The sequence below is a fragment of the Lactuca sativa genome, chromosome 5 (assembly GCF_002870075.4).
Source record: "Lactuca sativa cultivar Salinas chromosome 5, Lsat_Salinas_v11, whole genome shotgun sequence".
In the NCBI taxonomy this organism is placed as follows: Eukaryota; Viridiplantae; Streptophyta; class Magnoliopsida; order Asterales; family Asteraceae; genus Lactuca; species Lactuca sativa.
Genome location: NC_056627.2, coordinates 78075692 through 78147780, shown reverse-complemented (window position 1 = coordinate 78147780; position 72089 = coordinate 78075692). Strand labels below are relative to the sequence as shown.

The 72089-nt window shown below is 38.9% G+C and overlaps 4 protein-coding genes across 5 annotated transcripts; 2 read left to right on the top strand and 2 right to left on the bottom strand.

Moving 5' to 3' along the window:
* Positions 1-1073: 1073 nt before the first annotated feature.
* LOC111885851 (uncharacterized) lies at positions 1074-3011 on the bottom strand. Its single transcript, XM_023882078.1, has 4 exons — positions 2468-3011; positions 2247-2387; positions 2019-2147; positions 1074-1327 (listed from the first exon to the last, which is right to left on the bottom strand). The coding sequence occupies exons 1-4, from the start codon at positions 3009-3011 to the stop codon at positions 1074-1076; spliced, it is 1068 nt and encodes a 355-aa protein (XP_023737846.1).
* Positions 3012-9731: 6720 nt separating this feature from the next.
* On the top strand, positions 9732-12042 carry LOC111885870 (D-amino-acid transaminase, chloroplastic). Of its 2 annotated transcripts, none has more exons than XM_023882096.3 (5): positions 9732-10100; positions 10507-10550; positions 10743-10921; positions 10984-11657; positions 11774-12042. In XM_023882096.3, exons 1-5 carry the CDS (start codon positions 9905-9907, stop codon positions 11866-11868), a joined length of 1188 nt encoding a protein of 395 aa, XP_023737864.1. In that variant the 5' UTR covers positions 9732-9904; the 3' UTR covers positions 11869-12042. The 2 variants fall into 2 exon arrangements, with proteins under 2 accessions (XP_023737864.1, XP_023737865.1); XM_023882097.3 differs by having other exon boundaries at positions 9963-10100; positions 10494-10550.
* Positions 12043-54890: 42848 nt separating this feature from the next.
* On the top strand, positions 54891-59308 carry LOC111885843 (TOM1-like protein 9). The gene is made up of 10 exons (XM_023882070.3): positions 54891-55206; positions 56238-56316; positions 56549-56647; positions 56725-56838; positions 56941-57092; positions 57229-57310; positions 57391-57476; positions 57683-57865; positions 57956-58371; positions 58465-59308. Exons 1-10 carry the CDS (start codon positions 55106-55108, stop codon positions 59070-59072), a joined length of 1920 nt encoding a protein of 639 aa, XP_023737838.1. The 5' UTR covers positions 54891-55105; the 3' UTR covers positions 59073-59308.
* An 890-nt stretch (positions 59309-60198) lies between these two features.
* Positions 60199-61703, bottom strand: LOC111885874 (uncharacterized). The gene is made up of 3 exons (XM_023882105.3): positions 61458-61703; positions 61184-61302; positions 60199-60440 (listed from the first exon to the last, which is right to left on the bottom strand). The coding sequence occupies exons 1-3, from the start codon at positions 61607-61609 to the stop codon at positions 60421-60423; spliced, it is 291 nt and encodes a 96-aa protein (XP_023737873.1). The 5' UTR covers positions 61610-61703; the 3' UTR covers positions 60199-60420.
* Between the last annotated feature and the right edge of the window lie 10386 nt (positions 61704-72089).

Sequence of the window (72089 nt, the reverse complement as noted above, 5' to 3'; positions counted from 1 at the left end):
AAGACTTGTAAAGTGTATAATTTATCTCATTTTTATGCATGTTTGAACAACTTAAAAAATAAGGTTAATGGGAATGATCTTCATTGGCTTGACAATATTCCCATTGCAAAATGGGTACGTGCTGGTTTTCCAAGAGTACATTTCAATGTTAAATTCATTGACATTCCCGTTATTGTCAATTGGTTAAAAACAAACACGCATGAGTTTCCAATAACAACAATCATTGAAATGGTCCATGACTCGATGCAAGCAGTGTATCTTCAACGTGCTGCGTTTGGAGGTAATTATAAGTTATGACATCACTCAAATGGTGAATTGATATGTTATTATACGTTATGACATCATAATTTTTGTTTTTTTTTATTCAGTTCATTTCACAGGGGATTTTCATAGTCTTCTAACCCCTTATGCACTTAAGGTGATTCATAAAAGATTTATCCACTCAGATGGTTGTAGGATTACGCATATTGTTGGCGACAGATATGAAGTGACTAAGTATTCAACAACCGAATCTGTCTAATTAGACCGTGGTATTTGTAGTTGCGGTAAATGGAAAAAATGTGGTATATCTTGTGAGCATGCTATAGCTTCACTACAAAGACTCGAAATTGCAGAAATCCATCAAATGGTAAATTTAAAGTTAAGTACAACGGTGTATCGAAATGCTTATCAAACTGAGACGGTCAATCCTATTCCAACCTTTAGGCATTGGGAAAAACCAGTTGAAAGAGTTGTGGTCTTACCTCCATGCCAATTCAATTGAACTGTATTGTATGGATCACAACGAATATTAGTTTGTATTCAGTTCTATGTTAACCGTAGTTGTAATGGTCTGTTGACGTTCTTTACTTTTTAATAAAAAATGTTTACCTTTAAATAAATAATTGTAATCCCATAATTGTAATGTATGGATGACAACGACTAGACAAACAGCTCTGCGGACTGACAAACATTATTGCGGACTGACAAAAACCTCTGCGGACTGACAACAACTCTCTGCGGAGAGGAAGGGACTACATATAGTCATGGATGGTCGTTGGATTTTTGGTATAGAGTTATAATTTTTTTAAAATTTAAAATGAGTTCATCTTCAACTTTGTATATTTTCTCGTGCAACGAAGTTGATTGTTTCTGTTGTGATCCAATCGACCCTTTTCTTGCCCCATCACCAAATTTAAGAGAGCCATATATGTCGGAGGATGCTTTGCAACAACTACAATGGGATGAAGAACAACAAAAAAAGATAAAGACTCATCTCGAGCTCTCACTGAACATCGTGACCTCATTGTTGCGGAGTGCAAAGAGGTTGAGGAAAGGATGATGATTACTAAAAAAAAATCAAAGATCATGAGGAATGGATAAAAAAAACTTAGAATATCAAACTGTCTGAAAATGGCTTGCTACCAAGGATGCAGAAATGATAGAACTTGGTAGCCAAAAGGACCGTATGGAAGATAAAATAGAATTAGGGACGACTACATAACAATGGAGAAAGAAAAGTATCCTTTGCAATTCCCTTAAGTCAATTACTATTGTTGTACGTTTACTATATGTTTCTGGTTTGTTGAATGTATTATCTCCGAGTATTAGTTATTATTCTACTAGTAATTATGCACTAATATAATCATAATATTACTCATCATCTTTAAAATAAAGACACCATTTCAAAGTACACAAATTAATGTCCTCTAAAACAAAACATAATTAATTATAAATACAACATCAATCATTCAAATCAAACGTTGAACAATAGTCTTCTCTCTGCGTCCCACTCGTCCAACGCGTCTCTTGTGTCCAGTGCGTGTCTAACGTCTCTTGAGTCCCTTCTGTTCCTTTCCTTTTCCCTTTTGTGTTACAAGTTGATGCCGCACTACTTTTTGTATCGTTTTTTGCTTCTTTGGGACCAATGCCGGACAAGGAGCTGCATTATGTGTTGTACTATCACATCTACTACACCTTCTTACTATAGGTTCCTCACCTTGTGACGGGATACGATTTCTGTTTCTCGGTCTACCAACTTGACGTGTATCCATTATCGGGGGTTCTAACAACCATCATCTCAGCAGGAATTTCCCAATCACATGGTTTTGGAAGAGGGTAAACCGGCTCCTCATACGTACTTTGGTACGTTTCCATTTTGTAAGCATCTATAGCCAGATGTCCGAAGTTAGTTTTTTTCAAGTGCTTCAAGACCATTATGACATGACCACAAGGCAACCCAGTTCCTTCCCAATATTTTCATGTACAAGTCTCTTGCCTCAGATCAACTATGCCACCATGTTTGAAATCATGAACTTGATATATTGCATCTGAAACACCAGAAACGGACCATCCTATTGTACGCTCTTCATTTTTCCTAACTACTTTTTCAGCCCACTCGGTTAGAACTGTTGAATGTTTCCCGTAAAGAAGATATATATAATTAACTTATTATTCGACCTAATTAAAGTCCAAATTAAATTCATACCTCCTTCGATGCGATGCTTGTTACACCATTCTTGTGAAAGACGACGGAAGAACTCAAGAAGGGGTATTATAGGCATCTTCCTTGCATCTACATATAAAGCATTCATGGACTCTGCACTGTTCGAGGTCATGTAATCGTACCGTTTCGACAGCGAATATGCTCTAGTCCATTTAACATGGGGGATTTCACTTAGATACGTTGCTACTTGCGGCCTAGTAGAACTAAATCTGTACCACAATTCTTCAAAAACATTTCTTTTGTAAGCTTTCACAAGCCTCCAAAACAACACTTTTGTTTTATCATTTTTCCCAAACCTGTGTACTATGTTTCCTAGTAGATGAAAAGCACACAAGCCATGATGAGCATGTGGGAAAACATTTTCAATACTAACCCGAATTGCATCGACCCTGTCAGTTACAAAAGTCAATTCTTGACAGTCACCAACACATTCATACAACTTTTCCAGAAACCATGTCCAAGTAAGACCACTCTCTTTTTTGCATATTCCGTGCGCAAGGGGCAGTACCTGGTTGTTCCCATCCATAACTACTGCATGCAATATGGTTCCCTTAAAATCACCCTTCTAATGGGCACCATCTGTAACGCCCCGATTCTCAGGTATTGTCTAAATATGAGTTATTGGGTTAATCCATACTCGACGAGTTGGTTGATCTACTCGTCGAGTAGCAGCGGGAAGGATCGCGGGTTAAGTAACCCACTCGACGAGTCCATATTGGGACTCGACGAGTAGGAGCTGGTAGGTGAAACCCTAAATCCTAGGGTTGTGCACCCTATTTAAGGGAACACAAACCTATTTAAGCCTCTTTGTAGTCTCTTAGCAAACCCTAAAACATGTGTGTGCCCATTGTGTGTTTGAAGCCTTGGAAGAGGATTTTTGGTGGAAAAGAGCTAGGGAAGCAAGTGGTTTGAAGCAAGGAGCTTGGGGAAAATCCGGATCTACTCCAGTTGTCATCTCTTGGGAAGGTGTCAAGCTGTTATCCTCCTTTCTATTTCATTCTAGACCTCCTTGGTTGGAGATTAGGGTTCTTGGTTGGGTTATAAAGTCATTTCATGGAGTATGAGCCAAGATCTGAAGTTGTAACTTCAGATGTGAACTCTCTATGGATTGAAGGACCATAAAGTTCTTAGCTTTGGCAAGTTTGAGCCCCTCCCTAAGTATAAAACCCCATTTCAAGCATAGTTTGGGCTTTTGAGTCATTGGAGCCTTGCATGCACGTAAAGTTTGCAACTTTACGTGATAAGCAGGCCTAAGGAATTTGGATCTACAATTTAGGGCCTTACCATGGCTTAAAATTTGTCTGCATGATAAAATGACTAAATGGACTCGGCGAGTCACAAAGTTGACTCGGAGAGTCACATGAAGATGGTCGTGAACTCGACGAGTTGATGAACAACTCGGCGAGTCCGATGAAGATCGCTATAAGACTCGATGAGTTGGAGAACAACTCGACGAGTTGGATGAGTTTTCTCTTGGATATGTATGAGTGTGTATCTGTCGAGTTGCAAGGAGGGAAATCGACGGGTGGCCTTAAAGTTCGAACGAGAATCAAAGGAACTCGATGAGTCACCCCGATGACTCGGCGAGTTGGATTGTACTTCAAGAAACTCGGCGAGTAGCAGATGGTACTCGGCGAGTTGGGGTCAACATGGACTGTTGACCTTGACTGAGGGCTTTGACTTTAACCAGGGGTTGACTAGTGGGTTATGGGGTACCTTATAAGGTTAATGACTTATGAGCATATTGTGCTATGATCTTAGGTGGTGGAGCCGGTGCCGGGTGATCTAAGAGTTGGAGTGTATCTTCCGAGTCGATATTTGCAAGGTGAGTTATCCTCACTATATCGATAGGGTCTACAGCACCAAGGCCGGCCCTTTAGTTTTTATTGTTATGGTATGTTGCATGTGGTTATGATTTGTTAGTTCGGAATCGAGGTAGACAGTATGTTATGCTTTTATGATCCATAGGGATTGGTGTGTTAGTGACCTGCTAGGTCGTTACTCTAGTTACAGGAGGATTCTATGATTGATGATCAGTGTGACAGATATGTTTGATGTTTATATATGCCTGTATATGATAGTATGCGCACATGGTTATTTACTTGTGGTTGGGTTGAGGCGGTCCTGCTTTGTGCTGTAGGCCAATATACCCTATGAGCGGACCAGGGGGGATTGTAGGCCCACGTGGCAGACCATTCATACCGAAGGCTCGGGATGGATTCAGACAGACTGTAGGCCCGGTAGGGCGGTCCAGTAAGGCCGATGGCCCAGTATGCATGTTGATTGAATTGATTATTAATGTTGTGGTATTGTCGGTGTGGTATTGGTATTTTAGGGGTAACTCACTAAGCCCTCGGGCTTACAGTTTTTAGTTTACTGTTTCAGGTACTTCAAGAGATCGTGGAAAGGCGAAGGCATGACCGTATCACTCCTCATCCTTATGTTATGATTTTTGGGACACTCTGATGGAAAATGATTTGAAAACATTTTGTAAACAATGCTATGTGGTTTTTATTTATGATTAAAAAAGTTTAAATTTGACGTAAAATTTATGGTTGTTACATCATCCATAATTATAACTTTATGACAAAAACGTCTGAATGCTCGTATCTGCAATATATTAAAATGGAACACATAAACACTCTATAAATTGTTTAAAAAAATTATATATTAAATAACAACAAGTTTTTTGTATTTACCGTGCTCCCAATGGCATAAAAACAACACTCAAAACTATCTTTAGAATCTATTTGAATATAGACCACTGTATTGGGATTATGCCTATTCAAATTGTGAAAATAAATAGGAAGTTTGGAAAAATATTCTTCAGAGGATCCCAACAACAGTTCCATAGCATATTGTTTTGCACGCCAAGCTTGTTTGTAATCTACATTGATTTCCAGCAAAGCATTCATGTAACATCCCGTTTTATGTAGACTAATTAAATAATAAATCAGGAACTCCGGGAAGTAATTATTATTATTTTATATTATTTGAGCCCAAAATGTAATAATAATTAGTGGGGTTAAAGTATAATTTTGGGGACTTAATTTGTAAGGATTTATGGAAGTAGGGACTAAAGAGTAAGTTCTAGACCTAAGATGAGAAGATTTTGTAGAGGAGGGGCTGATTGGTAACAATTTGGACTTGATTTGTAAAGGTTTCAGAAGGCAGTGTTAGAAGTGTAAAATATGGATTTAGTTTGAAAGAAATGAGGAAGAAAAGGGGTAAACTTGTCATTATGGGGCAAGGTTTCATAAATCGGGTATATAACCCAAAGCATCATCGGTAAACCCTAACCCTAACCATTCTAACTTTAGCCGCCACCCTCCTTCTTCTCCCTTCCTCCATTATCCAGCCGTCGCATCCATGGCTGCTATGTCCGGCCGCAACATCCAAGCCAACCAACGGTGCAACCACGACTGCGACGAGTAGCCTTCCGTGACGTTGGTTCCGTGGGTCGCCGAACCAAATAACACCGCTGCCATCTCGATTGAAGCCGGAAGATTGTCCGTCGGGTGCTGCCACCGTTCCACCGCCATTCGACCACCGTAACCACCGGGTACCGCCACAGCGTGGCTGCTAGACGTTTTGAGCCCCGAGAGTTGTTGACCACCGGCGATAGCGACCACCAGAATCCCCCCACGTTTGCTGTCGGGCGAGTTCAAGCATTCCGCCGCCACCACCTCCCTGCCGTTCTTTTCTTTCCCTTCTCCGTCTCTGTTCCGGCGATGCGCCGCTGCTGTTGCTTCGTCCACTTTCTTCTTCGCGGCTGTTAGGACCCATCAACCGTCGCTATTGTCGGACTCCTTATGCTACCATCGCCGCCAGGTGGGTGGCTTGGGTTATTTCATAACAGAAGTCGTGTAAATGTGTTTGTGTGCGTGTTTTCTGTAGGTCGGAAATTGTATGGGAACCACCATGGCCGCCATTTACCACCACTTGCCGCCACGGTGCGGTTGTGTGTGTACTTAGTATGTGTTATTAGTGGTGGTGTGTGTGTTGAGAGGGTATTATTGTAATTTGTAAAAAAAATATGAATAATGAAAAGAAAACTCAAACCACCACCGTGAGGTGGTGGTTGTCGCCTCCTGCCGCCACCGGCCGCCGTGTTGGGTGGCGGTGTGCTTTGATTGCGTTTGGACCTCGTTTGAGGAATGTTGGGCAATGTGAGACCAATGAAACCCTAATGGGCCCAAAGAAGCCCCAGTGAACCCAATGGAACCCTAATGGGCCAATAAGGTCTAATGTGACCTAAAAGCCCAATCAATGGACTAATGGGCTAGCATTGGGTCGAGAAACCCTAATTAGGGTTTGGAAAACCCTAATTAGGGTTTGGAAAACCCTAAGGGCATAAAACCCTAATCTTGGGAATCGTTTGGGACACACGAGAATTAATTATTAAATTTAAAATAATAATTGATAACCATTGGCAACTAGCTTAAGGCAATAATAGTCTTTAAAGGATTAAGTCCTTAATGGGTTAAGTAAGAAACACTTAACCCTAATCTCATTCGGGCCTTGAATTGGGCCTTCTTATCGGGCCTTGGCGATTGGACTATTGGTGGGCCATCCAAGAACAAGTTAATGGACCAAAATAATTAGATGGGCTTTAGGATAAGGCCCATGTGAGGACTTGGGCCCAATTTGGAAAATTAGGCCACAGATGGGCCATAATTGGGCCTTTATGATTATGTGATCTTGGGCCATGGAAATTTGATTGGAATAATTGGATGGGCCTTAAGGAAAGACCATGCAGAGGTCTGGGCCCAATTTGGAAAGTTGGGCCATATGTTTGGCTTTGGCCCATTATTGACTTTTGGGCTTTTATAGTGTGAGTTGGACCTTGGGCTTGGAACCTAATTATTAATTGGGTGTTGTTTGATGTTGATAGTTCGGGAATCTGTCAACCAGCAGCTAGAGTTGTATCAGCGGGACTTCAGTAGTGCCAGGTGAGTTATCCCTCACTATACTAAGGGGTCTAAGGCACCAAGGCCGACCCATTAGATGTATTATACTAGCAGTGTTAGATGTTGATCATGAGTTAGTATTGCATGCTAGTGATGTATTCCAGTTGATATGCTAGTTTGGTAGGTCCGTAGGACTACTTGTGATATTGTTTGATTTCCTGTATGTGTATTTATCTGTTACATGTCGACATGTTCAGTGGGATGGGTTGAGGCGGTACTGCTCCGTGCGGTAGCCAACATACCCTAGAGTATTCTAGATATGAGATGAGGGCCCGGAAGGCATTCCAGAATCATACTGAGGACTCAGGAGCATTCCAGATACGAGCTGAGGGCCCGGTAGGCATTCCAGACTCGTACTGAGGGCTCGGTAGCAATCCAGATGTGAGCTGAGGGCTCGGTAGGCATTCTAGACTCACATTGTGGGCCCAGGGGTATTCCAGTATGTGAAGCTATGGACCCATTACGTGTTGTTCTGTTCAGTGGTTATGTTATGATATTGTTGATATCGTTATGTGGACTGTATATGTATCGGTATTTTGGGGGTAACTCACTAAGCCTCGGGCTTACAATTTCAATTTATTGTTTCAGGTACATCAAATGAGCGCAGGAAGGCATAGGCGTGATCGTACAGCTCCTCACCTTTTATGACTATGTTTCTGGGATACTCTGATATAGAATTGTTTTGAAAACAAATTAGTAATAACTGATGGTTTCTAAATGTTTTAAAAAGTTTAAATTTGGCCTGATTTTTATGGATGTTACAATTCAAATCCCTTGATGTTTCATTAGGCCTCCAAACCTTGGAACGAGTTTTTCCCATAATCTCATGCAATATAGTACCCATCACTTTTTTATCAGCATGCTTATGATTAGGGTGTATCTGTAATGACGAACATGTGTGCACATTGTCGAAAGTCCTGATTTCAAATTCATTAGTGGGGTTAAGGCGTTTTGCATATAAACGTCAACTACAGTTCTAAATTTCACAATATACCTCATAACGATTTTTGTTAGAATGTTTGGTCTTAAACTGAAACTTTTCTCTGGTTGCTTTAAGACTCAAAGCAAATATTAGTTGTTGTTTGTTATCATATGTTTGACGAACAAACATATCATCATTTGGACCTAAACTGTGAAATGGTTCGGGTTCAACAATAGGGTCAGGACAATCAGGTATGGGAGGCATACCGTAAAATATGTCTGAAGCTTTTTTCCCGTGTGTGAACTCATCTTCTGACCATCCTTCATTTGACTCTTCACCATCTGACATAATTTTGTCAGTCAATCTTCCAAACTCATATAAATTTTTTTCTTCAACCGTATACACTGCCACAGTTTCTTCTTTTGGACACTCTTCAACATTATCAGATACAACGTTTTCAACATTGTATGGTACAAATTTCTCAACCACTTCTGTCTGTTCGACCAATCCCTGAAACACCTTTAAATACAAATGCACAATCTCCTTCATTTCAGAAATTACATTTCTGAGTTGATGAATATCTGCTTCGTCTAAAATATTCATAACATACTCATGAACCGGATGTTGAAATGACAATGATATATTACTATTGAACACATTAGCTTTACTTTTGACCAAATCAAACAACATTCGACAATCAAAATTTGGCGGAAGGAGTAAACTTAAGTTGTTAAAGTTTGGTCTAATGTAGGTGTTAATCCCATTATTTATCTGCCAAAAACCCCCAGTACATAAAATAACAAAACTCATATTTGTTTTTGAAAATCAAATGAAAAGGAACTAATCTATCGAACAAATGGAGCTAAAAAAAATGTAAAAGAACACTTTCTATCAAAAAAAACCGTTTAAAATCCGTCCCAACCACCCATTCCGCGGAGACATTACTCTCTCCGCGGAGCTCCGCGTCATCATCTCTGTAGAGGAATTTATGACCTCCAAACAATTCACTCCGCGGAGGTGTTATTGTATCCGCAGATGGCCTACGCGGAACAATCTTTTAAACGTTAGAAAATCATACTTTCGGGTGGTCCGCGGAGATGACGTCGCTCCGCAGAGGTCCGTGGAGGGTCCTCCGCGAAATGTATGTCTATAGCTGGAAAATTCTAGTTTTATGTCAAAATTTAGAAATTGACCCCAATTTTTTGTCTATTTGCGGTATTTTCCCATTGTTATCAAACTATTCAACAAAAATCGTAAGTGTTAAACATAGACAACCACAGGGACCAAGACTGTAATTTACTCTAATAATAATTTGCGTTTGTCTTGCATTCCTTTAAATTCTTCGTTTAGGGACAAGTGTACTACTACTAATAGTATTGTTCAGGGACCAAATTGAAACTTTCCCCATAAACAGACACTCCGACGGCCGGCAACCACCTTATCAATTGTCATCTTTCAAATTCGATCGAAACATTCAAAATATTCGCCGATCAACAACCAATTGACCAATTACTCCGGTTGATTTCCATGGCTTCTCTCTCGTACCTCAAGAGACCAATTTCTGAAACCCCACAATTCCAGCTGATTTCCGCCGATCAACCACCAATTCCTTCGAAATTCTCAACCATTCATCCACTTCGAAGAACCTCGTTTCAATTTTCTCAGTCTAGGGTTAGTGGAATATCTCCGAGACGATCCCACGTGGTTAAAGCTTCATCCATTGGTAAGTTGTGAGTTTTCAATACATTTTCATGGGTTTATTTTAAAACATTGTTTGTTCTTTTTACGTAAATACGATATTTAATGGTTGTTAACTGATAGAGATTCTACTTGTGTACGAATACGTACGATTTCGTCTTGGGTTTTGTTTAATTTACAGGAAACAGTACAGTTTAGAAGAAAAGCTGCAGTTTGACTTTTGTAGGTCAAACATGCTACTTTTCTACTTCAAATTTCATATACATTTATTAAAAATTCATCTAGGGAATTGATCTTCGCTACATGATCTACAAGTAAAAAGTGTTCCATGTTAAATTCAAAATAATAATCTTGTCAATTTTGGGCAAAGTTGACCTTTTTAATCGCAAAATTAAGATATTCTTACTAGTTTTTTCAGTTGGTTCTTGCAGAAAGTACTCGTGTATATGATATTCCGCTTCTTTCAGCTTCAGAGGTATACTCTCTCTTTGAATAGTCTTAAAATTGAGCTTTTCATGTCATTTGAGCCATTTTACCTTTTCAAAGTTCTCAAAATCTTTTGCTTTTTTAAAAGAAACAGAAAACAAGGGTAAGCATAATGAAATTTAGGAAGTGAAACTAAGATTTGATATAAAATTCCCATTAAAAATGATCTAATTCTGTGAAGGCAATAGAAAGATTGAGGAGAAATAAAGAAAGTTACAAAAGCACACAACGATATCTGGCTATGTACTCGAGTGTTTTTGGTGGAATCACTACTGATGAAGCTGCTATGGTGATTCCCATGGATGATCACATGGTTCATAGAGGACATGGTGTTTTTGATACAGCCGCTATAGTGAACGGGTTAGTCATTTAACTTAATTCTTTCTATTACAACAAAATGACCATTTTACCCTTTGACACAGATGCCTATACGAGTTGGATCAACACCTTGATCGTTTCCTCAGTTCTGCAAGCAAGGCAAGAATAAACCTTCCTTTCGATAAAGAAACCACAAAAACAATACTTTTAAAAACTGTAAGTGCTTCAAATTGCAAAAACGGATCATTAAGATACTGGATTTCATCGGGTCCCGGTGATTTCCAACTTTCCCCCACAGGCTGCCATCAATCCGCTCTTTACGCCGTCGTGATCCAAGACCAATCGCCTCCTAACTACAAGGGCATAAAAGTAATTACATCATCTATTCCGATAAAACCGCCGCAGTTTGCCATCATGAAGAGTGTAAACTATCTCCCGAATGTTCTTTCAAAAATGGAAGCGGAAGAAAACGGTGGTTATGCTGCGATTTGGTTGGATGAAGAAGGGTTTGTTGCAGAAGGGCCTAATATGAATGTGGCTTTTGTTACAAAAGAGAACGAGCTTTTGATGCCTAGTTTTGATAAAATACTTAGTGGGTGTACTGCGAAAAGGGTTTTGGAACTTGCGGGTGATTTGGTAAAAGAAGGGAAAGTTCGGGGGGTGAAAGTGAAAGATGTTACGGTGGAGGAAGGGAAAGGGGCGGAAGAAATGATGTTGATTGGTAGTGGAGTTCTTGTTCGACCGGTTTTGCAATGGGATGATCAAGTCATAGGCAATGGTAAGAAAATTTTTCAAATCTTTTTATGCAATTTAGGGGGCGTTTTGATGTGCGTTTTATTAACATTGTTCCATTTATAATTTGTATTTTATTTTTTATTTTTAATATATTTGCAGGAAAAGAAGGTGTAGTGACAGAGTCTCTTCGGAAGCTTATTTTGGAGGACATGAAAAGCGGTCCATCAACCGTACGCACTATTGTTCCATACTAGTTTCATTTCTTGAGCTCAAGTACTAGCAACAATATGTAGAAGTTTCCTTTGTAACTTAGATCTTGTGAAGTTATTCAAGTAAAAATCAAACATCTTGATTAAAAACAAAACCATCTTTGACATTTTTTGTATGTATTTATTATCAAATCAAGAAACTAATCAAGAACTTTTATCTATTGTCGAATCAATTTTCATATTTTGAGTGAATTCGTTCTTGAATGCATGAAAATGCATTATGTTTGCCAAATTGGAAACTTGACGAGTCTCCTAAAGATTGATAAAAAAAAATGGTGATATATACAGTAGACTAGCGTTTGGTGTGTTCCAGAGAGCCAAAACATTTCATTGAACAACTTGCGTGCCTCTAAAAAATTTTGGTAGTCAATATTGAGTTATTCAATCTATTAATTAGTGACGAATTTTAGGAGGTAAATCTTCTCGAAGAAGAAACAAACAACAAGAATCGTGGGGTAATTAACTGTGTACTCTCAAATGCAGTTACATCACTTTAAATACTAATATAAGAACTAATGCTAGGCTAAAAGTAGGAAAAATGTAGATAGTAGTTCACAGGTGTCAATGAAAGAAACCTTAGTTCATCTATATTTGTGCAATTTCACTAATCTTTTAATTGTGCCATGAGCTTTGCAATGACTACTTACATCAGTGCAATAACATTCATTTTTCAAAAATGGTTCCCATTGCCACATCAATATATATATATATATATATATATATATATATATATATATATATATATATATATATATATATATATATATATATATATATATATATATCAGGGCCGACTTTACCTTGTTTAAAACTAAACAAGGGCTTAGATCTTGTGAACTTATTCAACCAAAAATCAAACATCATGATTAAAAACAAAACCATCTTCCGACATTTTTTGTGTGTATTTGTTATCAAATCAAGAAACTAATCAAGAACTTTTATCTATTGCCGAATCAATTTTCACATTTTTAGTGAATTCGTTCTTGAATGCATGAAAATGCATTCTGTTTGCCAAATTGGAAACTTGAAGAGTCTCCTAAAGATTGATAAAAGATGGTGATATATACATTAGACTAGCGTTTGGTGTGTTCCAGAGAGCCAAAACATTTCATTGAACAACTTGCGTGTCTCTAAAAAATTTTGGTAGTCAATATTGAGTTATTCAATTTATTAATTAGTAACGAATTTTAGGAGGTAAATCTTCTCGGAGAAGAAACAAACAACAAGAATTGTGGGGCAATTAACTCTGTATTCTCAAATGCAGTTACATCACTTTAAATACAAATATAAGAATTAATGCTAGGCTAAAAGTAGGAAAAATGTAGATAGTAGTTCACAGGTGTCAATGAAAGAAACCTTAGTTCATCTATATCAGTGCAATTCCACTAATCTTTTAAAAATGGTTCCCATTGCCAAATCAATATATATATATATATATATATATATATATATATATATATATATATATATATATATATATATATATATATATATATATATCAGGGACGACTTACCTTGTTTAAAACTAAACAAGGGCTTAAGGCCCCCATTCTAAAAGGCCCCCAATTCTAAAGGTAATTATAGTAGATAAACGATTGTTACGCAGGCCACAATCAACTACTCCAAAACCACAAGTGAGCGGCGATTCAATTTCAGAAAAACAATGTAGTGTTTTGTTGGTAACGCACGCAAATCTGGGCTAGTCAATTTTGAGGCAATAAGTGTCGAAAACGACTTTTCGACAAAATATTATTTAGAATAAATAATCTTAACCAAGTTGTAGAATATGTCTCAAGGTTTCCGTACATATAAAGAACGCCGAAATCCGAGTTATAACGAAGAAGTTATGGCCCGTCGAAGTTTTAAGGCAAAACCGGCACGGCACCAGGAAGCGTAAATAGTGATTTACGATAGAGCGAGATTTAGCCTTAGCAATCTAAAAAAAAATTCGTAGAATATGTTAAACTAAGAGTGTCGATAAAAAGAACGCCCAAATCTGACTTCGTATGAGGAAGTTATGATTTTTCTAAGATTCGGCTTAGCAGTGCACGGCCCGAAACTCGAATTTTAGTTCGAGCGGTTTTTGGCTTACGCAACCTAAATGAGAGTTGAAGATCATTAATAGGAACTCAACGGTAAAAAGATGGACGAAAACGGAGTTCGTATGAAGGAGTTACGAATTCTTCGCGGTCATTTAACAATCTAAACGCCTCCTACTGTTAAATTTGAGATTGGTCGAGAATTAGCCGACGAAGTCTAAACGAAAGTTGTAGATCTTGATTTTACCTACGCGTGGATATAAAGAACGTCGAAAACGGAGCTTGTATGCGAAAGTTACAGGGTTTAGAAGTCGGCAGGGTGTTGCTGCAAAAGGGGTGACGTGGCTGAATATGGGCCAAGGCTTTCTCCCCAAGGAAAGCCATTAGATGATGACACGTGTCACTGAATCGCCGAGTCATTGAACCGACTCGGCGAGTCCGTCAGGAATTCACCCTATAAATAGAGGTGCCGGGCATTCACTTCTCTTCACACCTCCCAAACTCACTTTCTCTCTCTAGTTTCTCTCTCTAGCCTCCCACCCCCCCCCCCCCTTAAAGCCTAGGTAAACCCCCTAGCACCCGAAGGAAGCCCTGAGGCTCCCGGAGTCCCGAGAAAAAGGGTCTTTCGGCTCGGAAACGCTGCTCCAGCGAAGCCCGGTTTTCGAGAAAACCCGTTGTAAGTGAGCTGTACCTACCCTATCTTTAGTGTAGCTTATGTTTCGATATAGTAATGTTATTAGGTCTTTAAAATAATTATTTGGGCTATTATTATGAGTTATATTGAGTGTTATTTAACGCTTATATAATAATAATAGCTAGACTATTAATTAGTCGCAGTTATCATTAGACTAAACCCTAGTGGTGTTGATACTAGGTTATATCGAAGGAAATTGTTTTAAGAGCAACAAAGTGCTGTCCGAGTGCCGACTCACCACCTAATCAGGTGAGTGCATAGTCCCTTTCATCTTACACATAGATATGAAGTATTTTATATAAACTACGTGTTATGTGCATATTATCTGAATACTTGTTGTCTATGATGGATGAACGTTTTATACATGTTTTAAAGAATTTAAACTGTATACGTATTTTATATATATGAATATGTTGGGTATGAGATGGGTAGATGAATGATGAGAGATAGAAGATGATGTGAGTATACATTGGCAGCTATAGACTTAGTGCCTATGGGACAAACACCGATAGCTATGGACTTAGTACCTGTTAGACGTTGGTAGCTATGGATTTAGTACCTGTTGGGAATTGGTAGCTATGGACTTAGTACCTATTAGTTAGACGCTGGTAGCTAAGGATTTAGTACCTGTAGGAATTGGTAGCTATGGACTTAGTACCTGTTGAACATTGGTAGCTATGGACTTAGTACCTATTAGATAAAGACCGGTAGCTATGGATTTAGTACCCGATGAATAAACTATAGCAGCTATGGAATTAGTGCTTTATGAACGAACATTGGCAGCTATGGATTTAGTGCTAGTCCTATAACCCTGGAAGTAAGGGACTTCGGAATAAACGAATGCAGGATAGACGACTCTTAGGTTAAATCCTTAAGAGTAAAGAAGATAACGGGGATGAGTAATTGGGTTAATTGTTTGATGTTTGAACATAACAATTATATTATTGTGGGTTGAAAACCCTATGTACTCACCAGGTTTCCCAACCTGACCCACTCAGTTTATGTATATCACAGGTGACGAAGTGAAGTGACATTACACTGAGAGATTTAAAGAGATGTAGATCACTAGTGTAAATCATTGTAAGTTCTGTTTATGCTTATGTTTCGGTATTAACGATGACATCCCAAACGTTTTAAAATGAAATAAATACGTTTCCTCGAAAATGTTTTAATAACGTATTTACCATGTTTTTCTAGGAACAAATTCCGCAACCTTTTTATAAAATGAAGTACTCTGATTTTCATAAAGCATAAAGAAAATCGGTCTTTTCTGACCGTGATTTTGGGGATGTCACATTGTTCTTCTTCCTTCTTGGCTTCTCCAGTTCTCATCCAATCTCGATTCTTGAAAACTGAAAGTCTGAAATAGCATTTATCTTCAACTGAAACGATATGTGTTTTCCACTTTTCTGGTTTTGAGTTTTCTATTGTCTTCTAATTTTGAGTTTCCCATTATCCCATCAACTATTCAACCGATTATGGATAATAGCCGATTAAGTTATTTTATATTGTTTTAATTCTAAACTTTTTAAATATTTAATAAGTGAACCTGTTTCTCCAAATATATGTATACTATGTATATGGCTTCATAAAAACAATCAATCTGTATAAAGACTCCTTTTGTATATATAATAGTTCCAAAAAAAACATTAGCAGAACTGATTGCATATCTTAACAAATTTGTCAGAAACAAAATCATCAACATGTACATGTGATAGTTAAAAATCCTAAACGATGAAAACGGAATTAAGTAAGGTGAATAAGAATAATATTTTTATATATCATCTGGATAGTGCAACTTAAAAGGGAAACAACTAAGTTTCTCCAAATGTGATAATTAAAGTAGATAGACCCAACACTATTTTATAATGTTTATTTTTTACGTACGAATGAAGACAATGCAAAACCTAAAACTAACCATGAGAAACAATAGATACAGTAGAATAAGTTACTGATGGTCAACAGAGAATAAAGATTATTGAGATGTAACATAGATAACGCATGGACATGGAGGTTCTTCCAATTAAAGTATTCCTTCAAGCATCTGGACAAAAAAGGAGGGTTTATTATTGCTGATCCCAATCCCAGATAAAGGAATAGAGTTGATAACATTAAGTAGAGTAAGAGCCAAAGAGCACCAAATTTTTGGTTTGCTTAGAGCCCCAAAACTTGTTGAGCTGCCCTTGATATATATCTTTATACCTTAATAAGCATTTAGCATGTTTTATTGAATTTTAAGAGGTACAAATCTTTACTACATATTTACAATCATTTTATGCACTAAGAAATATCGGATCAAACGTTTGACAAAGTCAAGAAAGCTCTTATCGACCACTTTATTGTTTTGACATGTATCCCAACGTTTCCCCACATCTCGGTAGTTTTGTTCATTGTTGATATAAATACACAATCATATAGAAGCTCCCCGTCACTTCCTCTTCACATTAATATGGAATGGGTCTCTCTAGAAACCCTAGCCGTCGACTTTATCTCCTATCTTCCCATTACATGCCACCTCCATCATCTCCAACGGTTCTCCATCTATCATCGCCCATCACCCTTTATACGCCGTTATCCTCACAATCTCTTCCATCTATTACCATCACCGCTTTCACCCAAAACTTTCACCCTAAATACCACCACCAACGGATCATTCTGATCCACCTTTGATGCAATGACAAACCTTGGCTACCATGATCTTCAAACTCCTTCATCGAAGACCATCACAAGTCATCATCCGCTCCGCTAACGACCATAACAATCACGATCCGGTGGCAGAGAATCGGCACTTGGTCTACACATATACGGTAAGATGACTAATTACACATGTATGCTCTTGATTTTCTGGTTTGGCGAGTTGGCTATCCCCGTTCTGGCAGAGGTCGAACTCCACAGAGAAAAAAGTTCAAAATCGAGAGCAGATATATAACAAAAAACAATGAAATCAGTCCAACGACTCTTATCTCCTCATCTCCTGGTACATTTAAAAGACTCCTTTATTTGGTTTGATTAATAATTTGTTTTCTTGATTACTTGATCTCTCCCTCTCTCTTTCTCTCTCTAACATGTGGTAGTTTTTCTATGCGATTGTAATCTAGGGTTTTGAATATTAATGTTTTTTTATTTTCAAATTTTGCTTGGATAAAAACCTGCAATAGAGTTCAAACCACTTTAGAAGGTAACTGTCAAATGTGACCCTTTGTTTTTTTTATGGGAAACTACAAGAAACCTAACCACATAAGGCTGGTGTTAGTGTAAAACTATGTTACAAATTCTATTTTTTTTTTTACTTAAGGTAGTATAAGATACACAACAAAACATCATCTCCTTCTCTCTCCACCCTGCTATTCTTTCTTGGCATTTATTAATTCTTCCCTTTCTCTCTGTACTACACTCGAAGGAGCCAAAATATATGTCTTTTTTAATCCCAGCCCAGGTATACTAAAACAGTCAAACCGTAGCCCTAAGTAAATGATATCTTGATTTGGTTATCATTTTTGTTTAAAAAACTTTCTGCTCTTTTGGTTAAAAGTTTACTCAAATTTGATTCAGTTTTGAACCTATTTGGTACTATACATGATAAGTGATCTTGTTTGATATTTCTATCATAATTTTTGTAAACTTTAAGTTAATATTGTTTTTGTTTATGTAACTATGAATGGTACAGAAATCAAATAATGACATAACACCGGTTTGTATTAGGTTAACGGAGAATCTATTATGATCAAAATGATGGTGAAACTTTAATTTGTAGTGATAGTAAAGAGGAAGCAATATTTGATGAAGAAGAGGAAAAGGAAGAGTTAATTGAGTATGAAGATTACATCATCAGGTTAATGTATCTCAAATTATTTACTCTTCTGATCCTATCAACTCATTTTTTTTGGATACCAACACATGTTCATGATTTTTTTATAATTTCATATTGACCATTCAACAACTTGGCTCATCTGATGTTGTTTTTGTTTTACTAGGAAAACGGTTGCCCACAAAGCCTTCTGAACTCGAGGTAAGAACTTGTACACCTTGCATTTTGTTTTGTTTATGCTCTCTGCTTCTTTTTCTTTTTGTTTATTTTTATGAAATTTAGGGACTTTGTTTCTACAGGTGTCACAACTAGCATTTTGCTAGAAAATTCTACTCTCATGCAATCATTCACCTAGTGTAATAACTTGTACTCTAAGTGACTACTATACTCGATGCTCGTTCAAATACATCTCATATGTTCAAATAAGGGTTGGAAACCCTAGAAATCCCGACTCACGTTCACTATGGACTAGGATTCTCTTATTTGGCCTAATGGACCAATAAACCTTCAAATTGAACTACTTTGGGCCTAGAAACCTTAAATGGGCTCTAAATGGACCCACTTCCATAAAACTCTAGCATTTTGGGCCATTTTGGGGTCCAAAATAAATTAGTTTACCATTAATGGGCCTTATTGGGCCATTAATGAATTAATTTGCCCTAATGGGCCATAAATTCCCCTTTTCTTTCAAAATGGGCCGTGAACCATCTAATGAGGCCCAATGGGCCGAAAAATTTATGATTAGGTTCCCAAAAATCCTAGCTAAAGTTTAATGGGCTCAAACTATCCCATTCCTATTTCTTGGCCCAAAATCTCGGCCCAACATTAAAAAAAAAGAAAAAAAAGAAAGAGAAAACAAGATGAATTGTGCACTTGCCACCTCATTAGTGCATGGGGGATATCCATGCACAAACTCACCATGTTCCTAGGAGACCGATACCCATCAAATATCTAGGAAACATCCTCTCTTCTCCCTCTTTATTACTCTCGGCCAAGAAGCTCCACAAACACACAAACATTTCACTTCCAAACACTCTCAATAAACTACTCCTCCAACCTCCCAAATATTTTCGAGATTTGTGGGCATTCCAAGAAGGTTTTTCATCAATATCACCATCTTTGGTAAGTTTTTGCTTAGATCTATGATTTAACTTCTTGATCTCTTCAAAAATCTCCTCTTACACCCATATTTTTGTGGATCATGTTCTTAGAACCATCTAAGTTCAAGATCTACTCAAGAAAGCTTGTTAGGATAAAAAATCTTCTTCCATTTCTTCATCAAAACCGATCCATCACCCCAAGGTGAGTTCATACCCCCTATTTTTGATTTTTACTTTGTTTAGGGGGAGAATACAAGTTGTGCTGTGTTGATCTATGTGTGTATGCATGAATATGTAACGACCTAAAATATGACCCAAAATTTTTCGTTTAAATAATACTAAGGTTATCAACGATCTATAATATATCATAAAACCGTACGTCATAAATCCCAAAAGTTATAATAGAGGTTTCATAACAAAAGACTATAACAACATATCGTAGTATATGAAATAAACTCCCAGGACAAAAGCTGAAGTTGTGGTGTGTGCAATGCCGTCATCCCGAGCCCTTCCCTTTGCTTGCGGATGATGAGTACAAAAACTCTAGATCGATTAGATCTTTCACAGGTATGATTATAGAGATCGAACAAATCAAAAACAGTATGAAAGAAAACACTGGATGGAATCAAATGTATGCTTATGATTCAAAACAAAGTCACGCCTCAACAGAGCTCGATAAAGAACTTCCGCTGTAGAGGCAAGCTAGGGTTTACAAAACTTAGAGTAAAATACAATAATGAAAGCGGTGATCACTAAGACTGCATGCATGCAACTTATATACTAAACCCTAGTACAAAACATGCACAGTTGGACAGGCCCAATACCGGCAATCAAAATTGGGCTAAGGACCGAGCCCATGACGCAATCTATTAACCCCAACAATATCCCCCTTTGCATCAAATGAGGCGAGAGATCATTTCTTCTGTGTGGGCTTCACTGCCTTTACAACTTTAAACAGACGTGGAATTATTGCAAGAAGTGTCTGTCGAAACTGTAAGTACCACCTCAACATGTCAGTGAATAATTTCTTATCAGCGGCACTGTTCTGATCACACCTCTGGATGATTTCTAAGATATGCTCCAGGCATGATGTTGAGAAGAGGTGTTTGTCAACAAGAGCGAACATACATTTCTGACCTTCGCCCCTAAGGAACATAACAGTTTGGTAAATTGTATCAATCTTCCCCTTGACCATAGTGTTGACATTGCCAGCCTTGCCCATAGCTTTGATTGTAGTTTGTTTGTGAATGGCTGAGGCAATCTCCTGGTCCATCTCCGCCACTTCGTGTATGTAGCAAACAAGCATATGCTTGATATGATCAATTATTGGCTGGTACTCCTTAGGATTCAATAGAAGAATGTTGTTGAGGAGTATCCAGTCATGGGGATTCAGGTTCGGCAGATCAGCGAGGGTGAAGCTATGAACTGTGCCTTCGGAGCCTCGAGTCACTTTAAATTGAACATTGACAAACTTCCCCGCTGAGTAAGGCTTTAAAACCTTGACAGTTGTGATCTTTTTCAAACTCCAGGTCAAGTACTGGGGTTGAGCAAACTCCAGGTAAAACTCCAACAGATCCCTATATACCTTCGGTTCTAGGGAAGGAACAACAACAGTTGAATTAAAGCAATGGAAGACAAATGCCTTTCGGGTGATTGGCATGTCAAATTGTGCATCCTTGGAGTTCTTGAGCCCAAAAGACATAACTGGCTCAATCCAAAGAATGCTCGGCTCATCAATCGCGCATCTCTGGAGCGAAACTGCAGTCCACACGGGAAACATGGACTTTTCTTCTCTAGGAGCTCAGTCTCCTTGTTTTTCCGCTCCATCTCCGCCTATTGTTTCTTGGGATTTCTTCCAGATCTTTTTCGGAGAGATTTGTCTTCTGAAACGGATTCTCAGGATTTTCAGCATATACATCATCCTCATCATCCATGTCATCTTCTCCAATTTTATTCTTTTTCTTCCCTTTGTGACTCACCGAAGCTTCATTACCCTTCGGTTCAGATGATGGTTTCGGTTCAGTAGGAGGTTGAGTTGGCTTGTCTCGAGTTTGCTTTTCTCCCCCTTGTTTCAGCTAGACACCAGTCACCGGAACACCCTTTATACGACTAAGGATGTCCAATGTTGTCCTAAGCTTATCAGCCAGATACCGACGGGTGGTAATAGTGATGATTGGATCATGTGCTTCAACGAGATGAAGGAGGATGGAGTGAACATCAGCCACCGAACTCCGAACGACCTCCTTCTTGGACTTGAGATCATTGAGCTCAGTAGTGGCAGTACGCAGCTTGAGGTTTTGCATTTTCAGCTAGGAGGTGCACCTGTCAAGCTCATCCATAATGCGATTCTCTACAGCCAATTCGGCCTCAAGCTGAGTGAGACGATCATTGATGTTAGCATGTAGAGATGCATTGGCTGCTTCAATGGCTTGTCGTGCCGCTTCAATATTTGAGCGTTCAGATTGAAGAGACCGTTGAAGGTTCTCTACTGAAGCGTTGACAGTTTGAGCATTCTTTTGAGCAGCAGCCTGCAAGGAATCTAAAAACACTTGAGCGTCAGAAACTAGTTTATCGACTTTTGTGGTCGCTTCCTTGCATTCTTTAGTCGAAGCATCAACAGCCATTGAGGCTTGTTGACATTGGGAAGTGGAGGCTTCAATTGCTTTGGCTGCTGAAGATAAAGCAGCACCATGTTCAGTAACAACTGAGGAGAACAGGGACTTCAATGCAGCTTCAGAATAAGTGACGGAGTAGAGGATGAGAGCAGTTGATCAAGCTTTTCATTTACTGCCTTGAGATGACGTTTCGTAATAGGCTCATAGTCATCATCATCGCTCTGCACTCGGTAGGGACTAAAATATGTGGAATCAAATTCCAAGTCCTCACCGCCTAGAATAGGGGTTGTTTCAGTGGATTGTGTGGGAGATAAGGGTTTTGAAGTACGTGGAGGTTCGGTTGTGACAGGTGGTTCGGTTGTTATTGGTGGAGTGGGTGCGGTAGAACGAGCACCTGTCGTAGTAGTGGTTGTGTCTGTGAATATGGGAGTAGGGATGGGAATTGTAGTGAATGGTTGAGTGGTTGGAATGGGAAAAATGGGAGGGATAGATATAGGGATGGTTACAAGTGGAGGTGAAGGAGGGTGAGAGCGAACTGGAATTTTTGGGGTAGGGGAGCGAGGCGGAGTATCACCTCTGCCCGAAGCCTCTTCATCAGAGCTTTCGCTCTCAGATGCTGAAGGAGAAGTAATCTTGTGTTGGGGAGGGACATACTCAGAATCTGAGTCACTGGAAGATTGTAGTATTAGCCCCCTAGCTGGCTTCTTCAGCTTCTTTGGTTTGGGAGGAGAGGTAATAGCTCGATCAGACTTTCGCTTCAGAGGGGTTTTCGCCTTGGTGGGTTTGGAAACCTGTGCCTCTTTTTGGGTTTCCGCTTTCTTACCCCTCTTTGCAGGTTTGTTAGCCTCATCAATAGAGTGAACCATGGCTAGGGTAAGCTCTCTCGGACCTGAAGACAGATGCTTTCTGTATTGTTGAAGAACGTTGCTCGAGGCAGAAATAGGAGCAAGCATAGCCTCCGAAATAGATCCAATAAACGAGTACTTGGTTGGATCGGTGACAATAATCTTCGTAGTATGAAAGGTAGTAATGGAGGAGAGAAGAGAATCCGCCATGATTGGAACATGAAGGCGGTTCATTGCCCAGTTGGTGATGATCGTCCAAAATCTCCCACACGAGATCTCAGAATGCCTGGAAGAAGAGACCAAGCTTTGTACCAACTGCTGCCAGATTATAGTCCCAAAATCTAAGTTGATCCCATGGTACAACCCATAAAGCACAATCATGAAAGACTTGCTTGCACCATCGGAGCCAGCGCTGCGCTCAGAGAGTCCTTTGAAAAGCAGCATGAAAAGGCCACTCCATTGAGGAGGAAGGCAGGACTTCTTGAACTTGGTGATGGTGGTAAGGGTTTCGGTATATCCCATCTGATAAAACATAGAAAACTGTTGACCAGTGGTAATGGATTCAGGATTTACCAGAGATTGATCTTGAGAAAGACCAATTAGGGCACAGAAGCAGTGCTTGGAGATAGAGGTCTTCTCATTGTGGATTTCGAAGTGAATCCTTTCATGAATCTTGTCGTAGTAGGCAGTGGAGTAAACCAGTGAAAGGCACGACATTGGAACGACTTCGACCTTGGTGAGCGCTTCGACGAGTGGTGAGTATTTGAGACACTCAACGACGTACAACATGTAAGGCTCATAAACAAACAGAGTGAGGTCGATGATCAGGTTGTGTTGTGGTTTGATGGTGAGAAGTGGTTGGCGAACAGAAGTATCGTGAACTGATGAAGAATCTGCCATTGTAGTTGCTTGAAGAAGATGATGAACAGTAGGAGAGATCGCCGTTGTTCTTTGAGAGAATTTGGGAAGTGGTAAAGGTTAAAGAGTGCCATTCTCATCCATTTTATACATACAAATAGGAGATAGAAAAATCCGGCTGAGATCATGGATTATTTCAAAAATAGCGCCTGGTTTGACGTGTGAACAGTTGGCATACCGAGGATGACGCAGGAAAGAGAAAGGTCCTTTCCGTTTTGGCATGCCATTCCATAATTTGCGCTTCTTCAAATTACCAATCCGATTGGATAAACGATGAGTCGGCTTCCACTTTATCCCAATCGACACTCCTTCAACATTTGAATCGTCACTACCTTTGATGCTTTATTGAACTCCATTAATAGAACCAGAGTGTGGAAAATTAAAATTTTCGTGCATAGAGTGTGAAAGATAAAGAAATAAAACAAATATTTTGGGATAAGTTGTGATGCCTTAAATAGACAGAAAACAATGGATTTTGGGTATGAATCACTTCCTTCAAAGTCAAGAGAGACATTGAAGTGTTTGCTCAGTTTCCCATTAAATAACGATCAATTACTTGTTAAGAAGTATTGAAAGGCATCTTTTAAAGATTATAAAGGGTGGATCTCGCTTCAATTCATGAATTCGATACTCGACATGAGACCGAAACTGAATGAAGTACTTGTGAGATCATTGTGACCTGTTGAACAAGTAGGTATGATAACTGTGATAGTGACAAGAGAAAATATAGAAATCTCAAAAAATAAACTGGATCTTTAAGGGAAGAAAAGCCTTGGTTTTAGACAAATTCATAAAAGATCACGCAAAAATAAAAGAAGATTTCTTTAGGTAACAAGTAAGCTCTTGAATATGAGAATTCACCGTCAATTCATTGGAGGTGTTGAATTGTGGGTTTCACTTAGTACATAATGGCATGAGACTAAGATCATTAACACATATTTTGTATAACCATAAACCTCAGTGGTAAATGCTGAGAGTCTTAGGGGTTATATTGGTGATACGAAGTATAATGGAGAAAAATATTGGAGATGGTATATGAAGCGAATGTACCTATGCTTTAAAGAAAAGAGTGACCAAGCAGAAAACTCTAAACACAATATGAGTAGAGTAAGGTAGCTCATGATAAGAGTGAATATTACAGCCTGAATTGGGAAAACATGATTTGTATATATATCATGTTATTAAGGCTTCACTCAAAATCTTTCGAGGCTTTAGTCAACATACAACAGCATGCTTCTAGGGACACCTAACTAATGGAGTAAAATGAAATAAATAGACCCGCTTGAGCTCCACCATTGAGAAATACACTTAGACAAATAAAAGTGTTAGAAAGAAAGGAAAGAAAATATTTTTGTATTTTGTGAGAATTCACCAATTGAATCGAAAGAGAAAAATATTTTTGGATTTTATAGGTAATTTTATGAGAATAAAAGTGAAAAATATTTTTGGAAATTTATATGTGGGTAAGAAGGATTAAAAAAGATTACAAAGAAATACAGTTAAAATGCCTTGTTAAGAAAAAGAAGGGAACGAGTTCAGAAGGACCGAACCCGAAATAGACCGAACGTTCGGTTCATTTCGGTTCTTGGTCAAACTTCACCCGAAATAGACCGAACCCGAAATAGACCGAACGTTCGGTTCATTTTGGTTCGCTCTATTTTGCTTTTTACCTTTATGAAAGCGAAGGCGTTTTTGGTACAGATTTAGCTTGCATCATTCCTAGGCCTTGTAGAATCTTATTGAAGCTTGCTTCAAGTAAAGCCTTTGTAAATATGTATGCCAGTTGATCAGTCGTTCTGATGAAGTGAATTTTTACGTTACCATCTTCGACGTGATCCTTGATGAAATGGTACCTCAGTTCTGTATGCTTAGTCTTCGAATGTTGCACTGGGTTGTGACATATTCTAATTGCGCTTTCAGAGTCGCAATATAGTGGGATTTTCTTCATGTTTAGCCTGTAATCCCTGAGTTGACTTTGTATCCAAATGACTTGAGATGTGCAGGATGTCGCAGCAATGTATTCAGCTTCTGCAGTGGATAGAGAAACTCAAGGATGTTTCTTTGATTGCCAACTAACCAATTTACCATCTAGAAATTGACATCCTCCAGTTGTGCTTTTACGATCTAATCCACAGCCACCTAAGTCAGCATCTGAGAATGCTTGAACAAAGAATCCTGAGATGGCTGGATACCACAGACCGAGAGAGGAGGTTCGCTTCAGATAGCAAAATATGTTTTTCACAGCTTGTAAATGAGGTTCGCGTGGATTGGCTTGAAATATTGCATAGTAACAGACTGAAAACATAATGTCAGGTCTACTGGATGTAAGATACATCAGAGACCCAATCATTTGTCGATAGAGTGTCACGTCAGCTGCTGGTTTCTCCAATGAGGGTGTAAGCTTAGTTCCAAAGGCCATAGGCACTTTCACTTTGGAACCTCCCATCATCCCAAATTTAGCTAATAAAGTCTTGGTGTATGCCTCCTGATTAATAAAAATGCCTTCGGGTCCCTGTCTAATGTTCAATCCAAGAAAAAAGTTAATTGGACCCATTGAGCTCATCTAAAATTTAGTTTCCATCAACTTTCTGAATTCAGCTGTTAAGCTAGGATTATTGGAGCCAAAGATGATGTCATTAACATAAATTTGGACTATCATAAGGTGGTTACCTTCTCGCTTACGAAAGAAGGTTGAGTCAACCGAACCTGGTTTGAATTTAGATATTTTTAAGAAACGAGTGAGAGTTTCATACCATGCTCTGGGAGCCTGTTTGAGGCCATATACAGCTTTGTCAAGGACATAACAATGATCTGGATACTTCTAGTTCACGAAGCCTGGCGGTTGCTCAACATATATGGTTTCTTCAAGTTCACCGTTGAGGAAGGCACATTTGACGTCCATCTGATAGACTTCAAAGTTCTTGTGAGCTGCATAAGCAAGAAAGATACAAACAGACTCTAATCTTGCAACTGGAGCGAAGGTCTCTTCATAATCGATTCTCTCTTCCTGACAGTATCCTTTGACCACCAACCTCACTTTGTTACGAATGACATTCCCTTCCCTATCCATCTTGTTCCTAAAAACCCATTTGAGACCAACAACTGAAGCATTCTTTGGAGCTGGAATAAGACGCCATACTTTGTTTCTTTCAAACTTGTTTAATTCATCTTGCATGGCTTGAACCCAGTCTGAATGATCAAGCGCTAAGTTAACAGTCCTCGGTTCAACTTTGGAAACAAAGGAGTTGAACATGCAAAACTCGACTTTAGAGAAGAGTGCAGCCTGTTTCGCTTTGATTTGAGAACGAGTTAACACATTTTCTGAAGATTCCCCGATAATTTGACTTTCAGGATGATCTTTGGTCCATTTGATAAGTGGAGGGAAGTTTGGATCATAGATGGGATTCAATTCAGCATTTATTTCTTCCTCTAGCTCAGACTGAATGTCATCATCACCGATGTTGGTGTTCTCCCCCTCGAAGACTGACGCATGTTCAGTATCTGGATTGGTGTTCCTTTCTTTGAGTGGACTCTCAGAAGAGTTTGAAGAACGAGGCGATAAGCTCTCCCCCTGGAATGATGAACCTTGATCATGAAAAAGAGATGGACCCTCCCCCTCAACATCAGGATGGTCACTTACAGGTTCGCTTGCTTCTGGTCTTTCGGTTTCTTTAGATTGATCGTTAGCCATCTTTTGAGCAGCGTCGTCAATAATTTGTTTTAAACTATCAACTTTGTTGTCTTTTGCCGTAGATTCAGAGTCAATTTCCTTTTAAGGCTTGTCAAACAAAAGCAAGTATTGTTCGAAAAGATTTGAAAGAGAGGCCGTAACTTGACCATTCTTTGGAAAGATCTCTTGCATTGCACCATTTGTTGATTTTGCCTTCTTAACATAACTATCATCAAAGGTGACATAGTATGTTTCTTCGATCTTCTTTGAGCACTTATTGAGAACTCGATATGCCTTGGAGTTCAGGGAGTAGCCTAAGAAAATTCCTTCATCAGCCTTTGCATCAAACTTGTTCCGATTCTCTCTTGAGTAGAACACGAAGCATCTTGAACCGAACACATGAAAGAATTTCACATTTGGTTTACGATTGTTCAAGATCTCGTAGGGAGTGATAGAGAATCGTTTGTTCAAAAATAATATGTTTTGGGTATAACAAGCAGCGGCAATTGCATCGGCCCAAAAATACAGCGGCAAGGAGGCGAAGCATAGCATTGTGCGAGTGGCTTCACATAGAGATCGGTTCTGTCTTTCAACGATACCATTCTGTTGTGGAGTGTATGGAGCTGAGAAGTTGTGAGTCATTCCCTTTTCAGTGAGAAAGTCTTCAAAGTCTTTGTTCTTGAATTCCAGACCATTTTCACTTCGGACGTTGCGAACAACCTTCCTTAGTTGAGTCTCGACCTGTTTTATGAAGAGCTTGAGCCTTGGAGTAGCTTCATATTTTTGCTTTAAGAAGAACACCCAAGTGAAACGAGAGAAATTGTCCACTATTACCAGAATGTATTTGTTTCCCCCAATGCTTTCAATGGACGAGGGTCCACATAACTCAATATGTAATAGCTCCAATGGTTCTATTACCTTAGTATTGATAATAGAAGGATGACTTTTCCAACTTTGTTTTCCCATTTCACATGCTGCACAAAGATGTTCTTTATCAAATTTTAGAACCGGAAGTTCTCGAACATGATCGCCCAAAACCAGCTTGTTGATATCCTTGAAATTTAGATGAGAGAGTCTTCGATGCCATAACCAGCTTTCATCGGAGTGAGCTTTAGCGAGTAAGCAAACTGCTGGTTTGCCCCGAATGGGGTTTAGATTCAAAGGGTATATTTCCCCATTTCGCTTGGACTTCAGCAGAACATTATTAGATCTCTTCTCGACAATCTCTGAACCTTCATCATCAAATGATACTTTCAATCCAGTGCCAACTACCAGTTGTGATAGGCTGATAAGGTTATGTTGGAGCCCTTCAACATAAGCCACTTTTCTTATAGAGAACTTGCCATTAGTGATCATTCCATAGCCTTTGATAGTACCAAATGAGTTATTGCCGTACTTCACAATGCCACCATCCTTAAGAGACCGAAACTCCCTTAATTCTTCCTTCCTCCCTGTCATGTGACGAGAGCAGCCACTATCAATGTACCATTCTTCGTCGAACTGCTCGTCACGAATTACCTACAAAAATTTTAAGCAGATTTAGGAACCCAAAGTTGCTTGGGTCTTCGTGAGCCTTTTATAGAACAAGGTGTACTAAGAGAAATATCAACTAAGTAAGTACGTTTAATTAAAGTTGTTTCATCTTTTCTTTTTATAGTGAAGAATTTAATTTTGGTTAGTTTAGATTCAATGGGATTGGAATTAGTGGTGTTTCCGTCAGCATCCTTTTGGATCTCTTTTGGACGTTTGTTATCTTCTTGAAAGAGCTTTCCTTTTCCCTTTAGATCTTTTGACGAAGGAAAACTAGAATTGGAGGTGTTGGTTTTAGAATTGTCATTGGATCTTCTGAGAGTCTAACTGAGCTTGGAGGGATGAGGACCGAAACCGCTCTTTCGGTTGATATGGGACGGAGGACCGAAGCTCTCCTTTCGGTTCCTGTTGGTTATTGGATCAAAACTTTCCTTTCGGTTCCTGTTATTCGAAGGACCGAAACAACCCTTTTGGTTCCTTTCGGTCGAAGGACCAAAATCACCCTTTCGGTTCCTTTCGGTTGAAGGACCAAAATCACCCTTTCGGTTGATATTGTCATGAGGACCGAAACTAGTCTTTTGGTTCCTTTCGGGTGTGGGACCGAAATAACAATTTTCGTTCCTTGATTCCTCTTGATATTTGTGCTGCTTTTCAATCCTTACATAGTATGGATTTTGCAATCTCCAAAACTGTTTCCTTTTTGAGAGATTCTTCTTGTATCTCAGATTTCGTTTGTGTTTATGATCAGCCACCTGTTTTGGATTCCTGTGGATGTTAGCCTTTTTCCTTGATGCAGGAGCATCGTCACTTTTCGTTGAGGATGTTTCGCTAGTGGCTTGCATAGGTTTGCCCGTTGAAGTTTTGGTTCCACTTATGCTCGACACATCATATCTTGTTGGCTCATTAAGTGGTTCGGGTATGTATCTACCTTTCACTCTCCATGAAGTTTTCTGAGATAGACCCTTCGTCTCATCAGCGTTGTCTATTGGGGCCGACCAAAAAAATTCGTCACATCCGCCAGCATTGTCTTCTTCTACCATAGCTATTAACTCTACAGTTTGTTGTGGAGTGACACCTGGTATTGTGTAGACTTGATTTGGAGTGGTTTGTACCTTCTGGTACACTACAACTTTAGCTTTGAGAACTTTGGTTTTGTCAGTAGACGAGCGAGCGAACTTAACAGAGTTTTCAGAAATTAGGCTTTTGCGTGACTTAGGTTCACTTTTGATAAATTCTGAGTAGTCCACCACATTCTCTACAGAGATTTCACCCAGATCATCATCCTCATTAAGTTCAGATGCATTTTCAGCATCAATTTTATTTTCTGAACTTAATTTGGCATTCAATGAGTCAAATTTCTATACAGTTTCGGTTCTTAATTTCAATCTATCATTTTCGTCTAACAGATTTTTGAGCATGTCCTTGTGGTCCTTGGACTTTATGTAAGATTCAATTTTGTCCAGACCTATTTTATATGCTGGAGAAACCTCGTCAGAAGATACAACGCTTTCACAGTTGTAGGCTTCAGCATCGATTTCATCCTCCTTTAACTCAAGGAAGGGTAAAATCATGCGATGTATCTTCTTCCCTATTTCACAATCAAGATGCAACTGAGTGATGTTAAAATAGAGTCTTTTAGCAATTAAACAAAACACATTTCGCTGTTTAAGAAGTTTGAGATTGTCTCTTTGTAAATAAATTGATTCATCCTTAGATCTAATTAACTCCTTCTCTTTCTGCTCGATCCACATTCTCCTTTCATCACTCTTTGATGAAATCCTGCTGATTTGATCAGTTAGGTTAGAATTTGTGACACAGGTTTGGGTGAGACTGCTACTTATACTTGAAAATTTAGATTTTAAGCTATTTAATTTCTTTTCATAGTTAGTAACAGGTATTTTTAGAGAGACGATAATATTTTGTACCTTCTTGATCAACTCATCACATTCGTTGATCTGTGCACTGACAGGTTTGGCAACGAAACACCTGTCCTCTCGCTCCCTTTCGTCTTCAACTCCCCCATTGGTTGTGTATCCTCTTAGTTGAGACACGCCTTCGGTTACCACAAAGCACCTTCCTGTAACACGTTCTTCTTTTGCCAGCACAACCTTCCCATGAGTGGGCTTTCGGACTTCATCATCCTCGGAATCTATGGACCAAACTTCCAAACCACCGAATTCATCACAGTTGTCTGTACCCTGCACAATTAAAGCATTCATTGTTGTATTGTTAGCTGCAGACTTTCTTTTCTTGATTTCCTCCAATCTTCTCAGGAGGCTCGCTTCCTCATCTTCTTCATTTGTCTTTTCTTCCTTCTTTCTCAGCATGCAATCTTTTGCAAAATAATTCTTGCCTCCATAGTAATGCAGTCAAATCCTGAGTCGATCTCCTCCAACTTTCGCTTCCTTCTTTGACTCTTCAGACTTTGACCCCATCTTCAGTTCCTCCTTGATCTTTTCGGTGCCGTAACTACCCTGCCAATTTCGGTTCTTGTTGGCTGGGAACTTCTTCTTAATAAATTTTCTAGGGTTTGACACCATCAAGGCATATTCATCGTTGGTTAGATCATAATTGGCAAGATCCAATTCCTCTTCTTCTTCAATTGAGCTTTTTCCTTTCGAGATAAGAGCTAAAGAACCCACACTGGAAACCACGTTCGTTTCCTTAGACAGAGCACTTTCATGAGATTTCAAAATACCCACTAGTTTCGCCAAAGAATATGACTTGAACTATTCATGAGATTTCACTGTAGACACAAAAACCATCCATTCGGATCTGAGACCGTTCATAAAAGTAACCTTTTGTTCGATAACCTTCCTTTCGATCCCATGTTTTATCATCTTACTTAAAAGATGAATTAAACGATCAAAGGCTTGAACAAGTTTCTCTTCAGGCTTCTGCTTAAAGTCTCCAAATTCAGATAACAAGAGAGTTTGAATTGAATGTTCCAGATCTTCATCAGTAGAATACAATTCTTTTAATCTATCCTAGATCTCTTGAGCCGTGGCACATGAACTTACCAAACGGAACGTATCTGACTGTAGCGCAAACCTAATCATCCTCAGAGCTTTTATGTTGCATTGAAACTTTTCTTTCTCGTCTTGAGGAATATCTTTGACGTCGTTAACAAGCTGATTGTATTCCTTTTGAGTTTTAACAATCTTAGAGGTGCTTGAGTGAGCAAATGGGCCAACAGTGATCGCTTCCTAGATCAAGTATCCATTGTCCTCCGATCCAATCACATAATCTTCGAAGTGATGCATCCAGACTTCATAGTCTTGTGTATACAATATTGGTATCCTTGTCGTCAAACCAATGCTGTTAGAGATGTTGATTGGATTGGCTTGTGAATCTTCCATGGACATTATAATGACTTTTGATCGATAACCTGTAAAAGATCAGACTTGTAATATATCGTTAGGGTTAGATCAACAATTAATGAGATATGTCAATATGGAATGACGGCTCAATTAATATCAATCAATGCGGAATTAAAAACCCTAATAATTTCTTTGACAAAAGAGATGTGTATGAATCACACAGTCTCCTGCTCTGATACCAATTGATGAGTACAAAAACTCTAGATCGATTAGATCTTTCACAGGTATGATTATAGAGATTGAAAAAATCAAAAGCAGTATGAAAGTAAACACTAGATGGAATCAAATGTATGCTTACGATTCAAAACAAAGTCACGCCTCAGCAGAGCTCGATAAAGAACTTCCACTGTAGAGGCGAGCTAGGGTTTATAAAACTTAGAGTAAAATACAATAATGAAAGTGGTGATCACTAAGACTGCATGGATGTAACTTATATACTAAACCCTAGTACAAAACATGCACGGTTGGATAGGCCCAATACCGACAATCAAAATTGGGCTAAGGACTGAGCCCATGACGAAATCTATTAACCCCAACAGCGGAAGTACCTGAAACCAAAACAGAAACTGTAAGCACAAAGCTTAGTGAGCTCCCCCAGACTACCAAATACCATACAACCATATAAACACATATTGGGCCTTGCCCACTGCATCAGACCGAAGTCCGGAAACTGCATCAGACCGAGGTCTGGAACTAACTAGGGCCTTGCCCTCTGCATCAGACCGAAGTACGAAACTGACTGGGACCTTGTCCCCTGCATCGGATCGAAATCCAGAACTGACTGGGACCTTGTCCCTTGCATCGGACCGAAGTCCGGAAACCGACTGAGCATAACCTAGCGTAGCATAAAAATATCAACTAAAACTCATATTTGGCCTTAAACTTGCATAGATCATTGAGTATAGAACATGGGACACTTAGTCCTAGTGATTCCAAGTCCTTAGGGTGATTTCCCATCATTTTAGTCATGAAACACCCTAGCTCTAACTTATATATGTGTCACCATATGATTAATAGGGGCTACTTGCATTCAGAGCATCCGTTGACACTCGACACTCATATCGATAGCACACTTGAACCCTACATCAAACAGCGAGTTCATACCCCTTAATTAACCTTTCAAATGTCTTTAATTGTTTTTATGGGGGGGGGGGGATACAAGTTGAGCCCAATACATTGCAGAATCAATCACACGTGATTTAAGACTTACTATCAAAAGGATTTTTACATTTTTAAAGTATTTTGTCAGCAAAGTTATTGTAAATGTTTATTAACCTCATTTTCACAAATCAATTGTCTTAAAACCATTTTTCAATATTTTCAAAACCTTAAATTATTTCCAAATCATATCTACACTAATATATTTATATAAATAAGTATTGAAGGACTTAGAACTGATAACTGACCTTATTTCCTGTTCTTGTTTGATTGTGGGCTTAGGGTATTTGGTTATCTGTCCGACTGTCGTTTAATATTTAGTTATATATCTTGTATATTTGTGTTAGATATAAAAGTCCTCATTCTAGTTCAATAATTCTACATATCGAAGACACTAAATCAAGTACTCAATTTAACTATAATAGGTATAGTTAAGGATTACCACTCATTTTTTATATTACTATGATACACACTATGGTCAGTACAATTACGAGACTATATATGCAATGCACGATGTGAAGAGAACACTATACACTATACACTATACACTATACTAAGGGAACACGACCCGTTATAAGAAGAAATACTATAAACTACATCAAGAGAACAGTACATAGTATACTAAGAGAACATTATATACCATACGTAAGAAAATACTATAACAGAATGTGATGCACTATCTCTCTATACGACCTATCGTTATGCGATCGTTGGATAACCATCGTCTCCTGGAAGGAGAGCGACCACTACGTGTATAGATCTATACGGGACGAATTTTCCCCCATCCCGACTGCTAGCTACATTCCGAGCCTTTTGGCCCAGGGATGACAAATACTACTACACTATTGGTGACCTGGAAGGTCGGCCACTGTACTGCTATCACTCAGTATGATTTCATACGAGCTTACATTCAAAATTTAATTAAAAACACATCCCGAGGTGCATACAAAATTAATACTATCCGGAGTTTACATTCACTATTACATTTAACCAGCAGGGATGCTGCTGGGGTGAAACTCCATTCCTTCTCTAAAATGAACGGGCTAAAACTATATTTTCATTATTGATATTTTCACGAGAAGACTATCATATTTTCGAAGAAACGAACTTACTAATAACCCAGTCTTGGTAAAATACTACTTTTGTTGGAAAATGTGGGATTTTCTATGAATCAAACTACTTTCAAATTTTGATAACAGGCATTTCACTACAAGATTGTAAACACTTTTATACAAGCAACGACACTAAATACTTATGAACTCACCAGCTTTATGCTGATACTCGTTTTCAAAATAACTTGTATTCTCAGGTCAAAAATAAACAGGTACTGATGCAGCTTTTGGGAAGATGGAGCACATATAAGACTCATCTTTTATTTTGTTCATACTTTTGGTGTCTACATAAATGTAAAGAACACGCATGTATTACAATTATTATATTAATGCAATGAATGTTGTTGCTTGTTTTTACTATTATGCATTGTTATGATACTGAACATGATGTCCTCCACCCCATAATGTATTCCGCCGTTTTCGGTTTTGGGGTGTGACAGATTGGTATCAGAGCATTGTTTATAGTGAACCAAGTATATCAACCCATAAAAGATATACGAACTATAAACACTTCGGGACTAAAACACTCTGACTAAGAATATATACTTTTAAATACTAAAATATTTAACTAAGTATATATATATATATATATATATATATATATATATATATATATATATATATATATATATATACATTCACAAATACAAAGGGTCAGTATCATACTAGAACAGAATAAAAGTATTAAGATTGTTGAGTAGCACAATTAGGCTTAGAGACATACAATCACATCTGGGTGGATGTAGCCTGATCAACTACATCTTTTTAGGAGTGACTAGCATGTGCCTAAGAATGGTTGTGGTGCTGCAACAAGTCTAAAAACTTACCAACACTACCAAAAGAACTCTGACACGAGAATACTATAGGAGTATTCTGCATCACTATAATTTACATATGTGAGAACTAAAAATTGTCATTATTAGAAGAGAAATAGTTGCTAAGTGGATACGCTACGGTTACATGTGACTAAGACGTTATAGACTTAGAATCTATGATCTTTCCTTTACTTCTTGTTCCTTGTTTGGTTGTGGATTTAGAGTTAGGATCGCTTATTCGAAGGTCTATCTTGTTTCGGTCGCATGTAATTAGTATGCATTATGCAAGTATTGGTCTGACTAATAATGATTCTCTTATAAGTATCTTAGATTAGTATGTCTATTAACTATTCTTCCCCTTTTCTCGCATAGATATCATGACCGGATTTCATCACGGTGACCCATACTTCCCAAATCACGGCAATGCGGGGTGGCTTGAGGAAGATCCCGAAGAGGAACATCAAATCCCTTTGGATGACCACCAAGCAGAAGGCTTCTCGGATAGGTCTAACTCCGAACCCGAAGTCAACAACCTACCCCCTGTGGCCCCGGTCCCAAACCCTAACCCCCGTCAGGCCTTCCACGGCCCGACGCCTGCATGGGTGGAATGTATAGAAACGTAGGGTGAGGAGCAAAATCAACCCATGCCATTCAATGGAGACCAAAGCTTTTACAAAACAAGCGAAGGAGGATCGGCGGACAGAGTCTTGCCCATTATGGTCCGAAGAGTTGCTCACAATGAAATTCAAGGCAGGACTGCTCTCCAGCTTATCGCGGAGGTTGATATGAATGGAGGACTGCACTCCCTTCGCACCAGCCGCCTGGAGCATGCTAGTGAGAGGTCTCCAGCAGGCCACGAGGCCTTGCTACAGGCATTGGCCAAGACCCGGGCTGAAGTCATAGAACTCCGAGTTTGCCAGAGGGTCTACGAGCGACACCTCCTCGACATGGAACGCCAACTGGCCGATCTTCGAGTTCTCCCGAGAAACATCCGCCGCCGCCGATAAAAGATGACTACCACATCTTTTCTTTTGACTTAGGAATAGCCTTTAACATCTGCTTTTGAATGAAACACTTGTCTATATAATATTCTCACCTTTCAGTATGTTATGTAGTCATCTAGACTGTCAATCATTTTCTCCTTATGGTTTGATGTAAGGTCTACCGTTAGGCCATTTTTCCAGAACTTATTTACATCAGTAATACCATTAATATTGACAGTTATCTAACCTATTGGGAAAAGTCTATACTCTTATGTCTCCCTACTCGGTATATGACTTTGTCTTGTATATGGTGGTTTAATTCATAAAACACTCTCATCATACTCATAATTGTTTCTCACTATTGTCGTCATCCTTATAAATTTTCAGCAAAATATGCCTCCCCGTAAGTGCCCAAACAGAGGCAGACCTGCGGCTCAAACTCCTCCACCACCACCCCCTCCACAGTTCGATCCGGTGATGTTTCAAACGGCTATAACCGCAGCGGTGACTGCAGCTCTGGCTCAAATAAATTCCGGTGATGCAAGTGGCGCTGGAATGGGCGGAAATTCTAGACATGGTGAAGATCATCAACGGACACAGGGATGCACCTATAAGGATTTCATGAACTGCAAACCAACCTTCTTCAATGGGACTGGAGGAATCCTTGCATTATCTCAGTGGTTCAAAAGAATGGAGGCCGTCTTCGAGATGTGCTCGTGCCCCGAGGAAAGCAAGATTAAATTTGCTGCTTGCACCTTCACCGAAAGGGCCTTGACATGGTGGAATAGCCATGTTAAATCACTCTCCCTGGTAACAGCCAATGCTATGGGCTGGGACACACTGAAGGACCTATTGATGAGAGAGTACTGCCCTAGGGGCAAAGTTCAGAAACTCGAAGAGGAACTCTGGAACCTCAAAATGAAGGGGACCGACATAGTGGCTTATACGGCCAGGTTCTGCGACCTGGTAGCTATGTGTCCTAACATGATCCCTTCTGAAAGCAAGAAGATTGAGCGATACATCTGGGGTTTAGTGCCCCCATATCGAGGGAACGTTTTAGCATCACGCCCTAAGACCTTTGACAGCGCCAAGGAATTGGATCAAAGGTTGATTGATCATGAAGTTCCCTCCACCCTATCAACAACCACAATGGTTGCCACTGCACCAACCACGTCATCCGTCAACAAGAAGAAACAGTGGGACCGGAAGAAGAGCAAGTCAACTCAATCATCCTAAAAAAACCAACAGACGGTGGCTGTCTATGCTGCCACTACTCCTGCTGCCCCTACACCAGCCAAAACCTATGCTGGAAACCTACCCAAGTGCACCAAGTGCTCTTTCCATCATCATGGCCCTTGTCGTGAAATGAACTGCACTAACTGCAATCGGAAGGGTCATATCGTCCGGTTTTGCAAGTCTCAACCCAAACCCGTCAGTCAAGTTCCAAGTACCGGAGTGAGTCAAGCCTGCTATGGCTGTAGAGAGGTTGAACACTTCAAAAGAAACTGCCCGAAAGCTGGGAATGCGGGAGGAACAGGAAGACTACTTGCTATCGGTCACAATGAAGCGGCGACAGACCCCACAGTAGTCACGGGTATGTTCCTTCTCGATAACTCTTATGCTTGTATCCTCTTCAATAGTGGAGCAGAAAGAAGTTTCGTAAACCAAAACTTTAAGCACTTACTTAAACAATCCTCACAACCGTTAAAAGAAACCTTCGTCGTAGAGATGGCTAACGGAAAAACAGAGGGTTCTAACGAGATCTACATAGGTTGTACCCTCACGCTAGATGATCGTTCATTTTCTGTCGACCTCATACCAGTATCGATCAAGAGTTTCGACGTCATCGTGGGCATGGACTGGTTGAGTCCCCATCGCGCCGATATCCTGTGCTTCGACAAAGCCATTCGTCTAAATCTACCGAATAACGAAACTCTGTTAATCTACGGAGACAAACCCAGTACGAGTCTTCATATCATTTCCAGTATTCAAGCCCAGAAGTACTTGCGTAAAGAATACCGCGCATTCCTTGCACACGTTGTCGACACGAGCCGGAAAACGAAAGATCTGAAGGACTTCCCCGTAGTATGCGACTTTCCTGACGTCTTCCCAGAGGAGTTACCAGGCTTACCTCCACAACGCCAAGTCGAGTTCAGGATCGACTTACTTCCAGGAGCTACCCCTGTAGCCAAATCGCCCTATCGTCTAGCACCTGCTGAGATGCAAGAACTATCTGGTCAACTTAATGAGCTGCTCAGCAAGGGCTTTATAAGACCGAGTTTTTCACCCTGGGGAGCACCGGTCTTGTTCGTAAAGAAGAAAGACGGATCGTTTTGTATGTGCATCGATTACAGAAAACTCAACAAACTGACGGTTAAAAATTGTTACCCTCTTCCTCGTATAGACGACCTCTTTGACCAACTGCAAGAGGCGAGTTACTTCTCCAAGATTGATTTAAGGTCCGGATACCATCAGTTGCGAGTGCTCGAGGAGGATGTTCCAAAAACTGCCTTCCGAACTCGTTACGGGCACTACGAGTTCGTAGTGATGCCATTCGGACTGACCAACGCGACCGCAGTATTCATGGACTTAATGAATAGGGTGTGTCGTCCTTACTTGGATCAGTTCGTCATCGTCTTCATTGATGACATACTGGTTTACTCTCGAAGTGAGGAAGAGCATAGCGAGCACCTACGACGAGTCCTGGAAACCCTATGATCAGAGAAGCTATACGCGAAATTCTCTAAGTGCGAATTTTGGATCCGAAAAGTCGAATTCTTAGGACACGTGGTTAGCAAAGAAGGAATCCACGTGGACCCATCCAAGATTAAAGCTATTGAGAACTGGTCAGCACCAAAGACGCCTACAAAAATTCGTCAATTCCTAGGTCTCGCTTGCTACTATCGTAGGTTCATTCAGAATTTCTCCCGGATCGCGAAACCTCTTACAACATTAACCCAGAAGGGTGTGACCTTTGACTGGGGATAGAAACAGGAGAAGGCATTCCAAACCCTGAAACAAGCCTTATGCACCGCACTGATACTATCCCTTTCAGAGGGAACAGATGATTTTGTGGTTTACTGCGATGCGTCCAATCAGGGGCTCGGTTGTGTTCTGATGCAATGAGGTAAGGTCATCGCCTACGCTTCAAGACAGCTGAAGACACACGAAGTTAACTACACCACACACGATCTCGAATTAGGAGCGGTTGTGTTTGCTCTAAAGATCTGGAGACACTATTTGTACGGTACGAAGAGCACGATATACACCGATCACAAAAGTCTCCAACACATACTTAATCAGAAGGAGCTCAATATGAGACAACGACGGTGGGTCGAACTACTCAATGATTACGAATGCGAAATTCGATATCACCCGGGTAAAGCCAATGTAGTAGCAGACGCGCTGTCGGAAAGAATATTCTCGTCGAAAGGTTAAATCACTGATAATGAATATCCATTCTCACTTATCCGCGCAAATCCATGAAGCCCAGATGGAAGCCCTAAAACCAGAAAATGTCATAAACGAAACTTTGAAGGGAATGGATAAGAATCTTGAGATCCGAGGAGATGGAGTTTATTGTTTCATGGGCCGGATCTGGACCCCAAAGTTCGGTGGTTACAGAGATGTTGTCATGAACGAAGCTCACAAGACCAGGTACTCCATTCACCCAGGTTCGGACAAGATGTACCTTGATCTCAAGAAGTTATATTGGTGGCCAAACATGAAAGCCGGGATCTCTACCTTTGTGGGCAAGTGCCTGACTTGTGCCAAGGTGAAGGTCGAATATCAGAAACCCTCGGGTCTGCTCCAACAACCCGAGATACCTGAGTGGAAATATGAGATGATTTCTATGGATTTCATTACCAAATTACCCAAATCTCCGAGTGGGTACGATACCATTTGGTTAATTGTCGATCGATTGACGAAATCCGCCCATTTCCTGCCAATCAAAGAAACTTTCAAGATGGAAAGGCTCACAAGCATCTACATCCAAGAGATTGTTCGACTACATGGTGTTCCTATATCTATTATCTCCGATAGAGATAGTAGTTTCACTTCAAGATTTTGGCAATCACTGCAAAGCGCCCTAGGAACGAGGTTGGGCATGAGTACAGCCTACCATCCGCAGACTGACGGACAAAGTGAAAGGACTATCCAAACTCTGGAAGACATGCTGCGAGCCTGTGTGATATACTTTGGTAAGATGTGAAGCCCTCTATGGCCGAAAGTGCAGATCCCCTCTGTGCTGGGCTGAGATGGGTGACACCCAGTTAGCTAAAGGACGGATACCTGATAGCACTCTCACAGGTCCGGAGATCATTCGAGAAACGACTGAGAAGATCGTTCAAATTCGTGAAAGATTAAAATTCACTAGAGACCGACAAAAAAACTACGCAGACAAACGAAGAAAACCCTTGGAATTCCAGGTGGGAGACCGAGTCCTTCTGAAAGTCTCACCCTGGAAAGGCACAATACGCTTTGGAAAACGTGGAAAGCTAAATCCAAGATACATAGGGCCTTTCGAAATTCTCGCTAGAATCGGACCCGTGGCTTACAAACTCAATCTACCTCGCGAGCTTAGTAACATACATCCTACATTCCACGTCTCAAACTTGAAAAAGTGTCTATCCAACGAGACTCTTGTACTCCCACTCGACGAGATTGAGATCAACGAGAGCCTCAATTTCGTGGAAGAACCGGTGGAGATTATGGATCGAGAGGTCAAACGAACGAAACAAAGCCGCATCCCTATAGTGAAGGTTCGTTGGAATGCCAAACGAGGACCGGAGTTCACTTGGGAGCGTGAAGATCGAATGAAAAGTAAATACCCCCATCTTTTTACTTAGTTATTTGTAATAACTTAACTGCTTAAACTCTAAATTTTTGGACGAAATTTCCCTAACGGGGGGAGAATGTGACAACCCGACACTTTTACATTGTGAAATCGATCCATATATCTATAATTCACGTGAATTTAGCATCTTTTAGCAAAATGTTGGGTCCGCATGAGTATTTTAGGCTTAGTATATCATAGATGTGGGCCATAGGAAGGGTTAGGAAGGGTGTTGCATCACAAAATCCAGCCAAACACACCAAGAGAGGTGTGTGCGGCCGCACACTAGTGTGTGCGGCCAGCCAGCCGCACACCCAACCGCAAACCCCCTCCAGCCTCACACCCGACCTTATATATAGTAGACGACCCCTTTCCATTCACTTTTGGCTGCACTCTCTTCCTCTCTTTACTTTCTCTCTCTAAAAACATCACCCAAGAACACTTAGAAGGCCTCCAAAACGTGAAGAACATCATTTGTTAGCTTGTTATAGAGGTAAAACACTTGAATCCAAGCACAAAACTCATATTGTTCTTCGTGTTCTTCACTCCTTGAAGGAGTGCGGCCGCACACCTTCATCAGGTGGCCGCATACATTCAAAACACCATCCAAAATGAGAGTATGGCCACACAAGCGACAAATAGGACTCAAACAAGGAGTGTATGGCCGCACACCCCTGTGTACGGCCGCACACACACCATGTACGGCCACACACTCTAGTGTGCAGCCTCACTACACAAGTCTGACCGCATTCTCCAGCCACACACTCACTTTTATGGTTATACACCCACCCTAAAACTCATATTTGGCATTAAACTTGCATAGATCATTAAGTATAGAACACGGGACACTTAGTCCTAGTGATTCCAAGTCCTTAGGGTGATTTCCCATCATTTTAGTCATGAAACACCCTAGCTCTAACTTATATATGTGTCACCATATGATTAATAGGGGCTACTTGCGTTCAGAGCATCCGTTGACACTCGACACTCATATCGATAGCACACTTGAACCCTACGTCAAACAGTGAGTTCATACCCCTTAATTAACCTTTCAAATGTTTTTAATTGTTTTTATGGGGGGGGGGGGGGAATACAAGTTGAACCCAATACATTGCAGAATCAATCACACGTGATTTAAGACTTACTATCAAAAGGATTTTTACATTTTTAAAGTATTTTGTCAGTAAAGTTATTGTAAATGTTTGTTAACCTCATTTTCACAAATCAATTGTCTTAAAACCATTTTTCAATATTTTCAAAACCTTAAATTATTTCCAAATCATATCTACACTAATATATTTATATAAATAAGTATTGAAGGACTTAGAACTGATAACTGGCCTTATTTCCTGTTCTTGTTTGATTGTGGGCTTAGGGTATTTGGTTATCTGTCCGACTGTCGTTTAATATTTAGTTATATATCTTGTATATTTGTGTTGGATATAAAAGTTCTCATTCTAGTTCAATACTTCTACATATCGAAGACACTAAATCAAGTACTCAATTTAACTATAATAGGTATAGTTAAGGATTACCACTCATTTTTTATATTACTATGATACACACTATGGTCAGTACAATTACGAGACTATATGTGCAATGCACGATGTGAAGAGAACACTATACACTATACTAAGGGAACACGACCCGTTATAAGAAGAAATACTATAAACTACATCAAGAGAACAGTACATAGTATACTAAGAGAACATTATATACCATACGTAAGAAAATACTATAACAGAATGTGATGCACTATCTCTCTATACGACTTATCGTTATGCAATCGTCGGATAACCATCGTCTCCTGGAAGGAGAGCGACCACTACGTGTATAGATCTATACGGGACGAATTTTCCCCCATCCCGACTGCTAGCTACATTCCGAGCCTTTTGGCCCAGGGATGACAAATACTACTACACTATTGGTGACCTGGAAGGTCAGCCACTGTACTGCTATCACTCAGTATGATTTCATACTAGCTTACATTCAAAATTTAATTAAAAACACATCCCGAGGTGCATACAAAATTAATACTATTCGGAGTTTACATTCACTATTACATTTAACCAGCAGGGATGCTGCTGGGGTGAAACTCCATTCCTTCTCTAAAATGAATGAGCTAAAACTATATTTTCATTATTGATATTTTCACGAGAAGACTATCATATTTTCGAAGAAACGAACTTACTAATAACCCAGTCTTGGTAAAATACTACTTTTGTTGGAAAATGTGGGATTTTCTATGAATCAAACTATTTTCAAATTTTGATAACAGGCATTTCACTACAAGATTGTAAACACTTTTATACAAGCAACGACACTAAATACTTATGAACTCACCAGCTTTATGCTGATACTCGTTTTCAAAATAACTTGTATTCTCAGGTCAAAAATAAACAGGTACTGATGCAGCTTTTGGGAAGATGGAGCACATATAAGACTCATCTTTTATTTTGTTCATACTTTTGGTGTCTACATAAATGTACAGAACACGCATGTATTACAATTATTATATTAATGCAATGAATGTGGTTGCTTGTTTTTACTATTATGCATTGTTATGATACTGAACATGATGTCCTCCACCCCAGAACGTATTCCACCGTTCTCGGTTTTGGGGTGTGACACCGAAGCCCGAAACACATAACACAAAGACATACTTGAATCACGTAGACATCAAGCACACTGAACTACTGCATCGGACCAAGGTCCGGAACTACTGCTAACTAGACGGGTCGAAATTGTGGTCGTAGACCCGTTCCTACTGGAAGGAAAACTCACCTTGTAGTGCTGGTTGCTGAGATGCTAACTCTAAAGGTGGTTGACTGCTGCTCCGGAACTGCCCGACTACAATTTCCAAAAACACTAGATCAGTTACTGGTGAATGCTCTCAGGGTCAAATGACTATATTACCCCTAGTCAAAGTCAACTCCCTGGTCAAAGTCAACTTCCAGTTGACCGGACTCGCCGAGTCCCTCCTTCACTAACTCCGACTTTAACTCACCGAGCCCCTTTCCCACTCACTGATTCACTCTGAACTCACAACTCGAAGGGAAAATGGGGACTTGCAACTCGACTCATCGAGTCCGAAGAACAACTCGCCGAGTCCTATCGCAAATTCCATATAATCGAATTCTAATCCATTCCAGGGCCTCAAACTCGAAAATCTGAGCCCTTGGGACCATCTGAACACGTAAAGTTGTTGAATTTATGTGTAACTATGAAGGAATGAAGCCATTTCACTCAAACACTACTTTTCTTCGGGAAAAACTCATCCGACTTGCCGAGTTGTAGAACAACTCGTCGAGTCTAAGGCAATCTTCATCGGACTCGCCGAGTTGCTCATCTAACTCATCGAGTCCAAGGCTATCTTCATACGACTCACCGAGTCAAGCTTCTGACTCGTCGAGTCCATTCAGTCCCATTTCCATACATGCCTGATTTGAGCCATGCAGGTTCGGAGCAGGCTTCAGACTGCTCAGAGTCGGCAGAAAAGTTATGCCGACAAGCATCGATCGGACCTGGAGTTCCAGGTCGAGTATATGGTACTCCTGAAAGTGTCGCCTTGGAAAGGCATCATTCAATTCAGGAAGCGGGGCAAGTTGGGCCCCAGGTACATTGATCCTTTTAGGGTTGTGGCCTGGGTGGGCAAGGTGGCATATAGGCTGGATCTCCCAACCGAGCTTAGTCAGATTCATAGCACCTTTCACATCTCCCAGCTGCGGAAATGCTTAGTAGACGACTCTGCAGTGGTACCTCTCGAGGATATTCAGGTGGATGATAGCCTAAACTACATCGAGCGACCGATAGCCATTCTGGATAGGAAGACAAAGGCGCTGAGGAACAAGGAAGTAGAGCCGGTGAAGGTGCAGTGGCAGCACCGCAAAGGCTCGGAATGGACTTGGGAGCCGGATGATGAGATGAGAGGGCACTATCCCGAGTTATTTTCAGCATCGGCAACGGACTTCGAGGATGAAGTCTAATTCAAGTGGAGGAGATTTGTAGTATCCGGGATTTTCCAGGTATTATTATTATTCATCCTAATTGAAGTGGGGTGTGGTTTGGTTTGGGATTTAACCTTTAAGCCTTGCTAGTGGGCCGAAGAAGCTGCGTACGCGGAGCGTACTTTGCCATGTACGCCCAGCGTACTTGTGGAAATTAAGCGCGGAGGCCAAGCACGTACGCCCAACGTACCAGGGTTACGCCCAGCGTACATGTACAACTCTTTAAACCCTAAAATTTAGGGTTTTCTCCCTATATAAAGAACATTACCCCAGTTGTTCAGCCTCCCTTCACCCTCATATAGCCTCCATGAAAACCCTAGCCTACTTTTGTGTGTTCTTGTGATTTGGGAGCTATTTGAGAGTTTTTGGTGTAGTTTTGGTGCTTTGGAAGAGGAATAAACTTAAAGAAGGAGCAAGGATCCACCAAGAGCTTGTAGATCCAGAAGATTAGCACCATTTCTGACTTATTTGAGGTATCAAGTTCCAACCTTGGCCATTATATTATTAGATTTGTTTATGTGGAGTGTTTAAAGTTACTTTTGGACTCCATTGTTGAGGCGTCTTGCATCTTAATGATTTCAGACCATAATAGCTGTCCTTTTGGGCTCTTAGGAGCACTAAGAGTCATAAAAATCGAACCTTGATGGTTAAGCCACAACCATGCAAGTGTTTGTGGGTCTTAAACTTTGTTAAAAGGAAAAAAAATCATGTTTTGACCCCAACCTTTCATGCAAGCACATAAAGTTCATGACTTTATGGTTTAGGAGGTCGAAAAGGACATGGATCTGCATTTTGGACGTAAAGACTTAACAGATTAAGTCACGAATGAAGTCCCAAAGAAGCAAGCCAGTATGATGTGCGTACTCCCTGGTACGCCGCGCGTATTGGATCAAACCCCTCGTCTTGTTCAAAGCCAGCGTATGTTGGGCGTATGTGCCGGGTACGCCGCGCGTATGCATGCAGATTGGGAAAATTGGGCTTTTGGGCCCTAATAGGACGGGCCTAGACTTTTGGTCCCCATGGCCCACTATGAAGTATCATTTTGGACTTAGGAATATGGAAATGGGGTATTGGGCCTTTTCAGGCCAAGATTGGGCCCTTGAGAATTATTATATTGGACTTGGGAATTTTTGGGTCCGTTTGGGGAAAATAAGGTCTAATTCAGAAATTAGACAATGAGTGGGCCCTTATGGAATCCTTAATGGGCCGTACGAGAGCTGGGCTTGATAAGCCAGAATCGGGACTTAAGTATGTCCCAATTGGACCGAAAGGTAAAACGGTCATTTTAACCTGAGTAGTGTTATAGACTCTGATTGAGTGTTATGTGTCTCTGATAGTCGGGAGTCATCAGAGCAGTTGTTAGAGATTTCCTTCACAAGGTTCGAAAGGCAGTTTACGAGGTGAGTTACCTTCCAGTAGAAGTGGGTCTAGGGCACCAAGGCCGACCCACTAGTAGTTGATTACAATTGAGATGATTGTCTCTGTGATAATTGTCTGGTTTGTTATTACTTGATATGTTCTATGTGCAGGTATGTTATGTTCTATGTGATAGTGGTGGTAGGAGGGGATTAGTCCCCCGATCGGTTGTTAGGATTGAAGGGTAGGTCGGACACCCTAGATATGTCTAATAACATGTTTATGACATGTTATTATATGATAGTAGTAGGGGTGAAATAGTCCCCGTGACCGAGTGAGATAGACCGGAGGGTAGGTAGGCACCCCAGAATTGCCTGACACGGGTAGTCAGCACCCCAAAATGGCTTGACACAGGTACTCAGCACCCCATAATGGCTTGACATGGGTAGGTTGGGCACCCCAGAATTGCCCGACAGCATGTATGATTGTATAGTATGTGGTACGATGGGGGAACTCACTAAGCTTTGTGCTTACAGTTTCAGTTTTGGTTTCAGGTACCTCTTCATCCAAGGGGAAGGAGCCGGCGGCGTAGCAACGCGTCACACACACATGATTTTCGCATTGAGTTTTCTGGGATTGTACTCTGATTTTTATTACTGTTCGATGTTTGATTCTAATACATGTTCATGATGGTTTATGGATTGATATGATATTGACAATGTTTTCAGTAAACGATTTTATAAATTACTCAATTAAAAACGAAATTTTTGGACTCGAAAATTGGGATTTTACAGGTTCTGAATGGACATGGGAACCGGAGGACAAGATGAAGGAGCATTACCCAGAGTTATTTCTGGCTACAGACTTCGAGGACAAAGTCTGATTCAAGTAGGGGAGAATTGTAGCACCTGAGTCTCCAGGTGTGAAATTAATCTATTATTCTGTTATTTCATCTAAAAGGTGGTAAAGGGTTTGTGAGTACGTTGGGTGTACATTAGGTACGCACGACGTACTCCTTGCATGCGCTCCATCGGGTGATCCCGACGTATGCTGGGCGTACCCATGCGTACGTTGGGCGTACTCAAGCCAGGGGCAAACCCTAATTTTTAGGGTTTTCACCCTATTTAAGATCTTTAAGTTCTTCAAGTGCATCATCCTTTCAGCCTCCATTTCCTTTTTGTGCTAATCTCGAAATGCTAGCCATCTTGAGTGCATTTTGAGCTTACTTAGAGTGTTTGGGGTGTTCTTTTATGGACTTGAAGAAGAATGAAGTTTGAGGAGAAGCAAAGGAGAAGAATGAGCTTGTAGATTTAGAGTTTGTGCATCCTTTCTGGACTATTGAAGGTATAAAGTCTGAAACTTGTTTATTCTAAGCCTAGATCCATACTTAAGGAAGATTTTAGCATCTCTTGGTCCTATAACTTGGTCTTTTGGAGTATGGGATACTCTAGTCCATTTGAGTTGTCCTTTTGGACTATTGGGAGTGCAAGAATTCATAAAAATCGTATCTTGGAGGTTAAGACTCAACCATGCATGTGTTAGTGACCACCTAAGAGAGTTACAAGGCTTAATTCATGGTTTGAGTTCTAATAAGATATGCGTGACAACCTGAAATTTTCTAGACTGTACAGTCAAACACTTCATAGAGAGTCAAACTCATTCTGCTACCTTTTAGCATGTTTGGTGTCCGTTTGAGCAATTCTGAGCTTTAATCCTTCAAGTGGTAATCATAGGATGTATAATCTAGGGCATATTATTATACATCATAGGTGTAGCAAAACTCCAAGAAATTAGAGTTTATGACCCAAACATGGAGTTTGTGGTCGTAAACCCCATGGGGTATATATATGGCCCTTAGCCATTTATATTCATTTGTTCCATTTTCAACTAGAGAAAAACCCGATTCTCTCCCAAGGATCTTCAATCTTTCGTCCCAAATTGTAAGCACTTCTGCCTTAGAGTGTTTTAAAGCTTAATACATGTTTAGATATCATTGAAATCACTCAAGAATCACAAGAAAAAGGAGTTTACGGCCCAAGATCTTCTTGGACCGTAAACCCTAATTTGGGTGCCAAAGTGCTCCCAACTCTTTCCTTATGCTTGGAAACAAACCTAGAACCTTCCTTTGATGTGTTTAGCACATAAAAATCACCAAAATACTCCATTTATATGTGTATACGGTTTCGGGATCCCCTAAAACCGTAAACACCCCAAAATGTGTTATGATTCCCCATATTCCTTCCTTATGCCTAGAAACTAGCATAGAATTTTACCTTGAAGTGTTTAGGACTTGAAAACATCAAAATACCATGGTCCATAGGAGTTTACGGCAGCAAACACATGGAGAAATGGTCCATGGGCTGTAAACTCCATTTAGGAGTTAGCTGTTGCCCTAATCACTTCCTAAGGCTTAGACTTGAAGTTAGGATGCTTCAAAATGACTTCTAGGAATCCAAAGCACAAAATGGTCAAAAAGACATGAGTTTACGGCCCTAAACTCATGGGTTTACGACCATAAACTCCAACAAACATGGTCATTGGACCATAAACTCCCGTATGAGGCCTTGCACTCCTTTGTTGCAACCCGATAGCCTCCTAACACTTTTACCAAAGTGTTTTCCTCACATTAGGATGTTTATACATATTTAATTAGTGTTATAATCACTAATTGTTTATATACATATGTCTTCATATGTTATTAGGCTCATTGTGTGTGTCTAAGTCTTCACTTGACACCAAACACTTATCCGACACTTCCTTCTGATCCGCTCACTGCAGGTGAGTTCATACCCCTTAAATTAACCTTTTAAATGTTTCTAAATGTTTTTAAATGCTTTATGGGGGGGGGGGGGAATACAATTTGAGTCATGCTAGTTATTATATCAATCACATGTGATTAATAACTAACATTCAAATGGATTTACTATACGTTAGTTGTTTTACTAAACACATTTCTTCAAATGTTTTCCTTAAACATTTTTATATGTTTAAAACTCTTTATCAAATTGCTTTATACACTGTATGTTTCTTTTCAAACTCTGTTACAAATGTATTTCAAACAAAGGTTTCCTTTATACTTAAACTGTTTATTCAAACAAAATACTTTCAAACCGTTTTATAAATTGACATCAAGTCGATCCTTTTCTTAGATATTAATCTTTTTCAAAGGTTTTACAAAACTTCTTTTATGCTTTTATATTATCAAATGCATGCCCATATATGTATAGTTATATAAGTAATGTTTAAAGGACTTAGGAAGGCTAACTCACTCAATTTCCTTTTCCTCGTTGGGATGTGGCTATGGGGTATCGGTTATCCGTCTGAATGTCGTCTAAATATTAGTTATATATCATGTAGACATATATAGACATAAAAGTTTTCCTCAGTCAGTTCGGTACCTTTGGGTAGCAAAGGCATACTTCAGGTTATACACGTACATTACTAGTAACTATAATAGGTGTAGTTAGGAGATACTATTTACCATTCCAAGTACAAGGAATCACACAAGAGTTAGTTCATTCATGAGTCTATACAATACATTACATGTTATATGAATATGTTTACATAGATACGCTTACATGAATACGTTTACATAGATACGCTTACATGAATCCTCTTACATGGATACTTTTACCTAGATACTATATATGAGATACTATTACATATTATACATGTAGATTAGATCTGTCTATCCTAGTACAAAAGGATACTTTGCGGGACTAACCATTCCGATAACCTCTGTTAGCTACAGAGGTAGATGCACATCTACGGATGTCTACGGTTGATACCATTATAGGTATACTTTAAGGGACTAACTATTCCTAAACCCAGCTGTTAGCAACAGAGGTAAATGTACATCTTCGGATGACTACAGTTAATACTATTCGGTAATTTCTATGCCGTGTATATCCTAGTACCAAAGGATAATACTTGAGTTATTAGCTCATTTCATTTACTTTGTGATACATTCACATAAACGACGAGGTAGACTAATACTTATATAATTATATTATTACCTTTATTTTGTGACACATTTACATAATCAATGAGGTAGACTATAGTTTTATAATAACAGTTAAACAGGGAAAAACCGTCACATTTACAGTAATGTGCACTTTCAAAACATTCGGGTCTTGGTAGAATACTACTTTCAAAACAGTCTAGTCTTGGTAGAAGACTACTCTTTATACTAATAGAAATCATAGGGATTTGCTAGGGTGTTCAAACGTTTTCAACTACTTTCAAACAGTTCATACTTATACATACTTTTTCCAAATGTCTACAAGTCTTTACTTTCCAGTTTTACAAATCAAAGACACATTAATACTTATGAATTCACCAACTTTATTGTTGATACTCGCTTTCAAAATACTTGTATTCTCAGGTCACAAATAGACAGGTACGACGACTAGGTTTTGTGAAGACGGAGAAATCAAGACTCCTATTTTATTTTGATTGTTCATTATGTTGTCTTATACTATGAAAGAACACACTTGTAATTAAAATTATACTATTAATGCAATGGATGATGTTGTTGCTTGTTTACTAATTTGCATTGTTGTGATACATTACATGACGTCCTCCGCCCTATAACGTTTCCGCCGTTCTCGTTTTTGGGGTGTGACAACATGCAAGAGCATAAACTTTCCAACTTTATGGATTAAGACACTTTTATGATCTTGGATCTAAGTTTTGGACGTTAAATCTTAATGGATCAAGACACAGGAGAATCAATGGGCTGATTGACCAGTACGTCGGGCGTACTCTAGAGTACGCTGCGCGTATTGGGCCAGTGCCTTGATTTCGGATCATCAGCGTACGCCGGGCGTACGAGCCATATACGTCGCGCATACGCAATCTGTGGACTTGGGAGATTTTTGGGCTCGAGACTTGTTGGGATTTTGACTTGTTTAGGATTGGGCCTCAGGCCTAACTGTTGTAACAAGACATTTTTGGGCTTTAGGCCATTTTGGGTGTTCTTGGGCCATATTGGGCCTTATGGGCTTTGTAGTTGGGCTTGGAATGCATTTTTGGGCTTGCATGGATTTAGGCCTTGGTGGGAAGGAGGTCCAATGAGGCAGGGGTGAAGAAACCCTTTTTACCTTAAGTCAAGAATTAGGGTTTGGACTTTCGGGTTAGAATATTAGCCTAATTTCTTTTTTATACTTATGCCTTAGGGAAATGATTTTGCGAGTAATCCGCTGAGTACGATTTGATACCTTTTGTTTGAGGTGATTTTCCTTCACGGTATCCGTGGGTCGAAGGCACCAATGTCGGCCCACTAGTTTATGTTGTAGTATGATGGTTGACTTTGTGACAAGTGTCGGTTATGCTTGTTTTGCTTGATGACTTTGTGATTCTTTGTTATGATATTATATGGTAGTGGTAGGGGTGAAATAGACCTGGTATCCGGTTGAAATAGACCGAAAGGGATTGCAAGCCCCCATATATGCTTGTCAGTGTCCGATTGAAATAGACCGAAGAGTATTGCAAACACCCAAATATGCTTGACAGTATCCGGTTGAAATAGACCGAAGGGGATTTCAAGCACCCATATATGCTTGACTGTATGTTTGTATGATATGAAGTATTTTGTGGGAGCTCACTAAGCTTTGAGCTTACAGTTTTCAGTTTATGTTTCAGGTATTTCCAGTTCAAAGGGGAGGGGCTCAGTCTGATCGCAACACATCACCCTATGATTTCTGCTTTTTGAGATTTTGGAAATTTCTACTTTGATAATATGTTGCTATGATACACTTTTGACTGATTTGATATGAATATTGTATGTTTTGAATGAATTAAAAAAAAAACAAAATTTTTATCTATATTTTTAGGACGTTACAGACATACATCAAATTAATAAGAAATTAGAAAAATAATTACCTCATACATATGATATATCAAGTTAATTATTAAAGTTTCAATCATCGTTAAGCATACAATAGATTAATTAGAAATCAGAAAAACAATCACCTCAAAAATTTAAGAAAATATTATAACAAGTAGATGGGCAAAAAACCATTGCACAACAAGAACTCTTTAAAAGAACGGACTTGCAGCACCATCGTTTTTTGGAAGATAGGAATTTTTTGAAAATAATATCCTTTTATTTTTATTGCAACATTGTGCTATAAAAATATTAATCGAACGATATATACATCATTCATATAAAATGCAATTTTCATCGTTGAGCTTTTAATTGTATATCCTACGACCAATGGTACAACTAATTATATTTTAAAAAGCGTGACTATGAAAAAGCTATAATAAATTATATTAGCTTGGTTGTGAATGTAGCCTGTACCTCCTTATTTAGTTATTTATTTTATTTTTTCCAACTTAGCATATATATATATATATATATATATATATATATATATATATATATATATATATATATATATATATATATATATATATATATATATATATATATATATATATATATATATATATATAACAAACATAAGCGAGAATATAAAGCAATTGTTGAACTTTGATATCAAACTATGTATGTTTTAACCCAAACACAACAATGTAAAATTTTAATCTAAAAACAGCATATTTTTATTTTATTCTAAAACAACATTTTTTTAAACACTAACATAATTTATTTTAACACAAAGGACGTGTTTGACAAAAGTAGCTGTTAGCTGGAAGCGAGTAGTAGGTAGTTGGTAGCGGGTAGCTGGTAGCGAAAAACTATAATTTTTATTTGTTATATGAGTGTTTGCCAAAAATAGCTGGAAGCTTTTGAAATATATAAAATTACATAAAATAACAACCGATTAAAAATAAATAAAAATATAAATATATTTTTAAGGGTAATTATGGAAATTGATTTCAAAAGCTTAGTAACGTTTTGTTAAGGTGTTTGACATGAAGCTTTTGGAAGCGTTTAAGAGCTTCTAGCTTTTAGCTTTTGACAAAACGCTCTATTTTAAACAAAAAGTTTCGTTTGACAGTACAAACGTTTAACTTTTAATTTTAAGTAAACGCTCTGATTCTAAAAGCTACTTCATGTAACATTTAACAAAACGCTACTGAGCTTTTGAAATCAATTTCCATAATTACCCTTAAAATGTATTTATATATTTATTTATTTTTAATCAATTGTCGTTTTATGTAATTTTATATATTTCAAAAGCTTTCAGTTACTTTTGCCAAATATTCATATAACAAATAAAAGTACAACTTCTCGCTATCAGCTACCTGCTACACGCTACCAGCTAACCGCTATCCGCTTCTAGCTAACATATATTTTTGCCAAAGACGCCCTAAATGCTACATGAAGTCACTTTTAGATTTGAAGTGTTTTGTTTAAACTAAAAGCTAAACGCTCATACTACTAAACGAAACTTTTTGTTTAAACTAGAGCCTTTTGTCAAAAGCTAAAAGCTAGAAGCTCCCAAACGCTTCCAAAAGCTCCATGCCAAACACACCCAAAATAACGAATACTTAGAATTTTAAACCAAAATAACAACGTAGTTTAAAGTTTTCCTCATAGAGGCAAACTTTTATTTTAAATAAAAGCAAAAAATGCTCTTTTCTTTTTAACAAAAAAACAAGGTAATTTTATTTTTAAAGTAAAACAATCTCATTTTTAAACCGAAAACAACAACATACTTTAAGTTTTAAACCAAAACAACTATGTCCACATGAAACTCTTCAATGAAAACAAATATTTGACGTCTACCCCAAAAAAGTTAATCTCCTTAATGAAACTAATTGTAGAAATAAAACTAATTGTGGCCAACATTGTGCATAAATCATATTAATATAAATATATAGAAAAACAAATATAGAAAAAATAGAGATACAAGAGATCCTTCACTCGAGTTCACAACCAGATGTCAATATATCAACTGCGGCTAAACTCCAAGTAGAAGATTTTAAATTATGAGTAAAATACAAAAAAACTTGACTCTTTTTTTTCTCACCTGTTGACATTTATTTGACTCAACCGTATCTGATGACGTGTTCCGGTAAACCCTCAAACCTCGTTGCGAAAAATTCTAACCGCGTGATCCGAATATGCAAAATAATCAAGCAGTAATCGACTTGCCACGTGTCTTTTCTTGATTGGCTACTTTTACTTTCCGATTTTCTTTTTTTCGGTAATGCAAAAAACGGGAGAAGGAATAAGAAACAGCGATCACGGATCGAAACCCAAAGATCTAGATAGGGACATAGGTGTTTTTGACTGTTTGATCTCTGATTTTTTTTTCCTTGCAAATTAGGTGGTGGTGTTCTTTCTGAATTTGCCGTTTGTATAACCGGACGAAATCCGGCTGGAAATAATAAATCCAATCAAGTTTCCGGTGATTTATAGGGTTTCGATTTATACTGAAAGAGATGGTGAATTCAATGGTGGAAAGAGCAACAAGCAGCATGCTTATTGGACCTGATTGGTCGATGAATACTGAAATCTGTGATATCTGCAATCATGATCCTGCGTATGTTCTCGCTCTTCTTCGATCTTGTTCTATTTGTAAATCATGTTTAGTAATACGAACTGATCTTGTTTCTTTATCTTTTACTTGTAATGCTGAACATTAAAACCGACATATTTGTTTTTCTATTGAAATTTGAGTAGGTTCTGATGAAACGGATTACTTTGGACTGGAAGTTGTGTAGGAATGTGCGATTTTAGGGTTTATTTGGCTATATATTGTTAGAACTAAATGATTTGAGCAAGATTAGAGAAGTTAGATTGAAGTGAAACTGGAAATCTATAAGTCTGTTCTTTCTCTTCAATAATGTTAGGTATAATTGTATTTGTAAGGAACTGGGTTTAGTGAAGGGTTGAGTTGGCATGGAAATTGGGATTTTGGGGCTGTTTTTGACCTTGCTCAGCTACACATTATTCTGCACATCTCTATTGTGATTTGAGTGTATTTGCTCTACGCTTTGTTTTGTATATTATGATATACTCAGATGTGTATACAAAATCTGAATTTAAATTGACCTGTACCAGCTCCATATCATTGATATTTTTACTAGCATTGATATCATGAATGCTCATTTAAATCCTAGACTTGTTTAGAAATAGTATAATGAGAGCACAAAGTAAGGTCCTAAATGTCGAGGGGATGAACGCTACGAAGAAAGGAAAAAATAAAAGACAAAGTATCCTTCCATGTGATGCTTGCTATTAATTAGGTAAAGATAAAATCAGGTCCTTGATTAAACCTATATCCTATATGCATGTTATTCTAGTCTAAGGCTAGTCAAAGTTATGAGCATTACAACACACCCCTTTAATGAAGGAAGGAATTCAATTAATTAAGGACTATCAGCATAGTTAGATCAGCTTTAGCAAAGAAAATGGTTCTGTTTTTTATGTTCATAGCTTGTTGTTATCGGAAGATCAAGTAAATATGTATATATCTTCATAGCTTATCTGCAATATACTCATTTTTATTGCTTGTGTTTATGTACGAAAGTTCATGCATATGGTATTAACATTGATGTAATTGCTATTTAGGCAAGCTAAGGATGTTGTTAAAGGCATAAAAAAGCGTCTTGGAAGCAAGAATCCAAAAGTTCAACTTCTTGTATTAACAGTAAGCACAAAGCAAACTACTGCTCTTATCTTTCTAGATCTTTACCAATCACTTTACTTTTAGACCCAATATTTAATTTCTCTCGAGGGTGACTTTATTGCATTGTTAGTTAGAATTAGATTGAAGCCCCCCAAAAAAGTTGTTAAAGAAATACAGACCACATGTTCAATTTTCAAGACCTTTTTCTTAGTGGATTCACATAAAGATCTTCATCTTGTTTACTGTGTTTAAGCTTTTGGAAACAATTATGAAGAACTGTGGGGATTTTGTCCATATGCATGTAGCTGAGAGAGATCTGCTTCATGAGATGGTGAAAATAGTAAAAAAGAAGGTTAGAACTATTATCTTTTAAGCAATTTGCTATAGTGAATTGTTGTTTGACATAAACAATAATCTTGTGAACTGCAGCCTGATTTTCATGTAAAAGAGAAGATCTTAATTCTAATAGACACTTGGCAAGAAGGGTTTGGAGGATCAAGGGCAAGGTACCCACAATACTATGCAGCATATCATGAATTATTGGTAAGTTAAGTTAGAAAAATATATATTTTCTTGAACTTTTTAATTGAGATTTCTTGGAAGAAATATACATTTTCTTGATTTATGTTGCTCTATATGTCTCAGCGCCTTGGAGCAGTTTTTCCACAGAGGACTGACAGACCAGCGCCAGCTGTCACAAACCCACAAACACAAAGTAGGTCTTCATTTACAAATAATCCAGAAAATGGAAATGAAGCAGGCGAGTCTTCTGTAGAGGCTGAGTTTCCAACCTTGAGGTATATCTAGAAATCACATTTTAAGCTTCTTGTCTTAAATGCATTTTGTTTTCTTGTTCATATATGTTCCACTTGAATAGTTACTATTTAAAATCTGTCAAGTGTAGCTTTGTCTTATTCTGTTTTTTCTTTTCAGCTTGACAGAACTGCAGAATGCACGTGGTATCATGGATGTCCTTGCAGAAATGCTGACTGCAATAGATCCAGAAAAGAAAGAGGTAAAGTTTTTTTTTTTAAAAAAATTTACGATTTTACCCCTCAAGTTTGATTTAAGTCTTCTTTTGAAAATTGGAATCAGGGACTAAGACAAGAGGTCATTGTAGACTTGGTGGAACAATGTAGTACATACAAGCGAAGAGTAGTACACCTTGTGAACTCAACATCGTAAGTACACCTTGTATAAATAGCATTCTATTTCCATTTTTCTTTTTTCTTATTTAGGACATTGTAGTTTGAAAAATCTACCCAATTATAGCAGTGAAATTTGCTTTTGACATTGCTATAAAAGGGAAGAATGGAAGTAGGATTCTGTAAAAAACAAATCAATGAAAGTACGTTGCTATTTCTAGCATTTAACCTTTTTGTGACAGGGATGAATCGCTTTTATGTCAAGGCTTAGCTTTGAATGATGACTTGCAGCGGGTCCTAGCCAAACATGAAGCACTTGTTTCAGGAACACCTGTCCCTGTAGAAAAGTCAAAGCCTGAAACTAGTCAAGCATTGGTCCCTGTGGATGATCTTCTTATTGATACAGGAGACACAAAGCAATCAGGGTAATCAAGTTTATATTTATTCTCACCATAGGTAATGTCATAATTGTATTCCAATATTGGGCTAAAAAAAATTCCCTGTATTATGCTCAGGTCAACCACCAGCAACGGTTTAGAGGCGGATTTCCTTGCCATTACTCCGGTAACAACCACCACCCCACCGCCAGCAACTCCGGCGACGGTTAACCCCCCCAAGTTTGACCTTCTGAGTGGGGACGACTTTGGCTCACCAACTCCTGAAAACTCCCTAGCCATCGTACCCACGGGTGAACCTGAGTCAACCACCACCCCTCCACCTCAGTATAATAACGCCCTAGCCCTAGTGGACATGCTTTCACAGAATAACATGCCAGCTGGACAAGGACAAACATATTCTTCTTCACCTCAACTACAACAGTCCCAAAATTTTCCACCTCACCAATCATTACTTTACCCCAACGCAAATACTTTGCCACCACAATATGAGCCACAGACCACGTATAATCAAGGAGCTACTTCTTCCTGGAATGGTAGGAGTTATACTTTTTGCTTACTGTTTATATAAAAATAACAATCTGCTTTTGACTTTTATTATGTTATGAATAACAAACATAACATCTCAGGGTCAGGTGGTCCAACAAGTGATGGAGTAGGACTACCACCACCTCCATGGGAAGCTCAATCAACGGATGATAACCAATCAGTAGCCCCTCAGCCTCAAGTGGGGCTACAAATACAAACAAACGATCAGGGAATGGGCATGTACATGCAGCAACAGCAGCCAATCACATATCCTCAACAACAACAACAGCAATTTCAAGGACAACAGCAGGTAATGGGATTGGGCATGCAACAGCAATTTCAACCCACCGGTCAAATGTACCCCCAACAACAACAACAACAACCACAACCACCCATGTATGCTGCTAACCAAATGCCATACGGTTACAACACCAACAACTACGGTTACGGTGCTGCTAACTATGGTTACCAGCAACAACAAAACCCGCAGCAGTTTCAGTTTGTTGACCAGAGAATGTCAGGGTTATCGGTTAGAGACAACAGTGGTTATATGAACAACACTAGTACGGTTTACACGGGTCCCTCCATGGCTAATGCGTCCTATGTCCATGTCCCATCTGGGAAGCCTACAAAGGCTGAAGATAAGTTTTTCGGAGACTTGGTTGATTTTGGGAAGCCTAATAAGCCTAACAAAACCACCACCAGCTGAGATTATGAGTTATATCCTCCTCCTCCTCCTACTACTACTACTATATACTTGATTCCTTTTTTGTTTCTTTTTTCATCGTATATTTTATATTCTTGTTTCTTGGCTGCTGCTGCTTTTTATATCTGTTTCCAAATTTTATTTTTCCTCATGCGGATTTGTACATTTTACATTTTACATGTTTCAGAGGAAACTGCAAACATCTCTTGCTTGCCAATAAGCTCTTTTCTTGTTTTCTACATTCTGTAAATTTTCTTCTTGTGTTTTGATGTGTATTGGATTGGGACTGAGAGTTATGTCGTTGGAGCAAAAAATTGTCATTTTTTGTACTATACAAAAAGACGATATTGGAATTTATTATTAAATATGCATGTGAAGAAGAAGACATGGATGCTTTTCTCATGCTAGCTATTGAAAATAGCTTTTAAAATTGATTAAGTTCAACAAATGAACAAGAATTTTTGTAGTTTTAAAATTGGAAGGACATTTTTTTCTAAGGTTCAGAACGTTTTTCAGGAAAGAAACTGATAAATTTGACTTCAAGCTGCCAACAAATGCAATTTAATATCTTAAAGAAAAATTAAATATCCTCCTATATTAGTCATAAGATGATGACACATGTAACCCTTAATTCTCTCTCTTAATCCCCTTTTGATTTTAACACATGTCTTCATCTAGTGATAGTGAGTAGGAAGATATTTGATTTCTGTTAATGGTATTTCAGTTTCTGCCAAAATGGTTAGCAATCTTGTAGAATAACAATTACATTTTTTGAAAATCAGGTATCTGGTTGCAACACATTAATTTTTAAAGAAAATCAGAAAGTATAATGGTTTTAATGGATACAAAAGTAACATAACAGTTTTTTTGGGTTCGAAGGATAATACGTAGGAGTTTTCTAGCAATTTCGCTAAAATATATTAGACAAGATGACATGAAGACAAATTTGGAAAGAGTAAGAACTAAATGAGAAAAGAATCGACTTTCTGATAGGCCCATATACATTCTTGAATTAGACACAAATTCCATTGATAATCAAGCTATGAAACTGATAAAAGGTATTAGGGTTTTCCCATTCATTAGAACGTCCATTTTATATCAAGTCAAAAAAAACACACCCACAAATCACTTACCGAATTAAGTTGTGTCCATTAAATAAAGAAGAAAGAACAAGTCACTGGCTGCATTTGACTAAAGAAAATAGAACATTGTTCCAGGTTTCTGCCAGACTATTTCTCCTAATAACAGGAGCAAGAAAGCAAGACAACAGTAATCAATATGTAAAAAGACAAAAGAACCCTCCAAATTCTTGAGCACAGTCCTCAGTTCACTGAATTGATAGCAGTTGCTGTCATAAAGGCATCGAGATACCTTCAACAAACAAAAGTAACAAACGTTATACTATTCACTTTACACCACTTGGTTTCTTACATAAATTGTTAATATTTAACAAATTAGTTTTACACTAATATGTCATCAGAAAAATATCATCGAGAGCTTAAGAATATGTCCAATGTTGAATATTATATTTAATAAATATACATTGTAGCAAGATTTTTTTTTATACATTTATACTTAACACAATCCCTCAAATCTTATACAATAGATGTGATCATTTAATTATAAAATCATGATTGATCTTTTTGTGCTTATTCGCTTAATTGAGGATCAAAAGAAGCATAAGTTGTTCATTTAAATAATAAATACATAGACTTGAATATATCTGCATTAGTTCATACAATTATATGTTCTAAAAAGCTAGTTTCATATGTTAATTGATAATATTACTTCAAAACGACTGAAAAGATTCCCTCTAAATTAGTCCCTTAACCTATCCTTAAACCTTTGCATTAAATACTGGAACCAAGAAACAAGTGCAGTAATAATAAATGCAAGAAATGAAAGCTTACTTTCATTGATTTTGAAAGTATAATGACTTGAGAAGAAAAAACAATGAAAGTACAATATTGTAATAGAAAGAAATGTAAGTAGGATGTTATCAGCTACATTATGACTTGTTATTTCTAGTATTTAACCCTTTTCTTAATTACTGGAATCAATAAACAAGTGTAGTAATAACGATGAATTGGATTCTCAATAAACATTGAAATTACCTAGTGGAATCAAACCCCAGCTTTGAGACTCAACTGAAAGAGCCGAAGTCAGTCGGCAGGAAGCAATTGCAGAGTGCAAAGGCATCATCGATAACAAAGAGCTCAGTTGCACCGGTAATCTAATCAACAAACACAAAACCCAACAAAAATCACCATTTCCATCATTCGTTGAATGACTTGAATCAGACGCAGATATAAATTACGAGAATTGTTATGAAACCTACAAGCAGATTCACTAAGACCGATGAATGAAAGGAAGGGTATGATCAATAACCTTGAAGTAGCAGAAATGCGTTTTGTTGAAGGATTGGAAGGAGGTGAAGTGGCTGATTTTAATGGAGTTGTGGGGTGCTTCCCGTTGAATATCTTGCTGGTAAAACGAGAACATAACCTTGAAATAACAGCTCTTGACGTCGAAGCAGACATTTGTGTTGATTTCAAAAGGGGGTTTATGCGATTGCAAGAATGGGGTTTAGGTTCTTCAAATGCACGTCACAAGCTCACTTTTATCGAATTCTAACCCCTCCCAGTATTTTGGAAATTTTTTTAATAAAATCTAAAATTTTATTTTATTAATGAAATATATTGATTTTTTAATTTTTAAATACAAAAACCCAACAAACCGGTCATTTTAGTCTATTTTGACATGTTTAACAGATCATAGGTCATAGGACCAAATCTTTAATTTTTCCAAAATAATGGAATTTTTCTTAAAATTTCTTCAAAACTAATATATAATGTATAAACATATTCTTTTTACGTATTTATATTTATTTTTACTTACTTTTGTATTTTTTAAGTTTATATATATATATATATATATATATATATATATATATATATATATATATATATATATATATATTACATATTTTTATGTATTTTTATGTGTTATTTTCTATGTATTATGTATTTATATATATTTTTACGTATTTATGTCTTATTGTAAGTTTTTATATGTACATGTTTACATTGTTTATGTATTCCAAATTTATAAACGTATTTTTTAACGTATTTATATGCATTTTTAAGTATTTTATATTTTATTTATTTATTTTTATGTGTTATTTTTTATGTATTATATATTTATGTTTTTTTAAAGTTCTTTATATAGATATTTATATACTTTTATGTATTTTAAATGTATAAAAGTATTTTTTTTACATATTTATATGTATTTTTAAGTATTTTACATATTTTTATGTATTTTGATGTGTTTTTTTATGTATTACGTATTTATATCTATTTTTATGTATTTATGTATTTTTTTAAAAGTTTTATATATAGATGTTTAAGTATTTTAAATGTATAACTGTATTTTTCTTACGTATTTATGTGTTTTTCACTTTTAGTCATCTTCACCATTTCATCTAATCCGTACAACTTCTTTGAATATGTCGAGATGATTTTCCTACATACACATCTATTTTAAGCTTTTCCCTTTAGTTTTAAATTAAACATTGAATGAGAAAAATTTAAAATATATGGGTATCTAGTAAAACCATCTAAACATACTGGAAAAAGTTGTGTGAAGCAGATGAAATAGTGAAGACGAGTTGAAGTAAAAAATACATAAAGAAGTAAGAATAATATGATTAAACATTTAAAACACATAAAAATACATAAACATCTATATAAAAAAAATGAAAAATACATAAATACGCAAAAATACATAATACATTAAAAACACGTAAAAGTACACAAAAAATATGTAAAATACTTTAAAAAATACATATAAATATGTAAAACAATGCGTTTAGACATTTAAAATATATAAACATCTATGTAAAAAACTTAAAAAAATACATAAATACGTAAAAATACATAAAAATATATATAAATACATAATACATAAAAAATACAGTTAAAAATACATATAAGTAAGTAAATATTTCGTTTATACATTTAAAATACGTAAATATGTACATATAAAAACTTAAAAAATATTGTAACACTCATACAAATTTACGCCAATTTAAAACATTTTAATCCATTTAAAACCATTAAGTTATTACAACTTGTTTTCAAAATAGTTTAAACATCAGAGTATCCCCAGAACCAAGTCACAAAATCATGAAATATGAGGAGCGGTACGATCACGCCTTTGCCTTGCCATGATCACCTGATGTACCTGAAACAATAAACTGAAACCGTACGCTCGAAAGCTTCGTGAGTTCCCCCAAAATACCCATACACACATAACCATACACATACATCAATAAACAACATACTATGGGTCCAATCAACCATCTGGTTGGAATACCCCTGGCCCTCAACCTTCAGGTTGGAATGCCAACATACTATGAGTCCAATCATCCTACCAGGATGGAATACTCTCGACCCACAACCATCGGGTTGGAATGCCCGAACACCTACACATACAACAACATCTACTATGCGTCCAATCATCCCTCAAGATGGAATACCCCAGGCTCTTAACCATCGAGTTGGAATGCCAACCTACTATGAGTCCAATCATCCTACCGGGATGGAATACTCCTGGCCCACAACCATCGGGTTGGAATGCCCACACACACCTATACATACAATAACTATTATGGGTCCAATCATCCCTCGGGATGGAATACCCCAGGTCCTCAACCATCAGGTTGGAATGCCCACCTACTATGAGTCCAATCATCCTACAGGGATTGAATACTCCTGGCCCTTAACCATCGGGTTGGAATGCCCCTACTCTAACAAACATGTGCACCTATCAGATAATCACAAAACAGTTTACAGAACAACATACTAGGGCCCTATCATCCTACCGGGATGGAATACCCTCTACTATTGCTCAAACATGTGCACATATAACAGGTAATCTCCTACCAGCATTCAGACAGTCAGACCAACTACAGGCCACTAAGCATAGCCACAATCCAATCTACCAGGGTACCGATCTAACAGAACATACCATCATATAATCATCCTAACTACCAGGATGCCAACTAACATATCACATCAGCAACTATCTCGACAACATTTAAAGGGTCGGCCTTGGTGCCTTAGACCCTTGGGTATAGTGAGGATAACTCACCTTGCAACTGCCGATCCGAACCACGAAAGCACAATCTCGAAGCACTTTCCCAAACTCCAATACCTATAGCTATCAATGATCCATTGACATAAATATCCAAATTACCATAATACCCTTGAAGGTCAAACTGGTCAAAGTCAACCTTCCTGATTGACCCTACTCGCTGAGTCAACCCATTGACTCGCCGAGTTCTTAAACTTAGAAAACTCTCATATCACGACTCGACTCGCCGAGTCACCCCATGACTCGTCGAGTTCAACAATCTCCGAGTCCTATCCTGTCCAACACACTGAGTCACCACTCAACTCATTGAATAGAGTCTTAACCAGAAGAGGTTGGGGGGTTTGCGCTATGACTCGCCGAGTCTAAGAACAGACTCGTCGGGTCCACGACAATCTTCATCAGACTCGCTGAGTTGTTCTTCTAACTCGCCGAGTCCAAGCTCATCATCATATGACTCGCCGAGTCTCTTCAGTCCTACATCCATACAGAGGCTTTTCGATCCATGTAGGGGCTTCAAACTGTAGATCCACTCTTCTAGGGCATGACTCTCACATAAAGTTGCAAACTTTACGTGAAAGTAAAGAGCTATAGGCCCAAATCACTCTAGGGCTAAGGTTTAAGACAAATATGCTTCACCAACAAACCAAGGGCTGATACTTTGCAAGTCTCTAGACCAAGACAAGTCTAGATATGAAGTAGCAACCTCAGATCTAGACCCCTAACCTGAAATAGATCCTTAACATGTCAAAATGGCCCCAAATCTCATTCAAGAATAGATCTAGATGAAAATGAGTCAATGTAACAGCTTGTTACCTCCAAAATGTGCCCAAGATGAAGTAGATTTTGGATCTACACCAATCCCTTGATGCTAGCCTCTTGACCTTCAAGCCCCTTTCACTAAAATCACCTTCCAAAGCTTCAAACTCACTCCAATGGCTCCTCACACGAGATTAGAGTTTACTGACTATCAAGGGGTAACAAAGAGGCTGAGGTGAGAACATAAGATCCTTTAAATAGGGTGCAAACCCTAAGATTAGGGTTTTCTCTTCCCAGCACCAACTCGTTGAGTCCAGCCGCCGACTCGGCGAGTTGGTCACTTAACTCACGACCAAAACCCGCTCTGACTCGACGAGTAAGCGTACCTACTCGTTGAGTAGCTTCCTTAATTTACACTTTAAACCCCTCAATCGTACTTCTGAAAATTGGGATGTTACAACTCTCCCCCTCTTAAATTAGGCTTCGTCCTCGAAGCCTACTGCAGTATACGATTCTGAATAAACCTCTTGCACTGCAGACTCCGATTTCCCAACCAACTCAGGTCCTTCCAGACCCTACCACTGTATTCCTTTTTAAAATAACTTCTTCTCGTGTGGCATCCTTGCCAATGCTCCAGGCCAACCACTCGCCTTTTCTACTTAATGCCAAAACATATCACCTAAGTATCGCCCGATGATACTGCTACCTTCCAGTCATGAACACACATTCACGACTTGCGAACGTTAGATACCACAATAATTCACCGGGTCCTCTCACAGTGCTAGACTATCCTTCCCCTTCCCTGAATCTATTTCCTTTCCGCGCTGACAGGCTGATGCCTCCTTCAGCTTCTAGAAACTCCCATGAACCAACCAGTTATATCACATACCCCTTCGTACCTGGCCCAATCAGCCTCGGTCTGGAATACCAGGCACGCCTATTACGGGTCCAGTCATCCCTAGGATGGTATACCCACAAATCCTTGCACATGTTTGGCCCATTCAACCCTCGGGTTGGAATACCAAACACGCCAGGTCCAATTAATCATAGGGTCCGGTCATCCTCATGATGGAATACCCTAGATTGGAATACCACCATTTGAATAATCCAAGCCTACAACCATACTTGAAGCCCAAGGATCCAACCTTGCATCTTCCTCAACTACTCTGATTCGACTCAACCGAGTGCAACTCACCCAAATATCGTCATCACATCTACTCCAAACGTACCATGACAAGGCACATTACTATTGCGATCTCTAGGTCCACGATCGACGACTGAAATATCCGCTCACGGTCCTCAGCACCGGTCTAGACTGCTCCCGAGTCTATCAATTCTGCTATCCTTAGCTCCTCTGTCCAAACCTCCAATCTGGAGCTACTCACCCTCTCCTCTTCCAAGGAGACCTAAACTGTAACACCGTAAAAATTTGAACAATTTTTCACTTTTGAAAAACCATAAAATATCATTCACATTCATTTTAAAAACATTGTATCAACATTGTATCAACACAAAACCCCAAGATCAAAATATATAAACTCCAATGTGCGTGTGTACGAATCATGCCGGCGCCTTCCCGCGTTCATCACTGGTACCTGAAACACATAACACATAACACTGTAAGCATAATTGTTTAGTGAGTTCCCCAAAGTACCACTCTATCACATATTTGCCACTCGAGGCTATAACTATGTCGACCCTCTGGTCAATGTGTCTCAGTGGGGCCTTCCAGCCCCAACTCTCTATGGGCCCTCTGACCCTAACTCTATGGACCCGAAGGTCCTAACTCTGTAACTCTGAATCATGCATATCACATATCACAATAAATCACAACACATAAATAACATGAAAATGCACTGGCATATAACTCTAAAGTACTCTGTCACATAACTCTGTTACCACACTAGGTAAAGTATAGTGAGAAGACTCACCTCAATTTCTCGGTAAATCTCTGACTCGGTAGAATATGGTCTAGCCTCCGCCTAATCACATAAAGTAAATACTCTCATAAATATAACTCTCGAGACTAGACTCAACCCTCTCTTGGCACGCTCAGAAGGGTAAAAGACCATTTTACCCCTCTTTTGACTCAAAGACCCCATTGTTGATTAAACCCTAAAAGTCAACAAAAGTCAAAGGTCAAACTTTGACCCCATTCGTCGAGTGCACTTTGGCGACTCGGCGAGTATACACATGTCCACTAACTCTTAGTCCCGCTTGGCACGTCGAGTCCCTCCCCTTGCTCTACGAGTTACACCTGGCATGAATTGTGGGGCCACCTCGACTCAACTCGCCGAGTCTCAAGAAAAACTCGACGAGTTCCGCCTTGAACCCCAGTCCTATAATCCCCCTCTGACTCACTGAGTTATTCCCCCAACTCGGCAAGTCTACTCACTGAGTGATTTACGTGAAACCCTAACCCTACTTACCGAGTCTAATCCTTGGACTCGACGAGTTCTTCCACAAACTCCAAAATAAATGAGTAAAATAATATACCTGGGAATCCGGATGTTACAATTCTCCCCCACTAGAATTAGACTTCGTCCTCGAAGTCTCACTCTGCAAATAACTCCGGATGTTGCTCACGCATCTCCCGTTCCGGCTCCCAAGTAAGCTCTGACCCCTTCCGATGCTGCCACTGGACCTGCACCAGAGGTACTTCCTTGTTCCTCAGAACCTTGATCTTCCGATCCCTAATCGCCACCGGTCTCTCAACGTAGTTCAGGCTCACATCCACCTGAATGTCCTCTAATGGCACCACTGCGGACTCGTCGGCTATACACTTTCTTAGTTGCGACACGTGGAAGGTGTCATGAATTTGACCTAACTCTGCAGGTAGCTCCAAACGGTAAGCTAACCTGCTTACTCTCGCGATCACCCTGAAAGGACCAATATATTGGGGCCCCAGCTTGCCCCTCTTCCTGAATCGAATCACTCCTTTCCAAGGAGAGACCTTCAGGAGTACGAAGTCGCCGACCTGAAACTCGAGCTCGGACCGGTGCCTGTCCGCATAACTCTTCTGACGAATCTGAGCGGTCAACAACCTCTGTTTGACCTACTGTATCTGCTCAGTCGTCTGAAGCATGATCTCTATACTACCCATCACACGTTGCCCCACCTCTCCCCAGCAAATGGGGGTACGACACCTCCTTGATGGGTTTTAGCCATAAGAACTTTCCTATGTGCGCATGCAAAACCCTAATGCTCGGATCTAGGCTTTCTAATAAACATGCTTTGAATCCAAGACTTCTAATTGCTAATTAGGTTAAATAAGAACATTGAAACAGATCTAGAATCATACCTTTGAGTTCCTTGTTGATCTTGAGGTCTTGGAGCTTCTAGAGTCACAAATGTCACTCCTCTAATGGCTTACAAACACCAAAGCAAGAAGGATGATTTGGGAGAGAGGAGAGGGGAGGAATTTCGACCAGAGGTTCCTTTCTTAAGGTCAAGTGTCGAATTCCATCAGCCATGGGGTCTATTTATACTTGTAGACTCCTTAAGGATTACAGATAAGTCCCTATCAGATAATCTTCTCTTAAGGCTATCCAAATCCATTCCTAGATAATGATATGGACGATTTTAGCTATCCTAAACCTCTTAGAATTCGTCCATGCCATATCCAAATGGATTTACAGTCAAAAGCTCAACTATCAAACAATTGACAGTTTATACCCCTTTATTTAATTAATCTCTTTAAGTCACCAAATTAATTCTAATTAATTCTATGACTTATATTAATCAAATAACAAATATATTATTCATTATATTATTCTCATAATATATTAATAATAATATTTATTCTCTCTCAATAAATCATCCTATCAAGTTGCTATGGTGAAGGCAACCCAAAAGGACCATGCACAACCGGATATAGTTACAGCCTTAGACACTATTCCAACAGTCTCCCACTTGGATAAGTCTAGTAACTATACAGGTACAATTCGGTTTGCAATCGTAGCTCTCAAAGACGCTGTCAACTCTGATCTAATCAATCTTGTCCTTTAGATAAGGGAACGTACAGTCCTCTGTTAGATATCATGCTGACAATCCTATGGAATGGTTAGTCACGCATTTAGGTTTCTCGATCTCTGATTTATTTGACATAGAACTTAATCGAACACATCAATTCAGTTCTGACCGGGCCCGGCACATAAGTCAAATCAAATCATCGAGCGGCCGAGATATCGCTTTTACCTTCTTGGATAAAAGTTACAGATAAACTTCTACTTATATGCATTTACTTATTTATTAACCAACTATACACAACAATACGTTTTATAACATCAAGTTACTGATGCGTTTTCGTATTATCAATGTACAATCAATTGACAAATAATAAACCATATATCTAGGTTTTAAGACTATATGATATTATCGTCTTGCGATCACCTTTTATATCGTATTCCATAAGGTGATTCCAGCAAGCGTGGGTTTATTCCAATGCTCAAAACTAGCACTCATGAACGTTGCAGCAATCCTTTGCTATGTCTAACACCATTTAGACATTCTACACACTAATTCATGACAATCTTCTATCATATCTACTTCCAACATATGAACGATTGTGGACAATTTGAACAATTCTATTATTCCTAATAATTTCAATTATTCTGGAAGTCAAAACATGCAAAGTGAAACAATAGCTAAACAATTAACATAAGATAGTAACATTACTTATAAATAAAACTCCTTTATTTAATCACCAAATGTCAATTACATTTATCTATTACACGTTTCTAATACTATCTAATCTATGCTAATATCATCCTTCAGCCCAATACTCCTAACATGCTGCAAGTGCTTAACCCTACTCAGTCCCTTCGTAAGCGGATCTGCTGGGTTATCTTCTGATGATATCCTCTTCACTACGAGTTGTCCTTCTTCTACACGATGTCTGATGAAGTGATATTTTCTGTCGATATGTCTTGATCTACCATGATCCCTCGGTTCCTTGGTCAAGGCAACCGCTCCTTCGTTATCACAAAAAATTTCCATGGGCTCCTTTATGGCAGGTACGACTCCAAGATCACCGATGAAGTTCTTTAGCCATATTGCCTCCTTCGACGCTTCGCTTGCTGCAATGTACTCTGATTCGCACGTTGAATCAGCTACAGTTTCCTGCTTGGAACTTTTCCATGTCACTGCTCCTCCATTTAGGGTAAAGACCCAGCCCGACTGCGAACGGTAGTTGTCCCTGTCGGTCTGAAAACTGGCGTCACTATACCCTCGCACCTTCAAGTCATCACTCCCTCCGAGGACTAAGAACCATTCCTTCGTCCTCCGAAGGTACTTAAGGATATTCTTCACCGCAATCCAATGTGCTTTGCCAGGATTCCCTTGATATCTGCTAACCATGCTCAAGGCGAAGGCTACATCAGGGCGAGTACAAGTCATAGCGTACATGATTGAGCCAACTGCGGAAGCGTATGGTACTCGGCTCATTTCTGCTATCTCAGCTTCGGTACTCGGACTTTGAGTCTTACTCAATTTGGCATTACTTTGTATTGGTAGTTCTCCCTTCTTCGAATTTTCCATACTAAAGCGTTTTAGTACTTTCTCCAAGTAAGTATTCTGACTAATTCCAATTAGTCTCTTACTTATTTCTCTTACTATCCTTATTCCCAAAATGTAAGAAGCCTCTCCGAGGTCCTTCATAGCGAAGCACTTCCCGAGCCAGGACTTTACCTCCTGCAGAGTCGGAATGTCGTTTCCTATGAGTAATATGTCATCGACATATAGAACGAGAAAGCTTACTATACTCCCACTGGCTTTGACATATACACAAGATTCGTCTTCGCTTCGTACAAATCCAAACTCTTTGACTTTCTCATCGAAACAAAGATTCCATCTGCGAGATGCTTGCTTAAGTCCATAAATGGACTTCTCAAGCTTACACACTCTATCCGGATGCTTCGGATCCACAAATCCCTCTGGCTGAGCCATGTAAACATCCTCAGCCAACTTTCCATTAAGGAAAGTGGTCTTGACATCCATTTGCCAAATCTCATAATCATGAAATGCGGCAATTGCTAGCATCACTCTAATAGATTTAATCTTCGCAACTGGTGAGAAGGTCTCATCATAGTCAAATCCGGGAGTTTGAGTAAAGCCCTTCGCAACCAATCGCGCTTTATATGTGTGCATGTTCCCATCCACGTCGGTCTTCTTCTTGAAGATCCATTTGCACCCAACGGTCTTACGTCCGGGCACGTAATCAACCAAATTCCAAACTTGGTTATCATACATGGATTGGATCTCGCTATCCATTGCCTCTTTCCACTTTACAGACTCCGGGCCTGCCATGGCTTCCTCATAGCTATTAGGTTCGTCAAGGTTTACTAGTGTACCATCACTAATATACGTGTCCCCTTCGGTAGTAATATGAAAACCATAGAACTGGGGATGAACTCTAACTCTATCGGAACGTCTAAGAGGTAAGGATTCGTCAATCGGTTCAACCGGAGTTTCCTCCTCGGGTTGAACGCCAGCGGTAGAGGTTCCTTCATCTATCGAATCTTGAATCTCCTCAAGTTCGATTTGCCTCCCACTGTCTCCTTGGCTTATGAGTTCTCGCTCTCGGAAAACTCCTCTCCTCGCAACGAAGACAACATTGTCCTTCGGTCTATAGAAGAGATATCCAAAGGATGTCTGCGGGTAGCCGATGAAAATACATCGCTCACTTCGAGGTTCAAGCTTGTCGTGAGTATCTCGTCTTACGAAATCCTCGCAACCCCAAACCTTGATATGTGTCAACGAGGGAGCTTTCCCTGTCCACATCTCGTGAGGTGTTTTGGTAACCTTCTTAGTAGGGACTCGGTTAAGGATATGGGCGGCAGTCTCTAAGGCATACCCCCAAAAAGAGATTGGTAGTGAAGCACGACTCATCATAGAGCGAACCATATCCAATAAGGTTCGATTACGCCTTTCTGCCACACCATTCAACTGCGGTGTCCTAGGAGGCGTCAATTGCGAAACTATTCCACACTCCTTGAGATAATCGTGGAATTCAAGACTTAGGTACTCTCCTCCTCGATCGGATCGAAGCATCTTGATTTTCCTGCCCAATTGATTCTCCACTTCATTCTTGAACTCTTTGAACTTTTC

Coding starts and splice junctions, on each gene's coding strand:
- LOC111885843 (XM_023882070.3), top strand. CDS start 55,106: ATGGTGAATTCAATGGTGGAAAGAGCAACAAGCAGCATGCTTATTGGA. Junction 57,093..57,228: donor GCTGAGTTTCCAACCTTGAG/GTATATCTAGAA, acceptor TTTTCTTTTCAG/CTTGACAGAACTGCAGAATG. Junction 58,372..58,464: donor AGCTACTTCTTCCTGGAATG/GTAGGAGTTATA, acceptor ATAACATCTCAG/GGTCAGGTGGTCCAACAAGT.
- LOC111885851 (XM_023882078.1), bottom strand. CDS start 3,011: ATGGATGGGAACAACCAGGTACTGCCCCTTGCGCACGGAATATGCAAA. Junction 2,148..2,246: donor TGATCTGAGGCAAGAGACTT/GTACATGAAAAT, acceptor ATCTGGCTATAG/ATGCTTACAAAATGGAAACG. Junction 1,328..2,018: donor CGATAATGGATACACGTCAA/GTTGGTAGACCG, acceptor ATTTTTTTTTAG/TAATCATCATCCTTTCCTCA.
- LOC111885874 (XM_023882105.3), bottom strand. CDS start 61,609: ATGTCTGCTTCGACGTCAAGAGCTGTTATTTCAAGGTTATGTTCTCGT. Junction 61,303..61,457: donor CGCATTTCTGCTACTTCAAG/GTTATTGATCAT, acceptor TTTGTTGATTAG/ATTACCGGTGCAACTGAGCT. Junction 60,441..61,183: donor CTGGGGTTTGATTCCACTAG/GTAATTTCAATG, acceptor TGTTTGTTGAAG/GTATCTCGATGCCTTTATGA.
- LOC111885870 (XM_023882096.3), top strand. CDS start 9,905: ATGGCTTCTCTCTCGTACCTCAAGAGACCAATTTCTGAAACCCCACAA. Junction 10,922..10,983: donor ACAGCCGCTATAGTGAACGG/GTTAGTCATTTA, acceptor CCTTTGACACAG/ATGCCTATACGAGTTGGATC. Junction 11,658..11,773: donor TGATCAAGTCATAGGCAATG/GTAAGAAAATTT, acceptor ATATATTTGCAG/GAAAAGAAGGTGTAGTGACA.